Consider the following 60,948-nt stretch of genomic DNA (forward strand, 5'->3'; position numbering starts at 1 on the left):
CTATGATTAGATTAATTAGGGCAAATCATTTCAAGGGGCGAGGGAGTTCCAGAGGTCATCAAATGTCTAAAACTTTTCATAAACCCTAAGTAGAGGTTTTTCTTCATCAGTCACAAAGCACTGAGATCGATTGTTTGCTTTAATTGATCCTTTTTGGTCGATTGAATATATTCACATTTTAAAAATTATTTAGTAAACTTGTTAAACAAATACTTGAAATACTTAAATACACAAAAGAATGATGATTTCCCTTAAAGTATCCTATACCCTTTGCAGAAAATACAAACTGCAGTGTCCTGCAGTTGAAAGAGGTCTATAATTGCCTCTTGATAAACTGCACGTTTTTGTTGTCATTATTTAGTAAAATTAATTATGTAGTAAAATTAACACCTGATCAATTGTCTCCTCCAGCAATTCAGGTTTGGACAGTCAGGCAAAGCGCAGACTGCGACATGAACTCTGACGTGGATGCGGAGAGGTATGTGCACAAGCGTAATCCTGCGTCAATTAATTTAAACGAAGAATGAAATTAAAAGCTGAATCAATGTGTTGAATATTATCACATATTCTCAAAGTGCTTTGGTTACCTTCTGCAGTCCAGAGACTGTCAGATTAGGCTAGTTTTGATTCCAATTAGTGTGTGTATGTGCTCTGTGATGGATTCGCACCCTGTCCGCCTCGTACCTGAAGTCTTCTCAGATGAATGAATGAATGTTACCAAGAAACTGCTGAAGCCATGAAGACTTTTTTGCCTATTTATCTAACATCACTATTCATCAAACTGTAATTGAATTGAAAGTGGAGTGATCAGTTCATGTGATAAGCAACAAACTAAATGTTATTATTAAGTTCATTAGAATTATTATTTAATGTCATTTGATTATGATTACTTACATTAATAAGCATTTGTGTTTAACTTGGTGTAAATTCAGTCGCTTCAAATGAATGATACATGAGTCGGATCATCTGCTCGGCTCACTGATTCATTTGGCTCTCAAACGATTCATCTTTTTTTTTTCCTTCTCTCCAAATTAGATACGAGTGTAGGGTCAATATTTGTTATTGTGATCAATAAATATGTTTACCACGTAACTGTAAATGATCCCACATGAACAGAAAACCCTGTCATAATGAGTCGATTCTGAGGAGTCGGTTCAAATGAGTCGGTTCACAAAAGACTAGTATTTGTTCAACCAAGGTGAAAAAAAAAAACGTCACCATGTTCACGTATTGATTATGGACGAGCTGCAAGTGATCACCGCAAAGCCAAAGCCTGTCCAGTATTTATCTAAAAAGCTGTACGACGCTTTTCGGAGTAAAACCCGAGTGAGTGTAGGAGCCGCGTTCGAGCGCTGGAGAGCCGTGAAGGAGGAGAAAGGCCTGAAAACAGACGCCCAGCTCGCCAGGTTCCTCCTCGACAGGTGAACATCTGAGAAATATATAGTGTATTATTGTGAATTTTGCCAAAAACAGTCCAACAGCGAGTCCTTTTAGTAGCGGATTTAGCTAAAACTGCTGGTTTTTTAACGCCACCGCAGTGCTAACACCGTGTCCTTTAGCGAGCTAGCATAACAATAACAACAGCCTGTAATCAACAGACACTACAGTTACAGATATTATCATCTAATTATACATTCTGTACTGATGTGACCCAGATCAAAATGAGATTTTCTGGACGCTAAGAGTCTCTGCTTGTTGCTAACAGGCTAGTAATTAAGGTGACGTTTTTCTGCTAGGGTGCAAAAACTTAAAATTTCTATCCTACAGCAGCATTGTTGATGATTTATCCATAATCTACAGCAGGTGTCCGTTAGGAGCATAACGTCATGAGGACAAACACAGTGGTGTGGTAGATTGAGTTACACACTGTATGTGTTAAGGGGTGCCGAAACTTTTGTTTTAACCCACAACTGACTGTATCGACGTTATTATAATTGTAATACTCAGAGATCACATTCTATATACAGTACAGTCGTTAGTCTGGACAAATTTGGTAATCCGATCGGACGAGAGGTGAGTTCCGATATAGAGAACGAAAGCACTGGGACGTTTAACTTACTTTTGTAAGTCGCATCTTACTTTTATAAGAACGTCTGCTAAATGCCTAAATGTAAACATTCAATGCTATGTGTCGCTTCGCTTCGCAGGTGCTCTAATAATCGTTAAGCCGCTAAGAGCTGAGGGGGTGGGGGCCAAAACTTTATCACAATCGTCTCAGCGTATACACATATATTTGTGACCCTCTTGGAGATTATAGTTATTCAGCTGTTAGTTCAGATTGATAAATCCAATCGGACAAGAGGTAAGTGCTAATATAGATTACGACAGCATTGGGATGTTTAACGCTATGTGTCACTTTGCTTTACAGGTGCTCTAATAAGAGCTAAATTGGGGGGGGGGGGGTGCAAAAACCTTTGTTTTAACACACAACCGATTGCATCAACGTATACACATATTTGTGACAGTCCTAAATATTCTATTATACTTATATAGTTGTAGAACATTTAGTCCAGACCGAGTAATCTGATCGGACAAGGGGTATTCCATGAGTGCTGATGTAGTGTATGAGAGCACTGTGACCTGCTTCACAGGTGCTCTAATAATCATTAAATACGCTAAGAGGTAATGCCAAAACTTTTGTATAACAGTTAGTTCAGCCTGATTAATCCAATCGGACAAGAGGTGAGTGCTGATATAGAGTATGATGGCACTAGGACGTTTAAAGGTTTATATCACTTTGCTTTAGAGGCATGCTAATAATCTTTAATTACATTAAGAGCTAAGGGGGGTTGCCAAAACTTTTGTTTTAACCCACAACCAGTTGTACCAACCTATATGCATATATTTGTGACACACTTAGAGATTACGTTATATGTATATAGTTGTACAACAGTTAGTCCAGACCGATCGGACAAGACATATTCCATGAGTGCTGATATAGTGTACAACAGCACTGGGACGTTTAACGCTATGTATCGCTTCGCTTCACAGGTGCTCTAATAATCTTTAATTACACTAACTGCCGAAAAGATGGACGTTTTCCCGGAAATAACGTTCGAGTCGAATTACGAATGGTCGTCAGGAGAGGACGAGGAAAAGGAACAAAGCCGGGATACGTCCGTGCAGACTTCCCGCTGCGCATATATAACATCAGCTGACCTGGACAAACTGGAGAAGAGCAAAAATGAAGCGAACACATTAAGACAAACAGCGTGGGCTTTAAACTGCTTTCAGACATGGCTAAGTCTGAAAAATATAAACCTTGACTTCAAGTCTGTGGAGAAGCCCGAGCTGAACACCGTTTTGAGGGAGTTTTACGGATCCATCCGGACAACCAAAGGGGAGCTCTACAGCATTAGCAGCTACGTCGGACTTCGTGCTGGTTTAAACCGGTACATCAATGAGCCTCCGCTCAGCCGTTCGTGGAATTTAATACAGGACCCGGAATTCACGCCAGCCAATAACGTCTTTAAAGGTGTTGTTAAAGAGATCAGAAGGTCGAGGAAGGACCGGACAACGCACTACCCACCGATTTCACCTGAAGACCAGCGCGTCTTAAAATTCTCAGCGGCGCTAAACCCAGACAATCCGAAGGGTTTACTGAACAAAGTCTGGTACGACATTCAGTTGCATTTTGGACGCCGGGGCAAAGACGGAAATCGGGATCTCAAACCTGACTGCTTCATCCTAAAACGTGACGAGAACGGAGCTAACTATTTCACCATGACGTTCAGCAAAGAAACAAAAAATCATAAAGATCCCCAGGACAGAGAAAATCAGAGAGGTGCGATGTTTGAAGAGCGAGGAAATCCACTCTGTCCTGTTGCATCTCTGCAAAAATACCTGAGGAAAATCCCGCCAGGTGCGAAAGCCCTCTACCTGCAGCCTAGGAAGGACGTCGCTCCGACGGACACCTTCTGGTATACCAGCGTTCCCCTGGGAGTAAACCAACTGTCCCAGATGTTACCCAAGATATGCAAAGAGGCAGGGATACACACGACTTACACCAACCACAGCCTGAGAGCCACGGCCGTACAGAAACTGTCGGATGCGGGACACGAGGCGAGGGAGATCATGGCGCTGAGTGGGCACAGGTGCGGAACTATTTGTGTAGTCGGGGCCTTATAACTGATAAGCAAACAAGTTATAACCTTTTGATAGTAAATGGTATTTGTGGGACTGTTTTATAAAAGCAATATTTCACTCGAGGTCACGGCCGTGCTGATCTTCAGTACAACAGCATGACCTTGCGTGTGATATTGCTTGTGATTATATAAAGTTATTTAGAAAAACAGAAGCTTTTCATTTCTTAGTAGACAAATCATTTATTGTGTTAAACCATTTAAAGTTATCAGACAAATATTAGAATTAAATTTTATAATAGTAATAACATTAGTTGTTTTTTTTGGGGTATAGCTATTGTAATCCGAAACGGTTTAAATGATAAAGGGCAATGTTAAACCCAGGATTTTAATAGTTTAAGTCGCTGAGTAAATAAGGTTGGGGAATAGTGGTGTATTAGGAATTATTAATCAGTTATGTTTGTGACATCAAGATTTGTAATTATAAGGTGGTGTTTAAAATAGTTTGTTTAAATACAGCTGGCCAACTGCATCCATGGATTAAAATTATTTAGAAAAATTATTCAGCCGAAAAATCTAAACAAAAAATCCGGTCTTAAATTTGTTGTTTGATGCGCTAGATGAAGTTATATATAAGTAGTAGAGATAGATCACCAATCACGAAAGACACTTTGGTACAATGTTATCGCGATACACATGGGGTAATTCGATTTCTATTGCGATTCTGCTAGTATCACAATTTTCTAAACAACCCCGATTCGATAGTAATCTTTTTCAGATTTCTAAAGATACTCGTAAATAATTTGATGTTATGTGTGAATAGATTGCTAGTGTTACTGGATGAACATTTTACCACTTAAAAACATGTATACATGTATAAATCGACTTACGAACGAGATGTGTTCCGGGAGCATGTTCATAAGTCCGATTTGTTCTTAAGTCTGACAAAGTGAGTCTTCTACGCCTTTGACACTAATATGCAATGTAAATTATACAAATCCACTTGCCTCAATTTCCCTGCCCCCTTTCCCACGCTGCCATCATGTGGCCAAAAACCATAACCACATCTAAGGTAATTTATCTTACACGTGTTATGTCTCTGCGCCATTAAATCACAAGAGAAAATTCCCAGACGCCATTTTGTCTTAGAGCTGATTTTCACTGTATTGGACTGTGAACTCTGTTTTGTTGAGGATTTTTCCAAAATTAGGATTATTCACTATCAGTACAGCTTTACAAGACAGACATTTTCTACTTTTGTGCTCCTGGACTTATTCACTGTAACCGGTGAGGGGGCTTCTTTGTCCCATAACCACCCATTCACACACATACATACGCACACACAATATAACAGCCTTTTTTTTTTTTTTTTTACTTTCACTAGTACTTCAGTGATCCGTTCATATGTGTGGAAATTTGTAACTAGAATGTTCTTAAGTTAGGCACTTACTGCAAATTGAAAAAGTGTATTATAAAAAAAACTGATTTTGGAATCAGTTTGGTGATTCATGAATTTCCACACAAAAGAATCAAGATACATCACTCAATAGTTTTTTTTTCTCCTGTCTCTAGTAAGCAGAAATTCTGTCTTAAAAAATGTTGTGTTCGTTAGTAAACACAGACCAACTCCTCATTGCTTTAGTGTTGTTAGCCTCATGTCTTGTGTGCATTCTTTTATTCTGTGATAAAAAAGCTTGTAAAATGTGGCTAAGTGGTCAGAGCATTCCCTCAGAGGCTAAGAGGGAGCTTAACGTATTGTCTCTCAATCAGAAAATACTAATTGTATTTTAGTATCTTTGCCAAAGTGAGTTTTATGAAAGTGTTAGTGCTGCTAGTGAATTGTGATAAAGTGCTCATATCCGTGTTAATAGTGAAATGATGTGTGGAAAAAAAATACACTTGGCGTCTATGAGCACCACTCTGAGTCTGAAAGCATTGAGGAGATCAAGCGGAAGCAGGGACGGTAGAAGAGACGGCTGGCTTGCTGTGAAAAAGTAATCTGTAACGTGAGATAGATTCAAGATCCTTAAGATAACAGGAGATTTGGCACCGCCTGATGATAACGGAGCAACAGAGTATGGAGAGGATAGAGCTCATAGAAGAGAAAGGCTTCTAATCTTCCACAGGAAAGTCTTCAGTTGTAAAGAAATTGCAGAATCGTTTCTCCAAGGAGGCCCTGGGGTTGTGGAAAAAATTTAGAGGAGCAATCAGTTTGGACAAATTCTAAGCATTTTTTTAACAGGATTAAGTGTTGGAATGAAGATGCCTATTTAATGTTTTAAAAAAACCCTTCCCAAAACGATGTCTTTGAAGCATCTGAAGTTTCGAAGCCTCAACATTCTTAAATTCTTTAAGATCCTTAGTAAATTTTTTACCATGCATGGATGAATGCAATCCACCAGTCAGTAGGTGATCAGTTTGGTGGCCTGGAGGTAAAGAAGGTGGGTCAAACCGACAGGTTTCGATCTCAGGTACAGGAGCTCAGTTGAAATTTTCCTGCATCCTGAACATGAATGTGAAAGCACTAATAGTAGATGAAGCTAAAGTCAGTCTGTTGCACCGTGTTTACCAGCTCACGGTCATCAGCTGGCAGGGTGGGCACGTCTCCCGTCAGACCAACACTAGCGAATTTAGGAGAGATGTTGTGTTATTTTTACAGATAAGAAAAATATAGTCACATTTCTGCTAAAGAATTGGTAAAATTTAAAGCTGGTTTGTAGTAGACCAAGAATACCAAGATTTACTGTTATTGTTGTTAAATTATTGTAGTGTTGTTGTTGTTTTTTTCCCCAATAAAAAGCCGTTCTTTTAATGATTCCATTTTTTGTGCCTTTTTTTTAAATGTCAGTTTAGGCACTGTTTTAAAAGTAGCGATTTGGCATCAGGGAAAACAATTTAAGTGACATTCTTTCACAAAAAATCCTGTACCTGTTCTGGAGAATAAATAACAATAAATAAAACTTGGTAGGTAGGATGATTTCTGAGAGTTGTTCTATGAATGAATTTGTCGTCCGTTAGTTTCACTAAAGTAATCTTTTTTTTTTTTTTTTTTTTTAAACATATTGACCTGATGTAATAGTAGCTCACCTTAATTGAAGAAGACTAAACAAAGTTTTCTTCCATCAACAAAGTCCATAATGTCAGTTAATGTAGTCGTGTTACAAAGGACAATGTTGTTAAAAAAACTGTTTAATCTGTTTAATGGTTTAGATTCTTGGAAGTGAGATTATATATCTGCCATTATGTGTTTGGGAAAAAAAAATCACTGTATGAGTACCTGACGGTTATTTGATGCTCATCATCTACTGTACTACAGATAAAGTAAATGTTGCTTAAATTTAAAACAAAACACGTTAAACACCTTTAGTGATATGTGATCAATAACAAAAAAAAATAAGATTTGTGGGAAAGAAGTTCATTAGGAAACCAAGCGTATAAAAATATATTTTATTCAACCATAAAACACACTGAGATTGTATGATATGTGTCTCTCACAGTGTAACATCCTACATATGCCTTACTGTTCAGATTTAAGAATTAAAGATTTATTTCCTGCCCAGAGATTTCAGAGGTAGACATGTACGAATTCTGGTACAATATCCCATAAACAATAGACTTAAGCATCTTTGGACTTTGGTTCATGATGTTCAGGTCGGTCGAAATTTATCTTTAAGTTTCCATCTTCTACTTTCTGCTTAATATTAATGAGTTGTCTTTTTGTTTTTTTTTTCCCCTGTAGCTATGAAGGCATTTCACAGACCAGAGGCCGTGAGAGGAATCCCTCTGCAGCCCAGGAAGTTTCTCTTAGGTGAGTAGCGCTTGTTCGTTTATTCACTGAGGCAAAACAGAAATCCTAAAGCATTGCACTTCCATAATGAGATGTACCACGGTGTATTTTGTAGGCGGGGCTTTAGCTTAATGTTTTCCAGTTTTTAACTTCTCAGCAGTTGTTGGGAATTTCCTAGTTTGCACTTGGTCGTGAAGTTAATCCCTCCTTTACAAAAACCTCAATCTGTTTTTCCTAATTTGTTATTTTCATTTTTCTCCAAGAGCAATGTAATTTAAAGTAAAATAAAATATATATTGTTTGGAGGTAAGGGAAGAAGTTCTTTAACCAGTCTATGAACTCATTCTTTTTTTTTTTTCATGATGACTTATTTTTCACACTATTTTCCATTTCGTATATTCTCGGGTTTATCTTTCTGCCGCATTAAGATTAGTTTGATTATCTTTTAATCATTTAAGTGTGACAAATATGCAATAAAATAAAATCAGGAAGGGGTAAATACTTTTTCACAGCACTGTAACTGAACATTGTTAAAAGCGCTATATAAATAAAATAAAATTTAATTGAATTAACTCTCTACATTATTTTTGTACAGCTGAATAATATTTTCACAGTTTATCCTTATGGTCTAGACAGGACTCCTATCAAATTCAATTTTTATTTTTTACATACATAGTACGATATGCAGTGAAATGTGTTTACGACTGCCTGTGACCTTAAAAACAAAGGGACATTTCAATTCCACTTTCTGGACATTTCCATTTACTTCCATATCCCACCCATGTCACACAGAAATAAAGCACAGTTTTTGAACTCTATCAGAAATATTGTCTAATGTTACAGTGATAAAAGGAGTAACAGAGGTATTAGTTTGTATAACAAGTTCATGTCCTTAAAATAGTTTTTTTTTTTTTTTTTTTTTTTGTGTAAAGTGGGAGCTGTAAATCAGAAGATGACCCGTCAGCGCCGGTGGAGATTGAGCTCGTAAGTGCTGCCACATTCAGAAACACTGAATGAAATTGGACATTTCAGTTAGGTTTCAGGGTGGCCTTCTTATTTTACTATTTTATTTTTATAGGAATTAACAAGCAGCATGGTGGATAAACCCTCTGTTGGATGTGGAAAAGGTCAGAAGACATTTTGTTCTCAGAACACTGCTTTCACAAACGCACTGTTAGTACACTTAAATAAAAACTTTAACATTCCTCAACAACAAAGGGTGTGTGGGTTAAGAATAGTTAATAATCATAGTAATTTATAGTTGTTTAGCTTATTCTCGGTATACCTTATTCAGGAATAGGTTGTTTTTTGTATTAAAAATGTTTTCCTCAGTGTTTAAGGTCATTTCTGACATTTTTTTTAGTTTTGTTTGTTTTGTCTTGTGTTCCAGATCTGAAGTTGTCTGCTTTAGATGAGGACGAATACAACAGCTTAGCCGAGTATGTATTGTCGTTTTACACACACATTTTTTTGGATTAGACAGGTTGACCCCGCCCACTCAGAGATAGTAAAGTATTGCAGTGTATCGAAATTCATGACTTGGTATAAAAAAAAATGACAACAAAAAAGTCGTATTGTGATATTACTCTTAAAAGTTAAAGCCTGGGGTGTGTTAGTGAGAACCTGTAACGCGCAAACTCCTCTTACAGAAAGCAACTCCTTTACGTCTATTACTCTTTTTCTTTAAATCTGTTTGATGTATGCGTCTCTATGTGCAAGCCCTATGTGCTAAAAGTTCTTGTAAAAGCAGTGAAACTTATCAGAATGAGCAGATCAAACCTGCACTACTGTCACAGCTGCTGTTATGTAACATCACAGAGGACCTACTGACCAATCAGAATCCTGGATTCAACTGTGCTGTGGTGTACCCGTTTATTAAATACAGCAGTACCTTAGCATACAAGTTTAATCCGTTTCTGAGGTGAGTTCTTAAGGTAGAATTTTGTATTGTGAAACATATTTTCCCATTGGAGATAATGCAAATGCAGATTATCCGTTCCAGTCACCCAAACATATTACCATTATTTTCAGCACTATCGTCATATTTTTGCATATAAAAGCAATCAAAACATTAAGGGAAGACATGAAAATGAAGTAAAATATTAAATAAATTGACATTAAACCTCACTTAACATTAATTTATAATTTCTTTTGGCACCGGCTGCTTTAAAAACCAAACTGAAAGCGGCTTCCTTTTCTTCTTGCTACCGTAATTGATGACATTCTTGGGGGGGAATCCCCCACAAAAAATACATAAACTCAACTCATCTTTATTTGTATAGCACTTTAACAACAAGAATGCCCCAAAGTGCTTCACATAAATAATAAAATAATATAGTAATCTAAAAAAACAAAAACAAGATAATAATAAAAATTATTTTTTTTATAAAATAATAAAAGAGGAACATAATTAAAATCACATCACATGCATATCTAATCAAATACAATATGTAAAATCAACATCACATGTTGGTTTAAATGCCAGACATGTGAGTTTTAAGACTGCCTTCAATGATGTGGCCTCACGAATGGTCAATGGTAGGTCATTCCGTAATTTGGGAGTCGCCACAGAGAACACCCGATCACCCCTGAGCTTGCATTTGTAATTTGCATTACAGTAATCAATGCGAGTGGTAATGAAGGCGTGGATGGCTATTTCGAACAGCCTAAAGGACAAAACAGGTTTAAGTTTTGCCAATTGCCTTAACTGAAAGTAACTGGACCGAACCACAGCACTAATCTGTTGATCAAATTTAAGGCCACGATCAAAAATAACCCCTAAATTTGGCACTGTAGGTTTAACATACTGCTCCAAATCTCCCAAATCCAGAGGTGGAACTCTACCCCTGGCACCAGTACCAAATACCAAAACCTCTGTCTTTTTATCATTAAAATGTAAAAAAATTTTGGGCTAACCCAAGTTTTTAAACAAGTTTTGAACGGCCTGTGCCTAAATTGATTCATATGCTAAGGTAAATTTCTTGCAAAATTTTAGCTCTTAAGGCGAAATGACTAAAATTAGTTTCCTGAGGTGCACTGCTGTACATGGCTGGAATTTCATAGCTACACCCACCTTGTAGCTGCTTCTTGTGGATATTTGTTTGAGGTTCAGGTCAAGTTTAATCCCAGCATTATGTATTCTAGAAGCAGTTACGCGATCCTGAGCAAAGAGGTGCTGCTGCTTCTGATGTTCCGCTGTTTGGAGTGCTCCAGCGAGTGTCGCATTCGAGGAATAGGCAAAGGAGGGAGTCTGTCTCTCGGACAAGAGTGTCTGTCCTGCTCGAATTACAGACTGTGGACGTCTAGACAAGCGGAGAAGCCGAAGGAGAAGGTGCGCATCTCGGATCGTGACAAAATGTAGTGATGCCTGCTTTGTTGCTAGATTAGCAGATACGTAGTGTCATAAGGGACACATTCAATCTTTATGACTTTCCTGATGTAGGTGGGGGGATGGGTTACTATAAAAAAACCAAGTAAATTAAAAATTTCTACTTTTACTTAAGTAATATTTGCCCTAGGAAATTTCTACATTTGCTCTGGGAAGTGGTTTATGGTTAATGGCTCTTGCTCTTGCTGGGCGAAGCTGGTCTTGAACCACCATCCTTCCAATCAGTAACCAGGAGCCTTAACCATTTGAGCCACTACAGCTTCAATATCTCTATATTTATCTCTGGCCTTGTAAGAGTTGTATATGAAGGGGTGAGATAAAACCATGTTCTTTTTTTTTCTTTAAATTGGTCACCTACCTCTATACACAGATTAACAACCTGCTTAATATTGTGTAGGTCCTTTAAAGGCGCTCTGTGGTACCAAGATGTTACAGGCAGTTCAATGTTATTCACATCACCGTGTCTGTATCAGTGTAAAGGCTTTGAAATCTTCTTTGTTATTCTCTTTGCCCCCAGGTAGCTGATGCGCCCTCGGTCACGCCGTACGAAGACGCACCTGACAACTTTTCACTATCTGTGACTCTACACTCAGGACATAGTGCGGCGGAGTGTAAAAATGCGGCCGCACGAGATGAGGCCGACGCCGAGAACATTTCAAGCGTCATAGTGAAAGAGGAACCTGAAGACTGCGACGAGGTGGTGAAGGAGGAGCAGCCGGGCGTCCTCATCGAGACACACGAGGGTTACGCTTCCACCGCTCCAGGAGATGACGGAGTCGCAGCCGTTAAAGATGAGGCAGATGAATTAACGCCGTACGAGACACTCGATTTTCAGACTGAACAGGAAACCCTGCTGATCGACGAGACCGGTCGAGTGAGGCGAGCCGAGCTACCGAGGGACAACGACGACAACGACGAAGAGGATCTCGAAGAGAATTCCGAATCTGACGAGGACTCGAGCTCGTCCGATCTGTCTGAGGATTTGGGTGAGGAATCTTCTGATTTGGAGAACGGCAGGAAGCTTATGGCGCTAAAACCATTTCAGAACACTATCAAACCCGTTATTTGGTGTACAGACTGTACAGACGTGGCCAAGATGATCTGTACGATTCGGAGGCATAAAAGGATCTACGGTTGCGCAGAGTGTGGCGGCAACAGTGAGGGGCAAGAAAACAAAACCGCTTTTAAAGACTTCTCCATTCATTTCAGTGACATAACAAGTTTCCATAAGCATGCCATAAAGGAGCACGGTGCAAAAGAAATTCCTCCGGAAAACAGAGTGTGTGAGGACTGCCACAAGACCATCAGGATGTCGACAAACCCTAACAAAAAGCAGAAAGAGCACGTGTGTGAGTACAAGATCAAGCCGTTCGCGTGCCACTTGTGTCGAAAGCGCTTTTTCACTGAAACGGGCCAGAAAGTTCACTACCGCCGTCTTCACGGAGACTACACGCACTTCTGTAAATACTGCATGACGCCGTTCGACACAAAAGAGTCCAAACTGAGGCACGAGACGACTCACAGCGAAGAGCTGCTGCCTTACATTTGCCCCGACTGTCCAGAGAAGTTCCAAGACTTTGTCGCGCGCAACCAGCACCTGCGCAGCCACCGGGGCGAAAAGAAACACATGTGTGACAAGTGCAACCGGAGATTCGGCGACCTCGCGAGCTACGACCGGCACATGCGGATACACTCCGGAGAGAAACCGTACATGTGCAACGTCTGTGAGCGTTCCTTCACGCAAGCTGGGCATCTCAAGTCACACATGCGCCTGCACACGGGCGAGAGGCCGTTCATGTGCGAGCAGTGCGGGAAGTGTTTCAATCACAACGTCAGCCTCAAGAATCACTTAAGAAAGCATCACCGCGGCGAAGGAGAAGAGGACCGGCCGACGGCCGACGCCTTCGGGACGCCGAAGCGGCCTAGAAAGAGAGCGAGGAAAAGGTGCACTCTGCATGCCGAGGACGCGAAGAACGACGGAGAGTCGGAGAGTCGCTCCGAGAGCGAGTCGTCCGGTTCCGACGAGGAGTGGACGAAAAGAGGAAGGAAGAAGAAAGCCAGGAGGAAAAGATGTGAGGGAAAAAGCGCAGACAACGACAATAAGCATGGTGATTGAGCACGACATCACAGACTCCGCCTTCTACGTTCATCCTTATCAAAATAAAGCTGCTATCCATTAAAGAAGTGGCGATCGGTTTATGGGACCCGTCCACCACCTTAGATAATTTTTTTTGGACCAAATTTATGTAAATACCTTTTTAATTTAATTAAAGCATGGGCCAATAGAAATCATCCAAGGGGGTGGGGTCTAATTACAGTATATGACAGTTTTCTGTGAAGTTGTTTTTTTGCAAGGCTAATTTCTTTTCAGGTTTGTCGCTCCATGTAGTACGAGTCGTATCATGTTGATAAAGACTATCTGTATCTGAAACACTACTCTTGCTTCAGAAACACATCACACTATGACTATGCTTTTTTTGGCTTCATTATGACGAATAACGGCGATCTGACCTGGCCACACGCGCGTCCTCTGTCTGTACACTGAAACCAGGGACAGTCATGACATTCGGGTGTCTCCCGGTACCTCACATTCCTGTAACGTAAATAAATTAATTAAAAAAAAGAAGACGACTCACAGTACTAAAGGTGATTCTGCTCTTTAAAGCTGTGGTTCAGCTGTGGCTTTGTACAGTTACACAATAAAACTGATGTATATATGTGATAAAAGGTTGTTTGAGTTTTAATTGTTTTTAAGGTTTTATTGTTTGTAAATACACATGCACCACAGCATGTGTGCTGATATTTATAAAATCACAAGTTTAAGTTTCTCAATCTGGCAACCCCTGTGCCATATACTTTTGATTTTAATACTGTATAGCAGTAGTTGTGCATTATGATTTCTAACATTTTATACATGAACTTTCAAGAGTCTCTCTAATATTAATATTAGACATGCATATCTGAGTGAAACCCAGCATCCACTTATGAATTTTTACAACCTTTACCCATTTTACACAGGAATAATTCACAAATTTAGCATAAGTAGCTTCTAATTCACTGGTTATGTAATACAGCCTGTCGTGCACAATATGGCCGAAAGTTTGTGGACACCTGACCATCACCTGATCAGTTGGAATTCTCTTTCGGGATCAATTATCCATCCATCTTACGCATAGTCACATGCGTAAGTATTCGGACAGTCACAATTTCTTATTTTTTTCCTCGGTAAACCACAGCAATGTATTGAAGCAGTTAACGTTTACTAAAGTGTAGACATGTTCAACTTTAAGGGATTTAATTAAAACAGAAATTACTGATTAAAAATATATTAATATTGAATTTTTATAATTCTTGGATGTAGGTCTCATGCTGTTATTATGAAAGGTGTTTTGGGTGTTGGTCACCTGATTAGCATTATAATGATAACATGCAGGGAAGATCTTGAATCTATTGTTTTTATTACGGTTTATTTTTTGTCAGAATAACCACAACATTTTGGTAAAATAAAATTTCTGATAGCTTTTAAAGGGATAATGTATATACACTATATGGACAAAAGTATTTGTCCGAGCCTATTAATCATTGAATTTAGGTGCATCAATCAGGCCCCTTATCCTCAGTGAAGGGCAATCTTAATATTTAAGCATACCGAGACACCTTGGACAATGCTATGCTTTACTAAACTTTGTGGCAACAGTTTGGGGAACTCCCTTTTCTATTCCAACATGACTCCGCCCGAGTGCACAAGGCAAGCACTGTAAAGACAAGGCTTGATGAGTTCTGTATGGAAAAACTCGATCGGCCCGAACACAGAGCCCTGACCTTAACCCCATCTATCACCTTTGGGATGAACTGGAACGGAGATTACGAGCCAGGCCTTCTTGTCCAGCATCAGTGTCCTCATAAATGCTCTACAGAATGAATGAGCACAAATCTCCACAGAAACACTTTAAAATCTTGTGGACAGCTTTCCAAGAAGAGTGGAAGCTGCTATAGCTGTAAAACCAACTGAGGGCCCACTCCATATTGAAGTGTATGTGCATTACAGTGGGTCTTGGTTGTTGTACGTTTTCCTGCTCTGCACACGAACAGTGAAGTTTGTTACTTGGTGTGAAAGTGCACTAAGAAATTGGGGTCAGATTCCACAACCCTCCTCCTGTGCAAAAAATGAATTCCAAAGTTTACCTCGGACTCGTGTGAAGCTTTTGCCTTCCCACTGAACCAAATCAAGGTGGTATATTTATTAACATTAAAATGTATTGAAAACAAATTAAACTATTTTCTTTCCCCGGACAATACTAAGAGTCAAAGTGGGACTTTTAATTGTACAGAATAACAACTCAGTTCTGATTGTGAGAATTCCATTTATGTCCCTATATAATCTCCTGCTACACTAATACACTTATCCCAGTGTTTCACTAGTACTTAGACACCATCAAGGCAGAAAGTACTCTAAGTAGAACTTCATGTCTAAAACGCTGGCCTCCCAGGAACTCCATTATTATTACAACTTTTACAAACATGTGAAACCGGCTTGGAGCGAGGTCAGGACTGTACGGGGGATGTGGTGGTAACTCCCAGCTGAGTCCCTGTAATGTGGGGATCATTTCTACAGTCAGATGCGTCTCCTCCGCACGTCGTTGATTTTCAAGGATCGGTGGTTCCACCCGCTGAATGTTCACGATGTTAAGGACTGCAGAGCGTTTCGAACCACCTCGGCCTGCAATTTGCTAGCAAAGATTTGATCGATTTTCGGTATCTTATAAAGAAATGCAAAATGCTAAAGCGGTAAATGTGGAATAACAGTAAGAGGGGCATGTTTTTTTTGTTTTGTTTTTTATACTTTTTTACATTTTTACTTCTGGTGCTCCTTTACAGTATTTTCTCCTATTTTTTTTTATATCTTTATTTTTTGTATCTGTTGTTAATTTGTTATTTACTGCGCCTTTGATCCCTGTCTGTGTTGTTTTTTTTATTTTTCTGTTATCATTTATTATTATTATTTTAAAGGATCAAAGATCCCTTGTCTGCTCAGGAGACTCGGGCGCCCCCCGCAGTTCCGGTGGAGAACTACAGTCTATCAGTTGGGTTTGGGTTTAGGTTGTGTTCCTACAGTGTACTTCTGTAAAGTTACTGATCTGAGCTCGGAGAGATTGTGGACACTCGTGTTGTCCCCCAGTCCCCCCCGTGTCCCCGCTGTAGGTGAGAATGGTCCGTGCGTGTGTCTATCCGGGCTGTTCAGTGAAACAGAAGCGCTGGGAGAAGTCGTTCCACAGGTTCCCTCTGAGAGACCCGGAGAGAACCCGGCTGTGGCTCTTAGCGCTCAGACTCGACATAAACACACCGCGCGCCAGAGACACCTTGGACAATGCTATGCTTTACTAAACTTTGTGGCAACTGTTTGGGGAACTCCCTTTTCTATTCCAACATGACTCCGCCCGAGTGCACAAGGCAAGCACTGTAAAGACAAGGCTTGATGAGTTCTGTATGGACAAACTCGATCGGCCCGAACACAGAGCCCTGACCTTAACCCCATCGATCACCTTTGGGATGAACTGGAACGGAGATTACGAGCCAGGCCTTCTTGTCCAGCATCAGTGTCCTCATAAATGCTCTACAGAATGAATGAGCACAAATCTCCACAGAAACACTTTAAAATCTTGTGGACAGCTTTCTAAGAAGAGTAGTCGTTCCACAGAGTGCGAGACCTGCGCGTGTGTGGACAACACTTCAAAGACGAGGACTATAACATCAGGACCGGAGCGCTGAGGACCACACTCAAGAGTACTGCCGTGCCTTCACCGGTCACACACACTGAGCAGGTCGGTCACACACACACACACACACACACACTGAGCAGGTCGGTCACACACACACACTGAGCAGGTCGGTCACACACACACACACACACACACTGAGCAGGTCGGTCACGCACACACACGCACACAGATTGAGCAGGTCGGTCACACACACACTTTCATTGAGCAGGTCAGTGTCATAAAAAAAAATCGAAATGAATTAACCCAGATGTTTTTCCTAAAAGGACATGTTACAGTAAATCACATGTTCCAGTACAGTATATTACATTTTACAGTGTATTACATGTTAATGTGTATTACATAATATAGTGTATTACATGTAACAGTATAGAGCATGTTACAGTGTATTACAGATTACAGTGTATTACATGTTACAGTACAGTATATTACATTTTTTTAGTCCTATATATTACATTTTACAGTGTATTACACATTACAGTACAGTATATTACATGCTACAGTGTATTACATGTTGGTGTATTAAAGGTCACAGTGTATTTCATGTTTCAGTATATTATAGGTTATATTATATTACAGGTGACAGTGAATTACATGTTACAGTATCACATGTTAGTGTATTACATGTTACATTGTATTACGTAATATAGTATATAACATGTTACAGTGTATTACAGATTACAGTGTATTGCATGTTACAGTACAGTATTTTTTTATTCAGTACTATATATTACATTTTACAGTGTATTACACATTACAGTACAGTATATTACATGTTACAATGTATTACATGTTGGTGTATTAAAGGTCACAGTGTATCACATGTTTCACTATATTACAGGTTATAGAATATTACAGGTGACAGTGTATTACATGTTACAGTATCACATGTTAGTGTATTACATGTTACATTGTATTATGTAATATAGTGTATTACATGTAACAGTATATAGCATGTTACAGTGTATCACATGTTACAGTGTATTACATGTTACAGTGTATTACAGATTACAGTGTATTGCATGTTTCAGTACAGTATATTGCATTTTACAGTCTATTACACATTACAGTACAGTATATTACATGTTATGGTGTGTTAAATGTTACTGTGTATTACATGTTAGTGTGTTAAAGGTTAAAATGTATTACATGTTTCAGTACAGTATATTACAAGTTACAGTGTATCACATTTTACAGTATATTACGTGTTACAGTGTGACAGTATACTGCATGTTACATTGTATCACATGTTAGTGTATTACATGTTAAAGTATATTACGTGTTACAGTCTATTACAGGTTACAGTATATTACATGTTACAATTTATTACATTACCTTACATTGCTGTAAGGTACCTGTGACAAACAGTATATGATAGTTACAGTGTATTACATGTTACAGCACAGTATACTGTATTACATATGTACATTATGTATATGAACAGCCGAAAGACAAAGAAGAAGACATTATGTTCGCTCTCTGGGTTTAGATCTGAGATAAATAGGATTTTACAAATCAACAAGATTTCATAAATAATTATTTTAAATTTTAATCATTGTTTTTGTTTTTTGTGGATGTAAATCAGGTTGTGAAGATGGACACAGCAGGAGACATAGAAGCTGAACGTCTTCCTGTAGATAAGGGAAGACACCTGTCTCCTGGCACAGATACGGGCGAGAGACGTTACTCCGGATATCAGTTTCCTCCGAAGCTGCTCGTCACGACACCACAGCGTGCGAAATCCAGAATTCCACAAAGAACACCGTCCACATCTGGCGTTTATAAAGTCTTTCCTCCTACTAGATCACAACCTGAGGTACGTGTGTGTGTGTGTGTGTGAGTGTGTGTGTGTGTGTGAGCGAGTGTTCCTTTATGTGTGCGAGCGAGCGAGTGTGTGATTGTGTGCAAGTGAGTGAGTGAGCTGAGAGCAAACGTGTGTGTGTATGTATGTATGTGTGAGTGTGTGTGTGTGTGTATGTATGTGTGAGTGTGTGTGTAAGCGAGTGTGTATGTGAGTAAGTATGTAAAGTGTGTATGCGTGTTTGTGTGACCTTCAGTGTATCTATAAGATTTAATCAGTTTTTCTGAGTTGCTCTAACACTACACGCGATACACGTTTCCTTTTATACGTTACAGACAGCAGACTGCGAGTCACATCTGTCCAGCTGTCACCACTGCGTTCCAGCTGTTTCTTCTGCATCACCAGAAGGGTTTGTATCCGCTGACACGACTGTTATTCTGAACTGCGTTTCTGATACACACTCTTTATTAGATGTGAGTAATAAGTTGTAATAAGCTTCATGTGAGTCTCAGCTGAACTCTGGACTGTGTTTTTTTTTGAGGGTTGTGGAATTTGACCCTGATAACTTACATTGTACTCGTGTTCCAGGTGACAAACTTCACAGCAGGAAAACTTATAGCACATTACAAGACCTACTGTTATGTACTTATATACTCCTGAAAATGTTCGCAGTTCTTATTTTCCATGAATGTTGTCAATTCTACCAGACAGGGGGACGAAGCAGTATGGTCACAGTCTGTGTGTGTGTGTGTGTGTGTGTGTGTTAGTGTTAGGTGAAGGGCTTGTGGAGTGGAGCGATGCAGAGAGGCCTAAGGAAAGTCATTGTTCAGTCATTGAGACGTATTCAGTTTATATTTTATTATCAAGATCAAGATTTAATTATTTATCATATATTTTTTTGCTCAGAGTGTTCGTGGAGCAGATAGTGTTAACGCCTTGCTCAAGGGCTCAACAGTGGCAACTTGGTGGTGCTGGGGTTCGAGTCCCCGATCTTCTGATAAGAAACCCAGAGCCTTAACTGTTTGAGCCACTACTGATGTTTTACATCAAAGAATTACAACAAATATCTAATACAGGTCGTCCCCAACTTGTGAACATTCAAAGTTACGAATTTACACAGGTACGAACAGACCATGGTTCTATGAACATTCATAAATGCAAACAAATGACGGAAGTAGCTCTTGTGTATTGTACAAAAATAGACACTACAGTGCACCAGATACCCATGTTTACAATTATATAGAATATTGTCAGTGTGTAAGTGAATGTATAAAATGTCTAAAGTCTGGTATATTGTGTGTGTGTGTGTGTTCAAAGCTAAAAGTGATTAAATGTGTGTATTTTTTTTGGCCAGGTAGTGAATAAACTGTAGTGTAAGGTCTTTTTTAATGTTTGATAGCTACATCCACCTTACAGCTGCTTCTACTGGCAATTTCTTTAAGTTTAACCCCAGAATTCTGTGCTCTAGTTACGTGAACCTGAGCAAGGAGGTGCTGCTGCTTCTGATGTTCCGCTGTTTGGAGTGCTCCAGCGAGTGTCGCATTCGAGGAATAGGCAAAGGAGGGAGTCTGTCTCTCGGACAAGAGTGTCTGTCCTGCTCGAATTACAGACTGTGGACGTCTAGACAAGCGGAGAAGCCGAAGGAGAAGGTGCGCATCTCAGATCGCGGAAATAATCAATGATGCCTGCTTGATTTTTAAAGTGGATTAATTAACTATTTTGCAGTTATTGTATATACATTCATTCCAGGCACAAACAACAAGCTTTAGGTTGCTTTTAGCGTGACTCTGTCTAGAGTTTATTGCCTGACTATATTTTTTTATAATTTTTAGGCTATTGATGCAGTTTTTGTCCCACCCTATGAAGACGTCTTTACTCAGACATCTGGTAACTCTTCGCTATTCTCCGCTCTGCACACAGGACACGGCGTGGCGGAGTGTAAAAGCGATGCCGTGCAAGACAAATCAGACACTGATACCATTGCAAGTGTTATAGTGAAAGAGGAATGGGAAGACTGTAACGAGGAGGTGAAAGAGGAGCAAGAGAGCCTCCTTATTGAGACATTCGAGGGTTACGCCGGGACCGTTAAAGACGAGACAGACGAGTTTATGCCGTACGAGGAACTCGATTTTCAGACTGTGACCCTGTTGATCGACGAGACCGGTCGCGTAAGGCGAGCTGAGATACCGAGAGACATTGATGACGAAGAGGATTTGGAAGAGAATTGCAAATCTGACGAGGACCCGAGCGTGTTCGATTCACTGGAAGATTTGAAAGAGCAATCTTCTGATTTGGATCCATTTCAGAACATCATCAAACCAGTTATTTGGTGTACAGACTGTACAGACGTAGCTAAGATGATCTGCACGATTCGGAGGCACAAAAAGATCTACGGTTGCACAGAGTGCAGCGGTGACGCCTGGGAAGAAAACAGCACTTTTAAAAACTTCTCTGTTCATTTTTGTGACATAACGAGTTTCCATAAGCATGCCGTAAAGGAGCACAGTGCACAAGAAATCCCTCCGGTTCAAAACAGAGTGTCAAAAAACCCACACAAAACTATCAGAATGTGGACAAACCTGAACAAAAAGCGAAAAGAACATGTTCACTTGCACAACAATCACTTGCAGAAGCATCACCGCGGCGATGGCAACGCCCTAGGAGAAGAGGACCAGTCGATAGACGATTCCTCCGGGACGAAGTGGCCTGGAAAGAGAGCTTGGAAAAGGTGCACTCTGCATGCTGGGGATGGGAAAAAAGACAGAGAATCGGGGAGTCGCTCCAAGAGCGATACGTCTGATTCCGATGAAGAGTGGACGAAAAGGGGAAGGAGAAAGAATGCCAGGAGGAAAAGAAAAGAGATGACGCTCCTACATGCTGAATGAGCATCACAGACTATATTATTTAATCTCATCACAATGATTTATGCAAATGAGGTTAAATTTAATTAGAGCATGGGACAACAGAAAATAAATAAGGGCCCTAAAAAATGTAACAAACTCCAAGTGTATTATTGTATTTCATTAATAATGAAATCATCTTTTAAATTCAATTAAATTTTATTTATTCAGTATAGCGGTTTAACAATGGTCATTGTGGCAAAGCAGCTTTACAGAATCAAAGGCAATTTAGGCAAATGAATATGAAATGTATGAGAAAATGTGTATATATATATAATATGTATTTTATCTTCTCAGTCAGCATAACATCTATCATGGTGAAATGTTCATTTTTTGTTCCATCATGACAATATAGAGGTCAGAGATAATTGATTTCACACACCTAAGCCAACAAAATGTATTGAATATTTACAACTTTGCATATGAGAATAAAGGGATTATTGTACCCACTTCTTCATCTTAACATTTTACTCTGACATTATTTATTTATTTTTTTTTCTTCTTCTGTACAAACTTTGGTTACTAGTTTGTTACTACGTGTAACTAGTCCCTTAAAGAGGTGTCACACATTTAAAGAAGTTTGCAAGCTGTGTCAGAACATTCCCCGCAAAAGGATATAAGTTTTACCCCTGTGGCACAAGAGGTGCCCAAATTTGCCCCATTGAAACAGGACGTGCTCACAGTTGCACTCCCTGCTCTGGTAACTCCTATAGGAACTTTAAAACTGAACCTGTGGATCCTGTTGTCATAGAGACATGAGGGTGGGCTCAATCAGTTTCTCAGGATCACTGTGAAGCTTTCAAGCCACGCCCTAGCAACCACCTTTCAAACTGATCCCAAAGATCATCATTATAAAAGGCCCAGAGGCCCGAGTTTGGCGATGGCAAGCACCGCTCACATTTTCTTCAAAATATGTACCTCTTTAGTTTCCTAATTACAATATAAGTTGGATATGATGTGTTTTTGTTTGTTGGCTTGTTTTTACTTAGTAAACCCACCTTGATTTTTATGAGAATTTGAAAAAGTTGAGTACCCTGAGAAATTTATTTTAGAAAGAGAAGAAAGTGGACAATGAAGAAAGTATATAAAAGAGGATTTGACCGGAATGGAAGATGAGGGAGATGAAGACCAGAAGGTGGTGGTAATGCAACTTATTGGATGCCAACTGCTGTAAAAGGAAAAGAACGAACAAACGCAAACCGTTGAGATGTACCATGTGGACGTAACACTACAATATAATCAGGTTGTTAGGGTTTTGAGCACCACCTTTGGTTTGGTGTTAATCACTGGTTCAGGGAACTACTTAGTGATGTGAATGTGCATAAGGTGGCGTATGCACACACAGTGGCGTAGTGGTTAGCACCGTGGCCTCGCACCTCCAGGTTTTAGGGGTTAAATTCCTTGTGTGTGTGTGTGCGCGGGTGAGGATTTGCATGGTCTCAGTGCTTGATAGGTTTCCCGCCTTGGCTCCTGGCCTCCTGTGACCGGTTGCATTAGCGCCAACTCCTGGTCTTGATCTCCCTCATAGTCATCAAACCCATCAGTCCTTTTTTTTTATCCTCTTTGTATATTTTCTAAAATACTATTCACATTTTTTATTTACTATGTTAAAGGACCTGATGTCTTTGCTGGCATAACTCCAAGGATTTAATCTTAATGAAGGATGATCATGACACCACTTGACACAACAAGTGCTGCGGGTGTGTGTGTGTACAAAATGATGTGTTCTAAGACAATGATGGCTTAAACTATTATTTTTCTACATTAATTAAATTATTATAATTATTAAATTACTACATAATTAATAATTATTATACATAATACGGCTATATTATTACCTAACAGTATGATATAAAAGTTATATCTGCTAAAAAATCTGGAATGCTGATCTATCGATTAGGCTAGCCCTTTTGGAATTACTGTACATTTGGAATACAGTTGACTTTATTATAATTATATTAATGTAAAACTAAAATAAATTAATATGAAGAACAAAAACAAAGGAAACTGGCAGAAACTGATAAACCCATTGCCTGTTTCAATCAAATAAAATGTTCTCATTAAGTTCATTAAAATTTCTGTAGTAAGTTAATTTTAACTAGCCTATATTGTGTTCACCAGAAGCCATATTAACACCTTTAAACAATATTTACACCACATATGTAAGTTCATTTAAATCAGGTTCGACTTTTAATTTTTTTTCATCATTTTAAAATATTTACAAATATTTATTTTGCAAAAACATACTCAGAAGTCTTTTTAAATCTAAAGTCTTTAGATTCTCTAAATTCTAAAGCCAAGTACAAGTTATAAGGGGAAAAGAGCTTGATGTTTCCTGCTCATATTCCTCTATAAGTGTAAACACGTTGTTTCAGGTTTGGGGAGAATAGAGTAAATTGACCGATAGCGCCATCTGCTGTTTTGGAAGAGGAAGTTGCTCCATTGCATTTGTGAGAAAATCTGTCTGTACACGTGTGAGAAAGCCAAGTTTAGCTCATAAAGAAAATATATATATTTGCAACATACAATGCATATATTTGTTATACCTTTGCATTTTCTCTCAAATTGACTTTTGTTTGTGCATATTATTTTTTGTTTGTTTAAAAGTCGATTTTTTTTCTTTGCAGACAGATTCTGTTTGTTTGCAAAATGCTGGATTTATTTGTTTAATTTTGGCACATAAATAACTCCATAATGATCTAGTAATGACAGTTATTCTGATTTGCATGTCTTTGGACTGTGGGAGGAAACTAAAGAACCTGGAGGAAATATATACTTTATATAGAATGTAACGGGTGTATTCAATGGCCATGTGAGAGAATAGAACAGTTAATGGTTAAAATTATTTCAGCATTTTTTAGACACCCTTATCCAGAGTGACTTTTTTTTTTTTTTTTTTTTTAATCTCATTATACATCTATCAGTTATTGCTTTGCTCAAGGGACCAAGAGTGGCAATTTAGTGGTTGTCGGTTTGAACATGGAATTCTTTAGACTGTAGACCAATGCCTTAACCACTGAGCTACCTCTGTACTATTTATAAATAAATAAAGTTGTTATATCAGCCTGGATGACCTAATAATATTTAGGCAAAACATTTTTGTAACTTATTCCTGTGCTGCTCCTCCAGTGCGAAAGGGGGCGCTGTTTCCGAATTGATCCTTAGATAAGTTCGTCTCCCTCACGAACAGGAAATTTTGAAATTATGATTGGACTTCCGAACAATTAAAAGACATATTATTAAAAGCGATATATTTGAATAAACTGGTTAAACAAACGTTTCCGTATTTACTCGCTGTAATGAATGACCCTCGTATTATTAATACACAGTGGTTGCTAAGGTGATCTGAAGGCTTTCTGATCCGGCCAATCCTCGAGCTGTGTTGCGGAATTTCATCCAATCCGGTTGCGTCGTGGTTTAAAGAGGCGGGGTTTGTTGCGGGACTGTAGTGGAGATTGACACGCCCCCTAGCATGACGGACAAAATGGACGCGCTGGGAGTTTATCTGTGCGCGCGCGTGGAAGTTCTGCAGCGCTGTTTGTTGGTGTAAAATCTCGTACGATAAAAAGCGTAAATATTTGTAATTATAACGATTTAAAATCCAAAAAAAAAAATAAGGCTGGGACGCATGCAGATGCCGTTTTCCTGCGGTTTGGCCACCTGGACGAGCAGCTTGCCGATGGTAATCCTTATTAGAATCGGGTGAAATGATCAACATTAGCATGTTAGCATCATCCTGTTCACGTGCAGGACACAAACATGTCGTAATGGTTAATAATAGTTAATAAGGAAACATTTTGCAGAAAGGCGTAACGAATTGGTTAGCTAGTTAGCCGTTAGCTGTTAGCTTATTAGCTGAGGTAAACATTAGACGAAGAACGCGAGGTTATATAAATTTTTATTTGTTTATTGCTAGCTTGAATTGTTGATTACTGTGCTGATATGTGTTTATTACTTTAAAGTATAATTTTTTATACACTGTAGGTTAGTATATTGTCAGATTTTAGCGTGAAAGATTACAGGAACGTCAAACCACGCCTCTTTTTAATCCAGGATTAAGATATAAGACACGCACATTTATTTAATGTAAATTATACAGGCCACGCCCATTTCACTTTTTTTTCACAACGTTGTTGGTGGTTAAAGAGTTTGTAGAAATAGTTTAAATGTTAAATCTAAAAATAATCCTCTGATCTTAATGTAATCAGTGATATTATTATTATTATTGTTATTATTATTTGAGGTTGAAGCCCACGTCCATGTCTGTGTGTCTCTCTGTACAGCAGAACTCTCTGTCTAACTTATTAATACAAAGAAATCCCATTCTGTAAGGTTGAGTATCTTACGCCTTGTTTACACTAAGTTGTCCTTCTTTGGTGGTCAGACAAATACACTCCCTGTTCGGTAATCGGAGAGTGAATCACAGATGAGAAATGGAAAAAGTAGATAAAAGGATAAAGATGAAGTTTTGTCTTAAAACCACTCCAGTGTGTTAAAATTCACTTATACCACTTCAGCGCTGTTATTTCAGCCAAAGTAAAAATATAAACTAATCCCAGTAAAAATATTCACTTTATCTTTTCTAATTAATATCTATTGGTCCAGGTGTTTGTTTACATTGAGCGAGTAGCGCATTATTACCTTTTTTTTTAAGTAGATTATTAAATAAATCTGACGCATAACTGTTCATAACATCACTTTTACTCAACAATTAGTTTTCAGTTACAGTGCAAAAGATTCATTCAATTATGTCTAGACAGTAGTTTTTCTGAGACTTGTTTTGCGTCCTAAAAAAGTATGAAATATAAAAGATATTATTGAATGAGTGAGTTCTGACCTAGTGTACAGACATAACCTTTCTTTTATTTATTTAGATGTATTCCAACATGGAGTAGAGATGGAGAAGCCGCAGATGGATGATCCGTCCTCCAAAGAGACCACTAAAACCTGGGGCTTCCGCAGGAGCACGATAGCCAGACGGGAGTTTATTGAAGAAATCGGAAACCTGGACCTCGTCACGTTGACGCCGCGACGGAACGCACGCCAGGGCCCGAGGGGCAGAGGGAGAGGACGAGGGCGGGGCAAGCAGGCGAGCGAGACTACTTTAAATCCGACAAAAAGAGCACGAGGAGGTAGAAAAGCTGTCCGGGCAAGCCTCAAACCTGAGCCTGATTTGGAGGTTTTACAGACCACTTCTCATCCACCAAAGACTGCGTCGGACACGGAGGCGTCTGACAGCGATGACCTCACGCTCAGGGAGCTTCAAGAGAGAGCCAGGAAGCGTCAAAAATCAGAAGAGGGCTCTAAAGGAAGTCCAGGGACTGTGGATTTAACCGCTGAGACTGTTAATGATGATGATGATGATAATCGGTCATGTGATCTTCTACAGTCAGAAGAAAGTGTGTCTTCGCTCTTCGATCGATTGGCCACCAGTTCTTTGGAAAACTGGAAATCGGAACGAGACGTCCAGCTCGAGGAAGACGAGGAACGGGACGGAGAGCGGAACGATGCTGACGAGTCTTCAGACGCTGATGGAGAGTACAGCGACCCTAACGCTGTCTACTGTATTTGCAGACAGAAGCACAATAATAGGCAAGTACCATATCGTTGTAGCGCATTTTTATATGTCTTAACATTTCCGAATCAAGTCTTTATTTTTATTTATTTTTTTTTTAAACTGATATTTTCAGTTCATGCTTGATCTGAAGTTCTGATACATCCTAATATTCAGTAATGTCTTAACATTAACAAACCTCTGGATACTGCTAATGGTTTGAAATTCTGGGCCGTAGTGTACGTTGTCTAACTAATTAACAGGTAATGCGATCAGGACTTCTTTCACAATTAATGATCAATTAATGATCCGATACAGAATCGTTACATCTGGCGTCATCTTTATTGTAAACGGTTTTGAGGTCAGTGTGGTAATACGTCAATCATCACACAAAAGAATCGTGATTTATAACTGAAACATTAAAAAAATATTAATTGTTACATAGTCAGACCTTAGTCCAATCAGATTAATCTATTAGATCTTTTATGTCAGTAAACAGAACTGGCAGTAAACAAAATTGCTTTATTTAATTCTTCTTTAATTGACTTGACTTTTTGCTTCAATACTATCCTTATTGATATAATTGCAAACACAAAAACATGACCTCTGCAGGGACGTTCTTTAATAATTGAGCACATACGCTGGTCAGAACTATGACCTAACCCCTGGACAGCTTGGGAGGTCAGGACACATTTGTGTTTGATTGAGCTGAAAAGCATTGCATACATCATTTGGTTAGTAAATGGAGAGAGATTTGAATTCCCTCCCCCCAAATGTGAGGTTGTGTTCTTAGTACTGATGTTCTGAAAACTAGTTTCTCTTTTGATAAAGGATGAATAAGTGTTATAGTCCTGACAGAAGATGCTTTCTTATGTGATCTTTTTTTTTTTAAAGCAACATTTTTTCCCCCATGTTTTTATCAAACTTTGTGCTTTAGAGTGCGGTTGCTTCATCTCGGGGACATGTTAACTAAACCGAGAAAACACAGTCAATCTCATGACCCCTGGGTGCTAATTGTAATTGATTTGTACTGAGTTCAGGAACTATCGCTCCCCGCTGTACTTAAGTATTTTGAGTCTCTGCTACAACAGATGGCAGCATGGCACCGATTTGGTTTGTGAGTCACCATTAAACACAAAGACAAGTAAAAAAATAAAGTTGCATGCAATGATTAGCGGGCCCAAGCCACCCGGGTGCACCAAAAAGACAGTGGCACATGCATTTAAAGGGGACATGCCAATACCATTATGATATAATTTTAGAAAAAAAGGAAATTTATGTTTAGACCTTCAAAAAGCCCCAGATACTGGGGAAAAAAAGCATCACACTATGATGTCACTCAATTTGATGATGTCATATTGCTTGGTTCAATCCTCCCGCTATGCTTTATAATATATCGATGTTTCAGAAAAATCGTCAGGTGTAACGCTCTCATAGCATTACAGAACATTAGTATAATATTATCATGTATGCAGCAATATCCAGTGATGTTATTCTGATTATGTACAGGAAGTCCCCGATTCCCCGAGTTACAGATTCCCCGAGTTACAGATTCCCCGTAAATAGACTGTGGTTCTACGAACCTTCATAGATACGAACAAACCAACGAAATAGATCACATGTATTGTACAAAGAAAAATACACTGCAGTGCACCAGTAAGCAATATTCACAATTATATATAATATTTTCAGTTTATTATACACAATATTGTGTGTGTGTTTGGGAGGGTGCTGAAGAAATAAGTCAGCCTTATTGTGATTTCATTTAATCAGTCCAGGAGCACAATGATTAAATGGCGTCCTTTCCCTTGTGATTTAAATAGTAATTCTGTTTGGATTTTGTTAGAATTTAAAACAAACTTTTACCAACAGATGAACAGATTAGAGCTGCAACCTCAAATACAAACACATATGAATTAAATATAAATACATTAATGTTTGCCCTGGTACTTCCGCACAGGAGTTCCTCACTGCATATAACAGTAGGCATCGTCATCGGCAACTTTTGTGTCATGTTGTGGGCGTGTCACAGAATGTAACAGTAGGTAGCGCCGTCATCGACTGTAACAGTAGACAACATCTTCTACGGTGAAAACGAGCATGTCAGGCTGAGCTTAGAGCTTCTAAAACCCCGGATCAGACTGGGACACACCCACAGCGATAGTCGAGTCACAGGTGTCAGGATCTGAACACGGGTAAATCTCTTAACGTTTTTCTTTTTATTAAATAAATTGCTACATAAAAAAAATCACGGTACATAACTGAATTATTTCTTCTCCATCTCTGTCAAATAAATCAATACAATTAAAATTTAAGTGTATAAATTATAATTAACATATTATATTGAAACATTTTAAATATTAAATATTAAAAAAATGATATATTTAATAGCTTTTAAAATCTTTTTTTTATGTTCTATTATTTTATTCCAAGAGTAAACAACTAAATGAGACTTATTGAGCCTTTAAGCCTGCTCACTGAGTTTAATGAGTGTTTTGACAGATTTAATTTGTATTATTTGTTGGTGCATATCAGAGCAGCGGCTATGAAATAAATAAATCATGCAAGTAAATAAATTCTTAAGCACATGATATAAATGAATACTTGCATCATTAAGTAAAACACTTAAATAGCCATTAAATAACTTGATTTTAAATATGTTTTAATTTAAAATAAAAAAAATCATTAATGAGGTATACTTTTAATTCTTTACTAAGAAGTTTACAACCACCTAATGATGATCTGGTAATCAGAAAATGTAATCAATATTATTACATCATAGTGTAAATTAAAAGTTGATGCTTCTTCAGAGTCACATTCCACCTCGTGCTTTTTGTCATAGTGACACGCCCAAAATATACAATACTAAAAATTAATAGACAATGTTACCTTTTTGTCATCTGTGAGTTTATTTCTCCAGAAAGATACACACAATCAGCGTGTTGATTTAACACGGTGTACATGTATGCAAGTGAAAGACTCTTTTCCATCAACTGCATCTCATCTTTTAAAGTGGAAGAACTTGCACAATTGGTGGCTGACTAAATACTTTTTTGCCCCACTGTATATAACACTTAATTAATTGTCTTTGGTAGGCTGCTTAAAAACCCAGAAATAAAATTTTGACTTCAAGTTTAAAGTGTCTTGACTATCCAAGGAAGCACGGTTTGTGAAATTTAAGGGTTGTTTACCAAGACCAATGTTTAAAGCTATAGTTTGTCCATGATCTCTTTTTTGCAGCTCTTGTTTATTTTAAACATAATACATTCTCAAGCGTCATCGTAACAGTCAAAAACTTAGTAACGTGGCTATACGGTAATGCTAAATAATGTTTTTAATTAATTTTTTAAACAGTAAATTAGAGTTGAATAAGGCGAATGCTACAGTACTTTGCTAATTAACATCTACACTGAAATGTTTCCTCACTAACGACCAATGTAGGGAATGATCGTTGTATTCCACTGTATATTCCAGTCAACTCAACTCGTTTGGGGGATGGCAGTTTTTGGGAAGAGGACAGAGATTTAGTCGACCGGATTGGTACGCTTTATTTGTATCAAAGGCGTATAAGACTCACTTTGTCAGACTTAAGAACAAATCCGACTTACGGCAGAACTTGTAAGTCAGGGAAAAGCTGGACAAATAAACAGATTTCGGAGAAGCTCAGTTTTAGCATCCCACCAATTGGGTTACAAGTTGACAGTCAAGAGAGGTAAAAAAAAAAAAAAAAACCTGCAGGACAAAGTGCTGATGAGCAATGTGAGAATATGAATAGATTTATTGTTGTTTTAAGAAATGATCCGAATCTAATACCTCTTTGAACTTTTGAACTTCACACTTTTAAATGCAAATCTTCCTTTTTTAGGTTCATGATCTGTTGTGACCGATGTCACGAGTGGTTCCACGGTGACTGTGTGGGCATCAGCCAGGCTCGTGGTCGTCTCCTGGAAAAGAACGGAGAGGATTATATCTGCCCGTCCTGCTCTCCATGCCAAAGTCCCATCAGCATCGTGGAACAGCATCCTCCACTCTCTAAACCGGCCCTGAGCTCCTCTTCCGAGAGTTTGTTCACGTCGTCGGCCGGAGAAGAAAGACCCAGCGAGGATGAGGGCATCAAAGGGAAGATCAGGAAGTCGGGCATTCGCAGCATTAAGAGGAGAATCAAGATCTTCCAGCGGGTAACATGGCTTAGTTTTGCTGAAATGATTAAACAAGGACAGACGAAATCAACAGACCTATCGCTTCTCATCTCTCTCTCTCTCTCTCTCTCTCTCTCTCTCTCTCCTCATTTTTTATTTTTCTTTGGAAAATGAGTTTAAAAATGAAACTTTTCAACAATCTAACAACTCCTAATATTTATTTTCGGTAAATAAACTTATTAATTCCAGTTTATTAATAAGTATTTATATATAGAATAGGTTATCAGATGTTTTCAAACCTTGTGATGATCATTTTTTTTTCGCCGTCTTTCCATTGTATCTTCTTGTTTTTTTCACCCTGTTCTTTGGTTCTGTGATCTGAGCTCTGAGTGTTATCCCAGGTGGAGATCATTGAAGAACCACCAGAACCCATACACCAAGCCGCAGTGAGGGAGCAGAATGTGTCCGAGGACGCGGTTAAAGAGCGAGAGGACGCGGTGGACAAGGTTAAGAGGAATCCTGCCGTGCCTAAGTGTATCGGTCCAGGCTGTAGTAATGACGCTTTGCCTGAATCGGTGTACTGCGGCCATCAGTGCATCATCCAGCACGCCGCAGTGGCCATGCACGGTCTCTCAGAGCCCAAAGAGCAGCCCGAGGTCAAAGCCAAGCCTGCGCCCAAACCCACGCTGAAGGTAAACCAACACCCTGACACTGCTCTCCACCTGATGTGTGTGTCGGTATCTTTTTAAAAAATACTAAAAAACACGCTAGTAACGTTTATACCCAAGTGCGCTGGGATTCTGGTTGATCAGCTTTTTATAACAGCTTGTTTTACTTGCGTTGTAACAACAATGATTTTTTTTTATGGAAGGAGTCTCCAGTGTCAGGAAAATTACACTTTAATGAACTTTATTAAGAGTGAGAGAATGGTGAGGAATCGCCTCTTTATTACATGGAAATGGGGTTTCATGGAAACATTAGGAATGACATGATACGATGATATAATGATATTCTGCTGTGTATTGCGATTCTTTAAGCATCATGGTTTTATAAGTATTACAATATTTATAATTTTTTTTTCTGATTTTGTTTCATCAAAATTGAATAATTCACTCCTACCACACAGGATGCTGCAATGTAGTTTAGAGAGGATTATAGATAAACTGCAACATTTTACCAACTTAAATGCAAACATATATACGTTACAGTTTAATAAAAAAAGATAAATCGCTTTTGGAATCAGTGTGGCTATGTATGGCCACATAAAAGAATCACTAATTTAATTTTTTATTTTTTATTTACTGAGTTTTTTTTACACAGGTTAGTTGTGTTGAGGTTAAAATATCTGTGTGTGTGTTACGTTGTCCTCTCTTGCAGAATAAATTTTTCAGTTATGTGTTTTTTGAATCTTTCCCAGAAACAAACCATATAAGTAAACGACTTGCTGTTTGCATACGGTTTTCAGATACACAATCTCGGAAAACTTTTTAAGAAGAAATCGGCAGAGAAGCCGGCCGAGGACGCGGATGGCGGATGTAAGGAGATGGGTTCGACTCCCGCTGCTTCTCCCACCTCTGACCCTGTTCACAAAGCAAAGGGGGAGCAGCAGCCCGCACCTGCCGCAATCGCTTCATCACAGTTTTACCGAGCCAGTATGTATCACACAGGGGTTTACAGCACACACACACACACACACACAGGTTCTTCTCACTCATACGCATACACTCACACACACACACACACACACCAGTCTGTGCGTCTGAGCATGTAAACAGAAAAAATTCCTTTAAAAAAATCCTTGGGGAAACAATAGGGCCCCTCACACACCATATGATGACATGGGGCTAATGTCATGGTGCTTTGGGCCTATTCGAAAAACTCATCATTTTAATATAACCACGCTACAGTTTTTTTTCCCTAAAAGGTAAGTAAAACATTCATAGATATATGTAATGTGTCTTTTCCAGGTGAGTATTAAATATCTAAAATAAAAATAAAGATCAAAAACAACACATGGGAAGAACTGCTATAGTGAAGACTGCTATTTTTTTGCCTAAGGCGTTTTCTTCCTCAAGTGCATAAATAACTTATCAATAGATTTAATAATAAGCTGCTGGTGTCAAACACTCTGATATAAAAACAACCAAACTTTCATCCATCACCTAAATACAGACCTTCTGATATCTGTTGGTTGTAATACGTCATCAACATAACAAGCTCTCCAAAACTGCACCATGGCCAACTCACTTCCTGATCACATTTAAATATTTCAAGCCTGTCACCCAGTCACAGGATCAAAAAGATCCAGGACACACTGAGCAGACCATATTTTACTCTTATCCCCTATATACAGGACATTTTAAGCTAATTTTAAGGTTTTGCTAAATCTGACTCATAGCATCAGATCAAAGAAAGTAACAGATTCTCAGGTCTGCCATTTGTGTAGGAATTTACATTTTAATATCAGACACATCAGTACATTTTTACACAATGACCTGACTAGTAATTCTTTAATGATAGACATGTGATTAGGTATTGACGCTGACTGGTAGGGGTAGCGCAGTGGTTAAGACGGGTTTCCATTTTAAACCCCAGCACCACCAAGTTGCTCCTGAGCAAGGCACTTAACTCTCAACTCTGATATATAATTTGATAAAAGTGTAATTCGCTCTCCTTAAAGGCGTCTCCCAAATGTCTCAAATGTATCCTCATTTTTAACCTGCTTGAGGGTCACACCTTCACTTTCACGTATCTCAATCTTCCCTTGAATTTCTGATAAGTTAAATAGCGAAAGCTATTATTTTATAATAGGGAACACATTTTTATTTCCTTATTATATATTTGCTCCAATTAGTTTTTTTGGGGGCACTTGATTGCATTTCAAACAACACACACACAAGGTATTATGATACCATGTTTGGTGCTTGCGGGGTTCCCACTAACAAGCCTAGAATAAACAATTTGAGTGAGCTAATGCACACTTTAAGTTGATTCATACTTTTTTAAATTGCAGGATGCTATAGAATGCACACCACACATATTAATTTGCTGGCTTAAAAAAAAATGCACCAAGCTTGCACAAACATGTTGTATTGATTTGTTTACTTACTTGGGACATGGTGGTGATAACAAAACAAACGCGGACATTACAGACAAAAAAGAAGAGGGAAGAAAAGGTGGAAAAATAAATATTAGTGCGTTTGCTTGGTGTGTTTTCTCAAAGATGGTGAAATGGCAAATCCCCAAAAAAGTGGCTGAGGGCTTCAGAAGTCGACATGGTCAAAATAATCAACAAAATTCCCTTTAGCTAGTGCCGAAGGGAACTATTTAAAGCACCAAAAGAAAAGAAACAGAAATACAACACACTACCCTTACTCCCTGACTAACCACAAAACCAAGGAAAGACAAAGTATAAACAAAATGGTACACACTTTATACTAAGCCACTATATACAGAATAATATGCAAATATATACAAAATGTATTTACAAAACGCCCAAATCCAAGGAGAGGAAATACAAATTGTGCAATTGGTTATACATGGAAAGGTCTATCAAATGCCAGTCAACATCAAAAGGGGCATCAGAGCGTAGTCAGAAAATGTAGCAGATACACAGTATCTCTTTCACATCAATCACAATGCCAATGCACGGGCTGCAGCAATATCGTCTGAAGGGCCTCTTAGTCTCCTGGTTCGCCAATTGATGGGTAGAAGGCGGGGTCAACAAGGTTAGAGCAACCAACCGATTTTAGTGACGGATTGCAGGAACCAGCCGATTGCAGGGGACAGGACCTGAAACATTAAGGGACACACCCTTATCTCACCACCAGCAGAGACGCGAAGAAAGAACAAAATTCAAATATAAACTCGGTATCGTAACAGACAACCGGGGCTGGGCGGTTCTTGATTGTCTTCATTTCCAAAATCTTGGTTATTTTGAATTCCTGTTTGTCTTAAATGCAAATGCTTCACTTTAGGCTGCAATATGTCCATTGTGTCTCTGGAAATCTATTCCAGTCCAATCTTGCAAAATTGCATGCAAAGTATAAACAACTTCAGTAGACACTACGCTGTTCACTATTATGCCACAAGTGAACCACTGGGCTGCAGACACTTGCACAAGACACATCAGGACTTTGTATGTCAGTGTTAGTCCTGCTCTGAGCAATGCAAGCTAGCTTTTGCTTGTAATCAGTTTTGCTGCACCTGAAAAGATCACACTTTTCCAAAGCCAAGGTTCGAAAAGAATGCAGAGTTCATGTATGACATCTGGACAACATCTGTACACCAGGAAACCAATTGTTCTTTATTTTTCTGCAACAGTTCTCTTCAGATCTGACATGTACGTTGAGTGGTCCTTGAACCAAAGTGACACAAATTTCCATGCACATTTCCAGATGTTAATCAAAAAACAGCAGAACATAAACACACGGAGATATAGAGAACCAAAACCCAATTAAAGAGCCAAACAAAGTGCTACACATTCTAGTTACAATTCAGGCTTAGATGTAGGAGTCTATCATAGGACCCCACACATTCACTCACTCATTCATGTGTAGGAGCAATTTCGAATAACCAATTCACCTACTAGCATTGTTGTGAAAACATTTACCCGGATAAATTAAGGAACCAAGAACGCTGGCGCTGCTCTTTCTGCTGTGCTACTGTCCACCCACACACGTATAAGTTTAACAATCCAGCCTTTGGTTGTCCTTCTCATGGTTAGTTGAGAACCTTTGAACAGTTAAGACAATAGCAGTATGAAAAACCATGTGGCACACTCGAAGGATGGATGCTCATGGTAAAATGGAATACCTCTTTACCAGCATATCCAAAACTCTGCATCAAGTTCACATACACTCCAAAAATCTGAACCTACAGCCGTGGATTTTTAAGGTCGTGAGAGATCCTGAAGCAGAACCGGGCCCTATGATTTAGTGCAGAAGCACCAGTGAAGATTTTTAATATTAGCCTGAGTAACAGCCAGTGGTGGGAAAAAACTTTGGTCATGTCTTTGGAGTTGGTCAGTGAAGTCCTTTTTTTATATACAGGTGATGCAATTGGTAAAGAAAAGGATTTAGAAACAAAATATTATATAAAAAGCCTTAAAAATACAATACATATATTACGCAAAACAAGATGTCATAACATTAAGGATTCCTAATAAATAAAGCTCTAAGAAATACAATATCGCTGCATATAAAAAGTGAAAAAAAAAAACAATAAAAAAACAAAACAATCTGTAAAACAATCTACCTTTTCCATTTTAAAGATTTTTGTCAATCCCATCAGGTTAGGAGTCGAATATAATCTACATGGCCAAAGGTTGTGAAAACTTGGCCGTCACACATGTGTAAACGGACACATTTCTTTTCCAAGCTGTTGCCTCAGAATTGGAAGTGCTCAATTGTATCGAATGTCTTATTCGCTGTACGCTGTAGCATTACAATTTTTCTTCACTGGAACCAAGAGGCCCAGACCCTGTTCCAGCATGACTGTCGTCTGAATGCAAGAACTCAAGTGTCCCGCAGAGTCCTGACCTCAACGAACACCTTTGGGATGAACTGGAACTCGATCTGCACCTATAAGGCCTCCTCACCCAACATCAGTGCCTGACCTCATTAATACCCTTGGCTGTAAGATCCCAACTTCCCACAGCCATACTTTAAATTCTGCTGGAAAATCTTCATGAAAGAGTGGCAACTAAATGGGAGTAAATCTGGAATTGTGTGTTCAACAAGCAAGTATCGGTATTATAGTCAGGGGTACACGCAAGTGAAGCTATACTAAAACAAGAAACCATGCTGGATTAGAAGATGGATAACACAATGACAGCTGAATCAAAGTCAATAAATACAGACAATAGAACTTTACAAAAAATACAGAAAACTGTCTGAACGTTGCATCATGTCAACTGTATGACGATTTAGCTTAAATGGAAACGTTCCACTACTCATCCATGTAGTTTCTTCAGTCAATACAGATAACTGGTTTTACAATAAACTGGTCATAATCCTCTTAATAAAAATAGAGCAATGTTTTATTTTTCAAAACAGCTCATGAGATCAGTAAATATGTTTATAACATTGCCCGGTTTGACCATCGACTGCAAAATTGTCAAAAGAGTGCTTTATGTAATAGACGTCTCTGGAAAAATCATTGCTTTGGATGCTTCTTTGTTTATCCCTAAAACAAATAATATTGGATCTTTAAAACATAGGTTTTGCTTCAAATGAAGTTGTTTTCCCAAGTAGTTATTATGTAGAACTTAGAAATGGTGAGGTTTATTTGGGAAGGTTAACATAAAGGTCCCCAGGATGAAGGTCCTCCTGAGTTGGTTGAGAAGTTGCAAAGCGTGTTCAAAGCTTTATTGCGACTACAGATTAAAACGTGAAATAAAAACAAGATTTGATCAGTTTAACACATTTCTTGGCCCCAGTGGTAGGTTTCTTGCATACCATGCAGAAGGCCCAGCTGCAGTTTCCACGCAATGCCCAAAGCTCAGCCGCTGATGCAGTGCCGGTCCCAAGTCTGGGTTAAATGGGAGGGAAGTTCATCCAGCGTAAAACCTGTGTGCGCATCGGATTGCTGTGGCGACCACTTGACAGAAGCAGATGAAAGACTAACAACATTGTATGGATCTAAGCTGCTCTAAAACATATTTTAAGCTATTTTCCATAACATCACTGCTGCTCGGTTAGTGAATGTGTTGTCCATGGGAATTTTTTCTCAGACATCGACAAAAAACAACCATGTGGTATGAAGTGACAGTGGCGCTTATGTACCTCTTTGCATGGTCCTGGGGCAAAAATCAAAGCAGCAAATGAACATCAATAGATCCCATTGATCTGAAAACCTTTTCTCATAAACACTTAGTAATCATTGTTTGCTAATAAAAGTCGATCATCTGAATGTACGACCCCACCGATGTGAACTTGCATCCTGAAATGCACATTTTTAATACATTAACGTATCGTGGTCTTAAATAATTTAGTTTTTAATAGAAAATGATCAACATTTGTCACAGTATTTTGCAGTGTCATTTCCCAGGAAATTCTCTCATGCATTCATCCCCAAAAATTCTAGTCCTGCATTAGTCCAAATAGCATTCAGTTATTGTAATATAGTAATTCAGTAAACACACGCAAAGCCCAACAACAATACAACTGTAACCACAAAACCGACTTCATAAATGCCTTCACCAACACCATCTACTGTTTCTCCAGTCTTCTTCCCACATAAAATCTCATGTTCTGGCTTTGGTGAAAGCCTTGCAGTTCAGAACTTAAACCTTTTTATATTTTTATTGCATTACCACCACACACTTGATTACAGATCAAGAAAGCATATGAATGTATATATGTGGAATGATGCGACTTCCTGGCATACCGTAAAACATCGGAACCTTCTCAGCATGTACAGGACATATGGGCATCTCCACACCTTTGTTGAAAATAAGGAAAAGCTCCTCCTCCTTGTCCTTAAATCCGCTTGAGTTTTTAAGTCAAAATGAGTTCACACCACACCACAGATCTGTTCGCTGTCCTCCACCTCTGAAACATTAAGTTTTAGGATTTATAGTTTGGTTATTGTCAGTTAACCATCACTGACTTGGCATTTTTGGGCTCGCACTGTCTTATTTGGGCTATAGACTGTCTTATTGTCTATACCGCTTTATCCTGTATACAGGGCTGCAGGGGGCCTGGAGCCTATCCCAGGAGACTTGGGGCACAAGGCAGTGTCCTGGACAGGGTGGCAATTTATCACAGGGCACACACACACACACACACACACACACACACACACACACACACACACACACACACACACACACTCTTACATGCTTATTCACACAGTATGGGCAACCTAATCTGCATGTCTTTGTACAGTGGGAAAAAACTCACCAAGTACAGGGAGAACATGTAAACTCCATGCACATGGACCAGAGGCAAGAATCAAACACAGATAGTGCTAACCACTAAGCTACTCAGCCGCCTAAACACTACTCAGTGCTAGTGCTAACCACCAAGCTACTCAGCCGCCTGAACACTGACTTACTCACTCACTGCCTATTCGGATGACAGGGTTGTCGGGGTGGCCTGGATCCATGAGGCAGAGTACACGCACAAACACATGTTAGGCGCCTTTATTATTATTATAGTTCAATATTTTAAATGTTGATCTTTGACAGCTTGGTGTTCTACATGCATGTTCACATTGACGCATTTAAAAATCCTTACCATTATGAGAAGTAAAGACACACTGCTTGTCTGGTTTGATGTGGTGTTTGCCAGCAATAATAGCTAAGCTAAAATCTGTTGATTATTTGAGAACTGACATTACATCTTTAATCTTTTACATCAACATTTGGCAGCAACAAATATTTTATGACCAAACCCTTCGGTTGTCAGTTTATCAGGTACATCTACCTTGTTTCTCTATTCGCTTGGTGCAAAAATAGAATGTGTTAAGCGCAGTTGCTAATGAATTTCTGGCACTTAAAACATCAGGCTAAATGGTTTAAAAGTGCTGCATAAACATCAATGACGTCAGTTGGTGGTGGAGTCCGTATGGGGGCCAAGAAGATCTGACGATGAGTCCCAGGAGAAAGCAGGATATAAACTAAAATTCTGGAAACGGCGAGACATGCAGTGAAGAAATGGCAGTGGATTCATGGCAGTCATCCAGGCAAGACTGGAATCAGCCAAACACTTCAATTTATCATTTTTTTTAAAAAAAAGATCGAGACTTTTTAATTTTACACTTTAGGGAAATGCTTATGATAGTTGTTCCACAGTTCCAACTTGTCCTTATGTGTTTTAACACCCAGCTGTGCCTGAGATGCTGAGTTAAATCTGCGTCTAGTCGGTGGTTATTTTTCGTTCAGTTAGTTTTTTCATTTGCTGTTTTATTATTGCATTTTAGTCAAGGCTTCTTACTTCTCACAGGGTTTCAAACCCAGCTTCTGAAGTCACAATTACAATATATTGCAGCCATTTCCTCATCAGAGTAGAGAGATTAACAAAAGGCAAAGGTCCAGAAACAGGTCTGGGCTTCACTGATCTGGGAAGCTCACTGCTCCCCTCTAGTGGTGATTATTGTTCTCCATTGTCTGAACATGAGTGAGAGTACACCTTTTCAAATTTTTGTTGATGCATGCTCAACATACAATGCATAACTGTTTATTTATTAATGTGCAAGTAACATAAGACTGTGTACAAGAAGTTGTCATTTAGTTATATTTTAGATATATTTTTCCCACTTCTTCATTTCAACACTTCATAAAACCCCATGTTTCACAGAGCTTACATGTACAGCACTACATGGAGAGGAATTCTCTTTTTGCATGGTAGAACCTCTTGGAAAGCTATTAACCCTTTATTATACAAGGAGTTATTAGGAAAGTATTTTTATGTTCAGCAGTAAATAGTAGAAGACAGTGCTATGTGCATGACACAAAAGCAGCTAATTATGTTTTTAAGCTTACAAAAAAAAAAGCTTTTTCTGCTTTAAGCTTTTTCTGCTGGGTTACAACTGAATGTTGGCTTTGTAGTCAAGTTATGGTTAATGTTCTTTTTCTTTGATATTCTCCGTGTGAAAAATTTCACACCAGGCTGCATGGACTGTAAATTTGCAGCTTAATCAAAGATAATAAAACCTCATCTTAAAAAGAGAAAAACCTTTTGTGAGAGAAGTTATCTTTCACAGTGTGACTAAAATTGAGTTACACTTCCTGATCAAAAAGTCACTGAAGCAGAAGTGTTAAATTATGTTTAAGCAACGCTACATTACAATGACTGCAACTGTGTTAAGACCTGTCCAACATAAGATTAGTCTTTGGAGAGACGGAAAAGGGTCATGTGACCCGATAAGTCTAGATGGAACCTATTCCAGAGTGATGGGTGTGTCAGGGAAGCGGATGAAGCGATGCTCCCATCATGCATAGTGTCCACTGTACAAGCCTCTGGAGACAGTGTTATGATCTGGAATTGCTTCAGCTGCTCAGGTCTAGACTCAGCAATGTTATGTGGCAACAAAAACTCTGACCACCTGAATGTACTGAACAACCAGGTTATCACATCTATGGAGTTTTTTCTTTCCTGATGGCACACGCCATATTCCAGGACTCAGGAGTGTGGCAGAGTGGCTCAGGGAGCATAAGGAATCATGGTCACACATGAATCCCCCACCAGCACTGTGTGCTGTAATTAAAGCTAAAACTAAATATTAATTTGTAGTTTTTTTTTTGTCCAAGTAGTGTATTTAGTAAGAACCCACAGGCCTGAAGTTGCACCAGCGCAATCACTTTAAGTATTTTAAATATAATAAAAAAATAAAATACTATTTAATTAAGTAAAAAAAAAACATTTCCCCATTCAGAATTGGGTTTTAGGTTTATAGTTTTATTTGGGGACTTGAAAAGCATTTGCCATGTTATTAAATATCCATTTGTTTTTTTCCGTGATTTTAGTCGCTTATTTGTACTTTATTTTAGCAGTAATTTAATTAGCCATAAATGCTGATCATTAAACCATAAAGTTTGTTTTTTTCAAAAATGTTTTGCTTTTTATCGTAATTTGAGTTTAGATAAAAATTAGATAAAAAAAAATAAAGATTTGTATGTGAGATTATAGGGTGTATGCAGCAGATTTAAACAGGATGTCAACTGTCCTATATATATATATATATATATATATATATATATATTATATATATTTTTTTTTTTTAATTAATTTTCCATTAAGAATTTCATTGTCCAGATTGTCTTTCTTTACAGTGATTGCCTTTGTTACAAATTAATGTGTGTTCAGCTCTACATACAGATCAATTACGTTTCCAAATTAGGATTCACTTTACTTTTAGATGGGTCCGTGAGTGAACCGTACAGTATCCAAATTTTTTTTTTTTTCTCTCAACCATCAATAGGAAGAGACCATCAGGATCACCTGATGCGATGGTACAATATGTTACAGAGAAGTCTTTAACGTAATCACATTTGCTAGCCTATTAAACCAGTAAGTGTAAGAGCAAAAAGAGTAAATCTAATTTATCTCGCAAGTCTGATCTTTACGACTGACTATCCATCCCTGTTATTTAAAAGTGATCAGTTCAGATTTTTCTTTGTTCAGACTGTAGGCCCAAATCCAACATGTGGTCAACCTGCCTTTATTGGATTCTGTGGTAACAATGCTGGAGCCTCTAATACAGTACTATATTTTCCCTTATTCCACCCTGTTTCTGTACATTCCCTCTCGCTTTGCCTGTACTGACCAAACACAAAACCCACAAAGTGCTGTCTGGTTGCAAGTCACAAAAAGAACAGTTTGATTAAAATCTGATTTAAACGAATAGAGCATCCAGGCTGAGCCACGGCTTCAAAAATTCAATCTAAATCTGATCTTAAACCACCTCTGGATGTGGTTCAGATCAGCTTAGTAAAAATCAGATTCAGTTCTTTTTTATTTTTGTTGTTTTTTTTGTAACTGTTCGAACTACATGAAAGCAACCAGCTTCCAAACTGATTTAGTCTGGATTGGCAACAAATCGGATTTGGGCTGGCAGTCAAGGCCTTAGTTACCATATAGATATTAGAGCGCTGGTTATTGTCTAATCCCAGGTACTTAACCTTATACAGTTGCTGTCACTTGTGCTGTCATAACAAGTTGACTGTAGCTTTTACGGTCAAGGTGTACAGTCATGGCCTGTACAAAAGTTGCTGCTTAAGTTTTTATAATAGCAATTTGCATATACTCCAGAATGTTATGAAGAGTAATCATATAAATTGCATAGTCCTTCTTTGCCATAAAAAATTAACTCAATCCCCAAAAAACCTTTCCACTGCATTTCATTGCTGTCATTAAAGGACCTGCTGAGATAATTTCAGTAATCGTCTTGTTAACTCAGGTGAGAATGTTGATGAGAACAAGGCTGGAGATCAGTATGTCAGGCTGATTGGGTTAGAATGGCAGACTTCTTGACCATGTTAACCATGGTGACCTGCATGCAGCCATCATTGCGTTGCATAAAAATGGCTTCACAGGCAAGGATATTGTGGCTACTAAGATTGAACCTAAATCAACAATTTATAGGATCATCAAAAACTTCAAGGAAAGTGGTTCAATTCTTGTTAAGAAGGCTTCAGGGCGTCCAAGAAAGTCCAGCAAGCGCCAGGATCGTCTCCTAAAGAGGATTCAGCTGCGGAATCGGAGTGCCACCAGTGCAAAGCTTGCTCAGGAATGGCAGCAGGCAGGTGTGAGCGCATCTGCACGCATAGTGAGGCGAAGACTTTTGGAAGATGGCCTGGTGTCAAGAAAGGCAGCAAAGAAGCCACTTCTCTCCAAAAAAAAAAACATCAGGGACAGATTGATCTTCTGCAAAAAGGATGGTGAATGGACTGCTGAGGACTAGGGCAAAGTAATATACTGCGAATAAGCCTCTTTCCGATTGTTTGGGGCATCTGGAAAAAGACTTGTCCGGAGAAGAAAAGGTGAGCGATACCATCAGTCCTGTGTCATGCCAATGTCAATCCTTAAGAGGCGGGTGGACAAACAAAAACCCACGAATTCTGACAAACTCCAAGAAGTGATTATGAAAGAATGGGTTGCTATCAGTGAGGATTTGGCGCAGAAGTCGAATTGCAAAGATCCTGAAAAAGAAGGGTCAACACTGCAAATACTGACAAATACTTGTCCTTAAACAAGCCTGATTAAATTATTGGTTAAACACACATCACATTTTATTTTTTATTCCCAGGTTCCATATATTGACAGACTCGTACAAGTAAGAAGGAGAAGGCATTGATTTTCTTATAACATTGTAAGACTTGTTATATTAGTTTCTTTTTTCATTTATCTCAGGTAAATGAAATATATAATTAATTAATGTAAATATATATTTACACCAATGCACAACTTTAACCCAATTACAGTCCCCAAAAATAAAAAGTCCTAAAGCTAAGAAAGTATGTTTTTAATACATTTGAGTACCGTTCTTGAGGGAGTTCTCTACAGGCCCAGACCTTCTGATCATCAGGATTAACAGACCTCCTGCTTCAGCTTAGTGAAATGCTCTGGATGAGTGCTTCAGGATACACAGGAGCTAAATTTATTCAGAGCTTTAAATTCCATAATCAATACAGTGAGTGGGAACATAATATGCCTGCACCTCCAGGATTGGGGGTTTAAATCTTGCCTCTGAAGTCTGTGTGTGTGTGAGAGTTGGCATCTTCTCCTTTTCCTTGATGGCTTTCCTTTGTGTACTCAGAGTTTAAAGGATGTGGCGCAGGCCAATTGGTGTTTCCAAATTTCTCATAGTGTGTGATTATGTGCATGCACGCGCGCTATACCCAGTACAGTATATTTCAATTTGTATATTTCAATTTGTACAGTATATTTCTATTTTTATGCACATCATATTTCTATGTACAGTATATTTCTATTTTTATGCACATCATATTTCTATTTTTTAGTTCTATTTTTCCTAGCACATTTCTATTTTTATTTTTAGTTCTATTTTTTCCTAGTTTAATTTAATTTTTTATTTAATTTCTATCGTATTCTTTTATTTATATTTATTTCTTATTTGTAAACTTTAATTCTCTTTTAGGGTCAATGGCAGTCGTATAATGCATTTCACTACATTTCGTACTGTGTATGTTTGTGTATGTGACAAATAAAATTTGAATTTGATTTATTTCCAATTTTACTATTATATAAGTATTAGAATTTAGATTTTTATTACAATTGTACTTTTTGTTCATTCAGATGCCTAGTGTCCAAAGTTTTGTGTCTCGTCTCTTGGTGGCTGAACTCTATCATGTCAGCCAAAATGACTCCTGTGCAAATAGATTGTATTGTCTTACTGTATATCTAGTTGCAACTATTTCAGATTTTTTTAAACAATTCAAAAGTTTAGCCACATTTGTTATGGATATCACCTTGCTAAATGCACATACTATATATATATATACTACCTGATACTGTTTCAGAGGCAGTGGTAGCTCAGCAGATCTTTGGATTACATTAAATTTGAGATTCTATGTTGACCATAAATTACCATACAGAGGAAAGGCTACCGAAAAGCAATTCCCCAAATCTGTGGCATCATGATATCTATTACAAGTTGAACTGTAGTCATTTATCATCATGTTTCCTCTGTTTTAGCATCAACAATATCAGAAAAGGTAGCTGCAGAAAGCAAACCAGCTACACCAGTCACTACTCAGACACAGAATATGCCCGCTCAATCAGAGACTCCTGCTGCTAAGAAAGCAGATGAGAAACCGGCTCCATCGGTCCCATCAGCTCCATCGCCCCCACCGCCTCCATCGGTCCCATCAGCTTTGTCGGCCCCACCGCCTCCGGCTGCTCTATTGGCTCCATCGGTCCCATCAGCTCCATCGCCCCCACCGCCTCCATCGGTCCCATCAGCTTCGTCGGCCCCACAGCCTCCGTCTGCCCCATTGGCTCCGTCGGTCCCATCCGCTCCATCGGCTCCACTGCTCAAAAAACCTAATCCTCTTCCGAGCCGAGCCAAGAAGACCATGCCAGGTTCCCCTCGTCTCTCTGCATCCAGGCAGCTCCACAGTGAGACTCCACAAGCAAACAAGAGTGTCTTTACTGTCCCAAAAAAGCCATGCCAATCTCAAGAAGCATCAAACGTATCCCAGGCCTCGAACTCAACCCCAGAAGTCCGAGTCCTGCCCGTCACTCCTGCCCCTGTTCCTCCACCAAGACCTCTCCAACCTCATCCTAACATGCAGATGAGACAGAACATCAGACGATCCCTCACCGACACCTTGCTAAAAAGGTCAGAGGCCAGGACTGGTTGTCTTTTTGTTTTTGTTTTTTTGAGATTGTAAGTTTGAACAATGTTCTCATAATAACTTTTTGTCAAATCATCAGGGTGAACGACAGCGATGATTTGGAGATCTCTGAGAGCAATGTTGAAAAGCTCGCTGTAAACATTGAGAGAGAGATGTTTAACATGTACTATACTACCGACAACAAGTACAAGATTAAATACAGATCTCTCCTCTTGAGCTTGAAAGACCCCAAAAACAAGGTGTGTTTAATGATACGCATGTTTAAGTATAAAGCTGTTTGACTTCAGTCAGATGTAAATGATCAATCACTTTTATTTTTTAAAATAAATATCATATTTAAGGTTGCATTTAACCATGTCGTTAGAAATTAAGGTGAAAATAGGGTCGCATTTATGGTAGAGCTAAGAAACATGATGACAAGGTGTCTTTCTTATACCTAATCAAATATATGTTACCTTGTGTAAATTTCCACTTACGTTCAATCAACCTCAATATGTTTTCTCAGGGTCTTTTCTACCAGGTTATAAAAGGACACATCACGCCATTTAAACTAACCCGTCTGAGCGACCAGGAGCTTCTGTCTGTTCAGGTACCACCAGTTCTCTTGGTAATACCTGTAAAAAACATACAGTAGTTTCTTGAGAGCTACAACAACCAAGTTGTATCTGTATTAACACTTTTTCTTTCCTGGTAGGAAAGTACAGCTGATCCTGTTCCTGTAAAACAACAAGTGTCTCCTGATTGTGTAGACATGGAGGAACCTCTGTCTGTTTCTGATAACAAAGCTTTTAAAACCGATAATGTGGCCACGTCCTCATCGTCGGTGAGTCCTCTGAATTTGTTTTTGGGTTTTATAGGTTAATTAAATTGTTAGCAAATGATTCGAAGTGGTGGACAAATCAAAAGATCAATATCTTAATAGAAGTTTTAGTGTGATGCCCCAGTCTTTTACTTTGTTTTCAGCAAACCTAATTGCAATATAGCTGGTTAAGCAAAATAATACAGGCAAAAAAAAAAAAAATAGGATCATGTAGCATTGTGTGTTCATCATATAATCATTCTTCATTATTTGTTTTCTAGGCGGGGAAAATGTCTCTTGCTCTTGTCAGACAGGCCCAATCAAAGAGACCAAACCCTGCAGTCTCAGACATCATCAGCAGCATGCTGAAAGACACTACAGCAGAACACAAAGCACACCTCTTCGACCTCAAGTGCAGGATATGCACTGGTATGTTTTCACACCACCACCAATGACGTTTAAACATGTTTATTTAAAGAATTTCTGAAAATAACCAAGTTAGATTTTTTTAAATTATATCGTAGGTCAGATTTCTGTTAACGAGGAACCTGACGCAAAGACGCTCAAAAAAGATGAGCAGATGAACGAACAGGAAGAAAAATCTCCATGTGCCATCCCTTTATCTGAGAAAAAGCCTCCATCTGCTGCACTTGGAGACAATGATGTCCTCGTTATGGAATCCCCTGCTTCTCCAACCGCAGAAGACTGTAATATTGAGACAACACAGTCAGACTTTGCTCCACCTGTAATACCTGCGGTTTCTATAGTGACCATAACGAGGAGGGATCCAAGGACAGCGGGATACCATTCTGCACCTCCTCCTCCTCCTCCGTCTTTTTCTTCTGTTGTCCCTGCTGCTGTTCAAGATCCAGTTCCCGTTACAGATCCACCAAAAAATCTAACCACAGTTCCTGGTGATAAGGAGGCTGATATGGAAATTAAGGCAGTCCTGCCTCTGCAGTTACCAGTGCCTCCGCCACCCATGCCCAAATCCATTCTGATGAAGCCTTCAGTCCCCTCCATCTCAAGGTTTTACAGTTCACAAAGTCTAACTACAAGGTGAGTTAGTTATCATTAAGCATTAGGAATCAGTAAATGACAATGCTCCTAAGTATGTCAGTCATGTTTTTGTGCCCCCCCCCCTTTTTTTTTTATAGATTGCCGAGCTCTGGTGCTTTAACAGAAAACGACACAAGTCACTTCCTGTCCAGACAAGATACTATATGGAAAGGGTTCCTCAACATGCAATTGGTGGCCAAGTTTGTTACAAAGGGATGCCTAATCTCAGGATCTGCAGAGGTTCTGAAAAAGGTCTCAGATTGTGTTTTCTGACAGCAGTGCTACATGCATGAACACAAATAACCTTTACTAACAACATACAACTTCCTAAGAATTAAGGGCACAAGCATTATTATGTCATCGCCTCGCTATGATAGTGTTGATGTCTCATAGTTCATTTGTGCGGGGCCCCTATTGTTTTTCTAAGGAGTTTGTTTGTTTGTTTATTGTATTGTTTCAGATTATCAAACAAATTTAAATATTAGTCATTTGACTAATATTTATATTTTTTTGGTGATCTGAAACATTAAAGTGTGACAAAAATGCAAAAAAATAAATCATTAAGGGGGCAAACACTTTTTCACACCACTGTATATGGATATCCGTTTCTGGACACCTGACTATTACTCCCAAATTTGGTTATTTTTTTATACTGTTGCTACAAAGTTGGAAGACACAATGTCACAAGAATGTCTTTGTACAGTATAGGGTAGCATTGCAGTTTCCCTTCTCTGTGCACAAAACGAGCTCCATGACGACATGGTGTGTTTAGGTTGGAGCTTAGTGAACTCAACCCCACTGAACATCTTTGTGTTACACTGGACTACCGATTGCACATCAGGTCTCCCCACCCGACATCAGTTCCTGACCTCACAAAGTTCTTATAGTACAACACACATTTTTCTCACTGTCATCTTTTATGACGTGGGCATTTGTGACTTTATGTCCAGGGTGCAAACATAACTTAGGCAATAAGGAGAAGGATAATGACGAATTGTGTTGTGCCTTTATGTGGGAACTGACATGCTTCCAATAACTTTTACTGAATAATTAGCTTGACAGGCTATACTTTCGCAAACAGATCATGGGACTGGGTATTATGTTAAAGGTTCTGCTTGTTGAATAGCTATTTAATGATTTGTCCATCTATGAACCTTAATTATGTGTGATATGACATTGTCGTATTCATGTAATTCCCAAGAGTTTAATTCTGGAAAAGCAGTTACATAAAAGGTCATATCGAAAGGTCTGTGAAATTATATTTCTTGCTTGACCTATTAAACAATCTTCACCTAATAGATGCATTAACATTTTGTTTTCTTTGTTTTCTAGGACTTGCCAGATACTATTCACATCGGTGGACGCATATTACCCCAAACAGTTTGGGAATATGTCGAAAGAGTAAAGACATCTTTAACAAAGGTAACCCCAATTAAGTCACCAGTTATTTTTTCTGAGTTGTATCTAACAATTTAGTGCAATCATTTCGTCTTCACTAATTGCATTTGTTTTGTTTTTGTCTCTCTGTAGGAAATGTCTTTAATTCGCTTTTATCCCGCATCTGATGAAGAAGAGGTTGCATATGTGTCACTGTTCTCATATTTCAACAGTCGCAGGCGATTTGGAGTGGTTTCAAATATTTGCAATAATATTAAAGATCTTTATCTCATTCCTTTATGTACAAATGAGTCAATTCCTTCTGTACTGCTGCCAATAGATGGCCCAGGTAACTATGTAAAGAGTTAGAATGTGCTTTGATAATGAATATGGTTTTGTATATTTTTAATATATTGTTGATTTTCTTTTAGGACTTGAACAGAATCACCCCAATCTTCTAATTGGCTTGGCAGTTTGTCAGAAACTAAAGCGTCCCGGACCACAGGCACAAGAAATTGATGAGAAAAGACCAAGAATCCAGACACCACAGGATTCTGAAGTGATGAATCTACCTACCAAATCTGCAGTTCCTGATGCTAAACTTGATGAACCTTATGACCCAGAGATCACAATCAGCACTACTCCACCAGATTCCCCACTATCTCTGAGGTCACCTGATTCAACATCTTCTCTAAACCCTCTGTCTGGAACATCAGTGCTTTCTAATCTTCATGCTCTTTTAACTCCTTCAACCTCTTCTGGCACAGATGTTGCGAAGACCACATCTTCCAGTGTCTCTTCACTTTGTGTTCCCTCTTCCACCACTGCTACGCCACTTCAAACTATTTTAAACACAATATTTGGTAAACAGAAACAAAGCTCGGATTTTGCGGTCAATACCAGTGAGACGACTCCTACTCCAGTAAAAGAACCAGTGATACCTTTTCTGACTGCAGACCCCATCGTTCAACAGTATCAGCAGAGTTCTAAGGCTATGGTGGAGTTGGATGATAATGATAGACCTTATGACCCTGAGGAAGAATATGATCCCGCTTTAGCTTATCAAAATCTTGCTCCCTCGAAACCGCTTGAAATATTAAAACCTAATGTGTTACCTGCTGTTGCTAACGAACATGACGCCGATGACGATAGGCCCTATGATCCGGAAGAGGAATATAATTTAGGAAATAAGGTTGATTCCGTCCAAGCAAGTAATACTACAAAGTGTACTAATACTGAACTATTATTAGAAACCTCTGCAAGAAAGGATGATGTAGCATATGATCCAGAGGATGACACAGTCTTTGAAGAGATGCAGAATTACATTATAGATAAAAATAAATCTGGGACATCATTGTCTGAGCAGCAGAAAATGTTAGAAGATTTAAACAGGCAGATAGAGGAGCAAAAACGCCAGCTTGAGGAGCAGGAGGAGGCTTTGCGCCTTCAGAGAGCAGCTGTTGGTGTTTCCATGGCCCATTTTTCTGTCTCTGATGCCCTGATGTCACCACCACCACGTTTTGGCAGAGAACCAGATGAGGAAATGGAAAAAACAATAAATGCTTCGGCAGTTAATCTGAATAGAGATCCTCGGCAATATAGACATTTGCAGCAGAATTCAGTTAATCCAACAATAATAGGTCATACTGACAAAGAAAATGTAAATGAAAAAATTGAAAGTTCTAAAAGCAATTTCCTGGCCAGCAATTATTTAGAGCAAGATATGTCAAAAAATGATCATGAAACGACATTAAGTAAGCTAGTTGACGAAAGATCCATTAATGCTGACACAACAGTGTTATGTTCTGTGAAGAATGCAGAAACAAATATACATCAAGGTGCATCTGCATTCCAACAAGGTACCTCCTTATCATCTGGTAACGTTCAGCACACACGCTCACCATCAAACGATTCAGGCAAAACGAGACAAAGTCATACATCTAGAAGACAACATCACAGTTCTCCCCAAAGACGATCAAGAAACGAGACACGTAGGTCATACCATGAGAAAAGAACCTCTGATCAGTCCAAAGATGATGGACATCGCAGAAGAGGTAGACATTCTCCTGAAAGAACCTCTAGGAGAAGCCGCAGTCATAGTCGCAGAAGGGAACGTGCATTGTCAAGGGAAAAAGAGCATTATCATCACAGAAGTACATCATCAAGACAAAGTAGTAGGAGGGACAGGCGGTATTCATCATCAAGGTCACATTCGACTCGGAGAGAAACATCTCCAGAACTGGAGAATAAGGTTTCTAATCAAAAAGAGAAATCGGTATTAAGGCAGAAGGACGAGTCCAACACTGAATCAACTGACAGTACAAACAATGTAGCATCTGAGCAACCTGATATTCAGGGTGATAAATCTCAAAATGAGGCTTCTGGGAAAGTAGAGACAAAAGAAATCAAAATACAGAAAGCTGATAATATAAAACTTGAACCTGATCAGTCCAACCATAGAGAGCAAAAAATGTCTGATCCACCTTGTGGTGGTTTTTCTCAAAGCAAGCAAGTAAAGTTGGAACCCAATCAAGTGGACACAAATCCATCACAAAGAGAAGATTTTCACAAAAGCATTCCACAATCTGAGAAATTATCAATACAGCAAGGTAGGAACAGTGAGTCCTGTAACACCAGATATCAGCTTAGTAATCGAAAAGACAATACATTACATAATAATGAGACTAATTTTAATGATGGTACAGATGAAAAGTCATCATGGCAGGAGTCTGACTGTCTTCCGCGTAAGACAGCTAAAATAGAGAAGGAAGATTTCCCAGAACCTGATAAGACCTTTTTCCCAAATCTTCGACCACAAAGGTTACCACGTTTGCGAGGAAGTACTCCTGAAATGTTACCTTCCCAAAATCAGAAAAGTTGTTTTTCAGTGGATGGCACATTACATCCCAAAGACCTTATATCACAAGGGGCTCACTCCATGCCAAGTGTTGGTTTGGAAAATGATGGACACAGAAATATCCATCCTCAAGAGCAGTTTAGACTAAGAACATCTGAGATTCAGTGGAGAGGTCCACAGCATAGGATGGATGGTCCGAGAGGTCCTACACTAATGCAGCCCAGAATTCCCAGAGCACCACACCCTGAAGTATTTGAGACATGTAGACCTGTAGGCCCAAGAGGTCCAAGACCAAAGAGGTTGGATGATTGTGGGCCATCTCCCAACTATGGACCAAGGGGACCAAACTCTGTACCTAGAATGTTTGAGGGCCCTGGTCCTCGAAGTCTTAGACCAAGGTGCCCAAGCCCAGTTCCAAGGATGTTTGAAGGAGCTTCACATCAGCTTTCTGGACCTAAGGGACGATTCCCAAGACCTGGAAGGTTAGAGGGATTTGAACGACAAAATGTTGGACCAAGAGATGCCTTTTCAGGGCCTAACATGTTTGACGATACAGTTAACTTTGCAGAGTCGCCACAAAGAGAATTTAACCGCAGGGACCCTGGTATACAAGAATTTGATGATTCATGGGAATCTGATGTACCTCACCAAGTTGATAGAGAATCATTTTCAGAATTCAGACGTCCTAAAGACCGTGGCGCACCTCAACGTTTTCGTGAAAATATGCTTAACGCTAGAGAGTTAGAACGAGATTTCAGTGACTTTGGAGACTATGATCCTCCATTTGATGAGGCAGAAATTGAGCCTCAGTATTCAGATGATCAAAGTGATTATCATCAGAATTTTGCTAATGAACGTTTTCTAAATCCACAAGAACCAAAAAGTCGTAGAAATCCCACACCTCGTCCAGCACATGACAGGTACCCCATTCATACCCAACTGGAAGGACCTCAGTTTCCAATGAGGGAGTTAAGTGTGAAAAGGTCTCACAATTGTGATGGCTATAGAGATCAAGCAGACGAACGCGAAACAGTCGAGCCACATTTTGCAAAGCCTGATATTTTTGAAAGTTCCCGAGATTCTGGAAGAGCTGCTCAAATTAAACGTCCACGCATTAACCCGCCTCAAAATCTTAGGGGTCCAAGAGCCCCATCCCCTCATTTTTGCGACCAGAGGATGCTTTCATCCCGGAACACTCAGTTGCTTGAGGACAAACCAAGTTCCTCCCATTTTTCATTGCCATCCACCTCCAAACCTTCAAGGCCACTGCTGCCTGGGAGCCGGTTGGGTGGTCGAACTAAGGAGCCAGCTATTCGCCCTTTGCGACTGTCTGGCCCTTTGCTCCCAACACCCCCAGGTGGTCCAATAAGATTTCACAATCCTAGAATGCAAAGACCTTTTTCTTCCAATGAAAGTAACTTGCCCCAGCATGCTCATGCTAGAAGACCCCAAGGTGATCTTGCTAAACCAGCTATGATGTCAGGAAGTTTTGATGATGATTTGAACAACTATGATGGAGAAACCTATGGGGGTTTTATTCAGGAAGAGTTTATAGACCAGGATGAAGAATACAGTGGTCAGGATAATAGTCCAGGGAAACCATGGTGTCGAGAAGCAAGAAGGAGGATTAGCACTGCAAGAAGAGGTCATAGTAGTGAATGAAATATTGCTCAGGAGAATATTGGTCAAAAAGGGATCTGTAAACATGGGTTATCAAGCAGAGATCCATGCCAAAATTGGCACTAATAAAGCTAATGTATTGCTTCTGGACTGGGTCTATATTTTAACAAGTAGTTCACACTTTGACTGGTCATGGACCTGTTTTACAGATATCCCAAAAAACAACAGCTGATTTAGAGCACCAAGGACAAAGAAAGTACACTGCCTAAAAAGGTTTATATTTGTGGTTTAAAAAAAAAATTATGTTAGCAATTTGTTTCATTTACATTGTAAGAATTTGGTTTAATCTGCAATGAAACATTTCTGTAGGTATAGTCAAGTTCTTTCTCATGTCATGACTGCAGGTTTGAGTAGCTAATAAGTTTATATTGTTATGAGTTGTTTTTGTTTGTAGTAACATCACTGAATCTTTTCTCTTGGAAAAATGGATTTGTTTTTGAACTATTATTTTAATTATATTCAACCTAGACTTGCCAGCTAATTATTGAAATATGTATACAAAAAAATAGAAATGGTGTACATCTGTATATATGTAAAGATAAAGTTAACTGATTTTGTAGGTGTACAGACCTATGTAATAAATGAATTGGGAACTCTGTGTAAATGGTGAAGTTGAATTGTTCTCAACAGCTGTAAATACTAGTGTACATTTAGGTTCATACATGTTTTATAACATTTTCTATGTGAGCAGTGCAAGGCCTAGTGATTATGTTTATAACGTCATATGAACAGTCACAAGGCATCATGTCTAATGTGATTGTTTAATTAAAAATTAAAATATTGAAAAAATTTTAAAAAGTGTGTTGTTTAAATGCATTTAATTGATCAGGATGTTTTGCACTTAATATTTTTTTAGAGTACATCTAGGCAGAATTGTGATTTTATTTAAATTTTATCTAAATGTAATCGATTCAAAGTAGGAGTACAACTGAAAGTTTATGTGACGGGCAGTTTGACTGGTCAGAATGAGAATAGACCTAAACAAAATCTGTCATTTCCCTAAGTATTATCTGGCTAGAAGACCCCTATGACCTTGCTACACCAGCTTTGAAGTCAGGAAGTGCTGATGCTTTATACACAAAGGAGAAACCTGTTGGGGTTTTATTGAGGAAGAGTTTATAGACTGAGAAGAAGAATACCGTGGTCAGGATAATATTCCTGGAAAACCATGGTGTCGAGAAGAACGAAGGAGGAAAATCTCTTTCAATCATACTGCAGCTGTGTTATACCCACACAACATATTTTTACACACATATATACATTCTTACAATTTTAATACCTCTGACTTCTTTCTGTATAGTCTGTAAGGCCTGAATAATTTATGCTTTTCTACAGTGAAACCTCAGATTGCGAGTAAGGCAAGGCAAGTTTATTTGTATAGCACATTTCATACACAATGGTAATTCAAAGTGCTTTACATAGAGGAAAAGAAAATAATCATGAAATGAAATAAAAGATAATAGACTTTTTAACAAAAACTTTTAAATTTCATTTAAAATAAAAATAAAACAGTTTGCAACAAAACTTTAAACTAATTAAAATTAAATAAAAAAAATAAAAGACTAAAACTAATATAAAACAATTCAAAATAAAAATGAAAACAGTTTAAAATATTAGATAAAAATAAAATAGTGCAGTCAGTTTGGACGTAGCACAGTGCTCATAGAATAAATGCATAGCTGAACAGATGAGTTTTAAGACTAGATTTAAATGTGACTAATGTTTTAGCACATCTGATCTCTTCTGGAAGCTGGTTCCAACTGCGGGCAGCATAATGGCTAAAGGCGGACTCCCCTTGTTTTGTGTGAACCCTTGGTATTTCTAACTGACTCGATCCTAACGATCTGAGCGGTCTGTTAGGGTTATATTTAGTGAACATATCTGTAATGTATTTAGGTCCTAGGCCATTAAGTGATTTATAAACAAGTAAAAGTACTTTAAATCTATCCTAAATGTTACAGGAAGCCAGTGTAAGGACCTGAGGACTGGTGTGATGTGATCAGATTTTCTGGTTCTAGTCAGAATCCTGGCAGCAGCGTTCTGGATGAGCTGCAGCTGTCTAATGGTCTTCTTGGGAAGGCCGGTGAGGAGACCATTACAATAATCCACCCTGCTGGTGATAAAGGCATGGACAAGTTTCTCCAAGTCTTGATTGGAAACAAAACATCTAATTCTTGCAATGTTTTTGAGATGATAGTATGCTGATTTAGTTACTGCTTTGACATGACTACTGAAACTAAGGTCTGTCTCCAGAATCACCACAAGATTCTTGACTTGATTTTTAGTTATCTGACCCCTAGAGTGAAGGTATGCATTCACCTTCAGAGCTTCATCTTTGTTTTCAAATGCAATGACTTCAGTTTTCTCCTTGTTTAATTGAAGGAAATTCTGTTACATCCAACTGTTAATTTTATCAATGCATTTGCAGAGGGAGTCTATGGGGCTATAATCAGTTGGAGTAAAGCGTTTTGCGAATGTTTAGATTTACACACACACACACACACACACACACAGCATCTGTGCGCACAAATGGAAACACTTATCTGTTGGGATTTATTTTTCCTTTTTTTTAAAGGTAAAGTGCAGGTTAATTTGTTTAATTTTAACTTTTTATTTATGTAAATTATTTTTATGTATTTATTTTTTGGGCTGTGTAACGAATGATTTATGTTTCCATTATTCCTAATGGGAAAATTCTATTTGGTTTAATAGTGTTTTGGAATACGAGCCCGCTTCCGGGATGAATTATGCTCGTAATCCAAGGTTCCACTGTATTTTAATTAAATTTTATTTTGGTAACCTTTGTAGTTTTTCAGCCTAATGAAAAAAATGTATAATAAAAAAAATTTCTTATTGTTATAGTACTTTATTGAAAATACTATTTTTAATGTAATTTGACATTCTAGTGCAATTTATTTTATCATTGAGGAATCTTTCTTTGTGAATGTGTATAAATCAAATGATGGGATTCCTGTCCCTGATGAGCAAGGGTTAGATGGAAGACTATTAACTTGGCGGCTTTATAAAAAAAATGCTTCGCCCCCTGGTGTAGTTTTCATAATTCGTGGTACTGACAAGCAGCCTGCGATATGGGATTGTCTTGAATAAAACTAGCCTGACGTGTGTTGATTTTGTTTTTTAATTGTTGGAAACAATGGATAATTTGTTTATAGTATTTTCTTATAGTTTATAATATGTTGTGGGATCTTTACCAACTTCTTAGTTCTGCTATTGTATTAGTCTTTATTGTTTTTAAGCTATTTTTTTTACCAGGGAGTAATTTATTAATTTAATCAATTAATTTATTGTTTTATTTATTTCCTTTATTGCAGAGAAAGTCTTAAAAAAAGAGTAGGGGTCCATAAAAAAAGAAATTATGCTTTCCATTCACATATTCTCTTCTCTGGGAGTTGGGGTTCAGTGCCTGAAGTGTATAGCAGAAACTTGTCTGATTAAATATCTTAGAAAACCCAAACTGCTTCAGGCATAAACATTTTTTAAAAGAACATAATAGTGGTGAAGAAGCAGTACTGCCTCGACACAGTCTCTTATTCCAAGTGTAGCAAAAGATAAAGTGCAGCACCCTGTTTAAATATTTATTTTAATTATGAAACTTTATAAAAGCTTTAAATAATACAGCAACCCTGAACAACTTAGCCCAAAGCTACCATTTGTCCCAAAATTGTGTTGGTGTCTAGACACAGAGAATAGAGTTAGATATACAAACCCGATTCCAAAAAAGTTGGGACACTGTACAAATTGTAAATAAGGACTGGGGAGACAAATTGCTCAAGTTTAGGAATAGGAATGTTGTCCCATTATTGTCTAATACCTGCTTCTAATTGTTCAGCTGTCTTAGGTCTTCTTTGTCGCATCTTCCTCTTTATGATGCGCCAAATGTTTTCTATGGGTGAAAGATCTGGACTGCAGGCTGGCCATTTCAGTACCCGGATCCTTCTCATACGCAGCCATGATGTTGTAATTGATGCAGTACGTGGTCTGGCATTGTCATGTTGGAAAATGCAAGGTCTTCCCTGAAAGAGACGACATCTGGATGGGAGCATATGTTGTTCTAGAACTTGGATATACCTTTCAGCATTGATGGTGCCTTTCCAGATGTGTAAGCTGCTCATGCCACACGCACTTATGCAACCTTGTACCATCAGAGATGCAGCATTCTGCTGATAACAACTTGGGTTGTCCTTGTCCTCTTAAGTCCGGATGACATGCATCCCAGTTTCCCCAAAAAAAGAATTCTTTGATTCTGAAAAAGATTTTGATTTGTCTGACCACAGAAAAGTTTTCCACTTTGCCGCAGTCCATTTTAAATGAGCCTTGGCCCAGAGAAAACGCCTGCGCTTCTGGATCATGTTTAGATATGGCTTCTTTTTTGGCCTATTGAATTTTAGCCGGCAACGGCGATTGTGTTCACCAACAGTGTTTTCTGGAAGTATTCCTGAGCCCATGTTGTGATTTCCAGTACATTCCCGTATGTGATGCAGTGCCGTCTAAGGGCCTAAAGATCGCGAGCATCTAGTATGGTCTTCCAGCCTTGACCCTTGCGCACAGAGATTGTTCCAGATTCTCTGAATCTTTGGATGATATTATGAACTGTAGGTCATTGCATCCACTGACATTACATTTGAGGTAAGTTTTTCTGCCTGTTTTCCTGATAATTGCCTGATGATTTCTTTTGGTTTTGGGGAATTTGATGCCCATTCTTGCTGCTGAATTTTTTTTTTGACCTTACTTATAGTAATAATAAATTTAATAATAAATAAATCACAAAAGTTTCATGCAGATGTGGCATATTTTTTGTGGCGCTCCTGATTGGTCACTCTTTTGCTAAGAGAAAAACCTGTTGCGGTCAGCAAAACCACAAGCTAGCCATCTAGCGGTGCTCTTCTTGAAGTATGTTTCAAACGAGTGGATGACAGAATGGACATGATTACTTGCAATTACTTAATGATTTACTTGATTACCTAATTGATGAGCCGTCACTGTCCAGTACTGTCACATGTAATGGTAAAGTTTTTTTTACTTTCAGCCTTCTTCTCTGCAACCTGGGAGGCACATGTGTTTGGTCCCTGACCCTAATCGCTGTTGTTCCTTCATTTTCATCTCTAAAATGATCCTTTGTCTTAGTGACCATCATCCCCTCAACAAAGCCCAGTTGCTAAAAATTACCCAACATAATTATTGTCTCCTGATAGCTTCTTTTTCTGTTACTAACTAAGAACTAATATATATTTGATTCTTTATTTTTTGAAAATTTTTAGTTACAACAAAGCCCAAGATCCGCCCATGCTATATACACACACATACACACACACACACACATATATACAGTGCATCCGGAAAGTATTCACTTTTTTCACATTTTGTTATGTCACATCTTTATTCTAAAATGCATTAAATTAATTTTTTTCCCTCAGAATTCTACACACAAAACCCCATCATGACAACATGAAAAAAGTTTACTTGACATTTTTTGCTAATTTATTAAAAATAAAAAAATTGAGAAAGCACATGCTTTCTGTACATAAGTATTCACAGCCTTTGCCATGAAGCTCAAAATTGAGCTCAGGCACATCCTGTGTTCCCTGATCATCCTTGAGATGTTTCTGCAGCTTAATTGGAGTCCACCTGTGGTAAATTCAGTTGATTGGACATGATTTGGAAAGGCACACACCTGTCTATATAAGGTCCCACAGTTGACAGTTCATGTCAGAGCACAAACCAAGCATGAAGTCAAAGGAATTGTCTTGAGGCACAAATCTGGGGAAGGTTACAGAAAAATTTCTGCTGCTTTGAATGTCCCAATGAGCACAGTGGCCTCCATCATACGTAAGTTGAAGAAGTTTAAAAACACCAGGACTCTTCCTAGAGCTGGCCGGCCAAGCGATCGGGGGAGAAGGGCCTTAGTCAGAAGGGTGACCAAGAACTCGATGGTCACTCTGTCAGGGCTCCAGAGGTCCTCTGTAGAGAGAGAAGAACCTTCCAAAAGGACAACCATCTCTGCAACAATCCACCAATCAGGCCTATATGGTACAGTGGCCAGATGGAAGCCCGCCTGGAGTTTGCCAAAAGGCACCTGAAGGACTCTCAGACCATGAGAAACAAAATTCTCAGGTCTGATGAGACTCTCTGGCCACTGTACCATCTTGATCGCTGTGCTAAGTTCCCTGGAATGTTGGAGTATTGTTGTACGACAAGTGATTTATACATTTTACTCACAATGCCTCTAGAAGCCATATTGTAATCTGTCCAGTTTATCATAAATTGAGGAGATATTTTAATCGACCATGGTACACCATAAGCTTTCAAGGCAGATTTTAATCTCAGGTACAGGATCGCTATAGGGATCTGAAACTCCTATACTTTTTTCTACTATTTTCCAAATTTTAATAGTGACTTATGATTGGACCAATCTTTTCTAGAACTTTCTTGAATATTCCTGTAAAGAGTAAATCTTGCAAACGAATTGGATAAACAATATCAATTTCTAATGCTCGTCATGGTACAGGAGTTGACATCCATCCAGATCCTTAGTGATCTTATTTGATGAGCCTAATAGTAGGACCAAAAATCTGGCATGAGATTTTAATAGATACATAGATTTAAGAATAATTCTGGGCTGTTTATTTTTTCACAGAAAATTTTTTACTGTTGTGTTGAGCACTTTAAAGTAGTCCATAGGAGGTGCTAAAGGTTACACTGAGAACAAAAAACCCAACCTTGGGAGTACAGTACATTCATCTTAATAGTGGATTACTTGTAATCTTATCAAGAAGAAATTGATAGTTCCACTTGGAGATACAAGTTAATGAAGGAAAAAACTCCAAGATTCCAAGATAATTAAATTGGTCACTAACTGTGATCATAGTAGGTAAGGACTGAAAGTCTAATTTAGCAGCTAAATAA

The 60,948-nt window shown here is 38.6% G+C and overlaps 3 protein-coding genes across 7 annotated transcripts in view; all 3 read left to right on the forward strand.

Moving 5' to 3' along the window:
* LOC128510512 (zinc finger protein 135-like) overlaps positions 1–13,984 on the forward strand; it is a 16,705-nt gene extending 2,721 nt beyond the window's left edge. For 2 of the 5 annotated variants that reach the window (XM_053482862.1, XM_053482861.1), the window contains exons 4-10: positions 412–478; positions 7,822–7,890; positions 8,802–8,853; positions 8,948–8,996; positions 9,260–9,308; positions 11,014–11,200; positions 11,775–13,984. In XM_053482862.1, the coding sequence (XP_053338837.1) occupies positions 412–478; positions 7,822–7,890; positions 8,802–8,853; positions 8,948–8,996; positions 9,260–9,308; positions 11,014–11,200; positions 11,775–13,373 (2,072 nt within the window). In that variant the 3' untranslated portion in view covers positions 13,374–13,984. Of the gene's footprint in view, positions 1–411; positions 479–1,162; positions 1,422–2,991; positions 4,095–7,821; positions 7,891–8,801; positions 8,854–8,947; positions 8,997–9,259; positions 9,309–11,013; positions 11,201–11,774 lie in introns of those variants that run through there. The other 3 variants (XM_053482859.1, XM_053482860.1, XM_053482863.1) reach the window with 3 other exon arrangements.
* Positions 13,985–16,685: 2,701 nt separating this feature from the next.
* On the forward strand, positions 16,686–21,963 carry LOC128510318 (uncharacterized). Its single transcript, XM_053482525.1, has 6 exons — positions 16,686–16,708; positions 16,956–17,079; positions 18,620–18,850; positions 19,171–19,244; positions 20,304–20,484; positions 20,668–21,963. The coding sequence occupies exons 1-6, from the start codon at positions 16,686–16,688 to the stop codon at positions 21,718–21,720; spliced, it is 1,686 nt and encodes a 561-aa protein (XP_053338500.1). The 3' UTR covers positions 21,721–21,963.
* A 3,259-nt stretch (positions 21,964–25,222) lies between these two features.
* si:ch73-181d5.4 (death-inducer obliterator 1) lies at positions 25,223–54,771 on the forward strand. The gene is made up of 15 exons (XM_053482329.1): positions 25,223–25,417; positions 26,610–27,327; positions 31,155–31,467; positions 31,830–32,120; positions 32,894–33,080; positions 45,591–46,236; positions 46,332–46,491; positions 46,758–46,841; positions 46,947–47,075; positions 47,333–47,480; positions 47,576–48,110; positions 48,209–48,362; positions 49,443–49,532; positions 49,641–49,836; positions 49,919–54,771. The coding sequence occupies exons 2-15, from the start codon at positions 26,633–26,635 to the stop codon at positions 54,004–54,006; spliced, it is 7,716 nt and encodes a 2,571-aa protein (XP_053338304.1). The 5' UTR covers positions 25,223–25,417; positions 26,610–26,632; the 3' UTR covers positions 54,007–54,771.
* Positions 54,772–60,948: the final 6,177 nt, after the last annotated feature.

The sequence above is a fragment of the Clarias gariepinus genome, chromosome 22 (genome assembly GCF_024256425.1).
Source record: "Clarias gariepinus isolate MV-2021 ecotype Netherlands chromosome 22, CGAR_prim_01v2, whole genome shotgun sequence".
Taxonomy (NCBI): domain Eukaryota; kingdom Metazoa; phylum Chordata; class Actinopteri; order Siluriformes; family Clariidae; genus Clarias; species Clarias gariepinus.

Coding starts and splice junctions, on each gene's coding strand:
- LOC128510318 (XM_053482525.1), top strand. CDS start 16,686: ATGACTCCGCCCGAGTGCACAAG. Junction 18,851..19,170: donor CTACTAGATCACAACCTGAG/GTACGTGTGTGT, acceptor TATACGTTACAG/ACAGCAGACTGCGAGTCACA. Junction 19,245..20,303: donor TCTTCTGCATCACCAGAAGG/GTTTGTATCCGC, acceptor TCTGTGCTCTAG/TTACGTGAACCTGAGCAAGG.
- si:ch73-181d5.4 (XM_053482329.1), top strand. CDS start 26,633: ATGGAGAAGCCGCAGATGGATGATCCGTCCTCCAAAGAGACCACTAAA. Junction 27,328..31,154: donor AGACAGAAGCACAATAATAG/GCAAGTACCATA, acceptor TTCCTTTTTTAG/GTTCATGATCTGTTGTGACC. Junction 48,363..49,442: donor CTGCAGAGGTTCTGAAAAAG/GTCTCAGATTGT, acceptor TTTGTTTTCTAG/GACTTGCCAGATACTATTCA.